The sequence below is a fragment of the Brachyhypopomus gauderio genome, chromosome 16 (genome assembly GCF_052324685.1).
Source record: "Brachyhypopomus gauderio isolate BG-103 chromosome 16, BGAUD_0.2, whole genome shotgun sequence".
NCBI classification, from domain to species: domain Eukaryota; kingdom Metazoa; phylum Chordata; class Actinopteri; order Gymnotiformes; family Hypopomidae; genus Brachyhypopomus; species Brachyhypopomus gauderio.
Window position 1 is genome coordinate 7370083 of NC_135226.1, and position 60948 is coordinate 7431030.

The following is a 60948-nucleotide window of genomic DNA, read 5'->3' on the forward strand; positions in this document are numbered from 1 at the left end:
ATTATATATGCTTTCCTTCCTAAACATAGGAACTGCACATTCCATAGTTCAACCTACAGCTGTCTCTATTCTGGAAGCGAGGTCTTACTACCTGGCCTTACCACATAAGGCCACAGTGAGCCTTCTCTTACACATCCCATTTTAGCCTACTGCAAACGCATGGAGTATTGGAAGTGTCACACAAGCGCTTACACCGTCATTCTTACTAACAAACAACTTGATCAATAATATAATGTAAGAAAATCATATAGTGATTAATATTAGAGATTTGATTAATACTTTGACTATTCAAAATATATAAATTATGACAAGCTGTTGATTCAATACTGTAATGTAAAAAAACTATGAAGGGATTAAGATGAAAACCACAACAATTCCCCCTTTTTGATCTCTAAATAGATCAAACTTTAAGTTAATCCAAAACTACCTTTTCATCTTCTGACTCCAACTATGACATCATACCCAAACACCTTTGTGGTTCCTGCTTCTCAATCTTACTGCTGATTAAGCTTCCAACTAAGCTTCTTCTACATTGGACAACAACATTCACCTGTAATCATAAGTCAAAAACATTCTCACATAAGTTAACACAGACATAATATGACCATCATTCAATTATCTGCTGTCGTGTCCATTTAGTATAATCTGATCCATGAATGCCTTATATTTTAATTTCTGACGTATTGTCCAGTGATGGTCCCAGTGTTGGGGCAGGTCTAAACCATGCCATGTTTATCCTAATTAGGCCTAAAGGGTCTTAACCCGATTGGCCCACTCCTATTACTAGATATACGGTACACAACCTATACTAGAGATGTGCTAGTACTCCAGATGAAAACATCCCAATTCTATTGATAGAATAACTAGGTTCTTGGTAGGATGTGCGTCTCTCTGAAAAATAATGCTTACCTTTGAACTTTATTATTGCTAAATGGCCGTCCCAGCCGGCCAATAGTATGATTATCAACTCCTAAAGCTTCATGTGAAACTCTACAAGCGATCTCAGTTATGCAGCTACTATTACAACAATATTGGCCTTGACCCACCATGGATCCATATGCACAGGGGGCAGTCCCCTGTAAGGTCCTTTAACATGTTGTTAAATACTAACAATCAATGCTACTACTTTCAATGATAATACAAAAACATATAGACAAAAAACAATGTTACACAAGGCCTGTAAAACAACATTAGACAATATTACTGAACATCCAAATACATCACAAAACTTTTACTGCAGCATCATCTATTCTTCTGCCCTGTTGGAGGCAAGATTATCTTCTTATCCCGCGAAGGAGGTCAGGGTGGACTACCTGATTGTTGAACCTCCGCTCTCAGGTGTTATTTTGACCTGTCGTTTGAGAGCTCCGTATCTCTGCGCGCTGGTTCTGATGCTCAGCACTGGGCTGAGGTGGTACCACGTTTCTCCTTTGCCCTTCAATCGGACAGCGTGTGATGTTCTCTTTAGTGGCCTTGCATGAACTGGTCCACCTGGGCTCTGACCACTTTCTTTTGATGACCTTAAGCAGGACCCATTTGGTTACCGGCAGGTCCGTTGGTTCTGACTCCTCTCCTGGTACCTGGACAGAATAAGCTTCACAAATTACTTTTTTAGTTCACTGTAACCTTCCTTGTACGACCCCGAGTGTACCTGTCAGGTTTCGCAAGCGCATTGGGGGACCCCCGAAAACTTCTCACTGTCATGAGCTCAAACGAAGTGAATCCTGCAACAAAATTCACTGAAGATCTTCTGGCCAACCATATAAATACTTTTGTGCACATACCTTTACCTTTACCATTATACTTACCATTTATAATCTCCATTTTAGCCTGAGATTGAGAATGATAAACCAACCCACATTTGTGTCTCAAACCCAAATTTTTTTCCACAAATTTTAGCTCCTAGCTAGTAAGGTGCATCCCATTATCTGAGCATACTTAATTTAGTAAACAATGGTGCAGTATCCAGTAATTTTTATCAACATTCTGCAGACTGACCTCGAGTCATCTGCCCTGGTGGAAATGCTTCTACCCAACCTGAGAATTTATCCTCAGTCACTAACAAATACCTTAGTCCTCATATTGGTATTACCATACCCATGTAGCCAATCTGAACTTCATTTCCTATATTCATTGAATTTTGTACAGAACCTCACATATGTGTATTTCCTTACACAATTCTCTGCTGCTGTAACAATGCAAATTTCCCCACTGAGTGATTAACAAAGAATTATCATTTCCTATCTTAGCTCCTTTGTTCCAGGGAGCCTGCTTAGACCTTTCCTTAAAGCATGACAGCTGTCATGCACATTCCAAATGTCACATTACTCTGTCCAGACTGCTATTACGTCAGTATAGGTGCCATCAGTTAACCAAAATTTTGCTTCATTTATTTCTACCCACGTGCTACCCTGTGTGCCTCAGTTAACACTGGTTTGATCAATAGATTCTATAAAATTGGTTTCCCTTTTGGTCCTTTCCAGACTTCCTTATTTCTTACCATATTTACTCAGCAATGCCATTTTATTTTAATAATACAAATTTTATTTAAGTACTCTATTTCTTAAATTTTTTCTCTGGGGTCAATTTTCCTGTACTTTACATAGCTCTAGGTCCTGTGGTCTGCCTTGCAAACCATCTAATGTGCTCCTATTTGCCTCTGTCTCTCAGCTTACCCCCTTTTGTTATCTTGTCACTCTGTACGTACAACCTCTGCTTCATGCTGTGTGCATGGTGTTGTCTAACAGGTGTATCTCCCCCTTTACTGAAATATCACTCAGGAATGCATTTCAGAAACTTCTAAAAAGAGTAATAAGTTTTAATCAGTAATTTGCTAAGTCCACAGCCTATGCCAATGTCTGTTTTTGTTTAATAAATTAAATTAAACTTTCATAAATTAAATTTAAAATAAAATAAGTCTTTCTTTGTGATAGAAAATACTAGCCAAATAAAGTTATTTTAATACACTAGTTATTTCAAGATTTAAATTAGCTCACACTCAGAAAGTTAGTTGTTACCCGATGCCTTGTTGTACTGGTTTCCTTATCATGCTTACCTACTCCTTACCCATGTGACCAGGGTGTGAAGATAATGAGATGTGTGGAGTGGCTGAATCTCCCATTATCTACCAGCACTGCTGCGCATGTCTCAGCTTTGCAGGGTTGCCGCCCCTCAGGCCCCAGTAACCTAGTTTACTTGATCCTGTAGCTGTTCTTCAAATTCCTCCCATGAATTGGATCCCCTCCTATGTCATAAGACAAAATAACATAAACTGGGTCGGGTGGCAGGACAAAGGTTCAATCAAAGTGATCTGGCTTCCAGGAAATGAACTGGGAGTGGACGCCCCTCGCGGCTCATGAGTGAGACTTCAGGAAACCCCTGTAGATAGCAACCGTGGAGGCCAGTCTGTGGACATCAGGTGCATCAGGTGTCTGCTGTCTGTAAACAGTGCATTTGTAATGTCTCTTCCACAGGTTAACAGGTGCAGTCTTTGATCTCAGGAACCTGTGTTTAGTGGTCTGCTGGCCACATTGTACAGTCATTAGAACAGTTCTGTGCAGACTTTGATATTCTCCAGCCAGAAATGATAGTCTTTGAGTACCGCCAGTGAGGGACAACATAGGATTTGCCGTAGCTTTGCTGTCCGAGTTCTCATCAGGGCCCCGCCATTGCCCTGGTGCTGCTGAAGGGTTTGGTGCTGGACCTCTGACCTCTGGCCCTCCTTCATCCTACGGTTCTGTGGGGACTCTCTTTCGCCCAATGACTCTCCTGAACACAAAGAGAAAGCATCCACCCCACCTGCCACAACGAAGTTGCCAGGATCACTGTGACCTCCCTTGCCCCTTCCCAAAACCCCTTCTTCTAAAATTTAGGTTAAACTCATACTGTTGATACTACTGTATAAAATAATACACTTAGGGGACATATTGAGGTCTCTGGGGCGGATCCCCTGTGCTCTGAGATCTTTTAGAGTGCAACCGCTTGCTCAGAGACATTTTATCTCTGCCCAGCTTCAAGAAGAGTCAACATCTTCCTGTTTAGATCTGCTTTTTTTAAATTAAGAAACTCCAACTCTGTTCTAATTGCCATCTTACTTTCTTTATTGCAATATTATCTTATAATTTGTCACTCTATTACATTATTTTATTATGTTTGATTTCTTTTTATCTTTCATTTCTTTTAACATTCCACTTTTTTGTCTATTCTATAAAACACTTTGAGTTGCATGCATGCTTGAAAGGTGCTATCCTAGTCACTTTAACTGGCGTCAGGTTTCTCATATTAAACTGACAACAGACCTATTCCAACATTAGAAAAACATAGAAACATTGATTATTATTCAAAAAGCTACTTTCCTAGATTATCTTTTTCAAGGCCCACAGTGTAAACGATTTCAAGTATTTATTTTTATTATAATTACCACCACTCCTCTAAGTGTCCCAGAGCCAAGCTCTCTAGCTGCTGTCAGCTTGTCCAGTTTTAGCTATCCAAATACCTCACGATTCACTGACATGTCTACCTCACTCAAGTCACTTCGCTGTGTGTGTGCTATTTATAATCACTCCATCCAAGTCTCTTTTAAAACGCAGTTTACACTTCACCCCACGGCATGCGTTCCCTTTTTTAGCCTTAAATACTAATATCCAGTGTCAAGGGTAACTCGCGCGTTTTAAACTCCACGTCGTCGGTTTTATCTATTCGTACGATTCCTGTTTTTACATTAATTCCTGGATAACTTAGTTAGTGGGCATTACCGAGTTTAACTCATACGGTGGCTGTGGTGTATCTTCCTGAATATCTGCTGTGCAGGCCCCGCTCATTCTAGTTGGTTATGAACAACCCCAGCAAACAGTATTTGTACATGTGTCACAGAGCTAAATCTTCTCCGCGTTTGATAATTTTGCGAGTTAAACGTGTGCACTTTAGCCAGTTGGTCTATTTTGCGGCGATGTAACAATTCTTGGTTAAGAGGCGGAGGCAAATACACGAATGAAATTTTACTTTTTGCTTGCTCGTCTGCTTGTCTAGGCACACTGTCCCTACGCAACAGGTGCACGCGCTGAGGTATTTCTCTAGACGTTCAACTAAGATTGATTACTAGTTACTAAATACAGAGGAGGGACAAAACCCATACTTTGTACAAACAATCCTGATTTCAATACTAAATAACATAACCTAGCGTTAAGATATAAGAAATTATGAGGAAATTAAATACACCCACTTACAATCAAAACTAGAACACCTCAGACAAAGCACATACTACGCTATTTGTTAAACAGCGAAGGAAGAAATTGAACCGATAGCTTATAGCCGATATATATATATGGGATACAGAGAAACAACTGTCATTAACAGGACAAACCCAGCAACCATTTAAAGTATAAAAAAGACCGTCAGCATAGCGAACCCAACTTATTCAACACAATAAGCGACACACTAACTTATAACAACCGAACTTGGTTTATAATCCCTAAAGTATAGTTTTAGACTATGGGTTGGCCTGAAACATATTCAACACTTAAACAATGACAATATATGAACCTACAAAGTATAGTCTGAGACTAGGGGAGGGTGCAAAATTGAGAAATTTAACTCGGAAGTAAAACACAAGTAATCTCAGGACGAGAAAACATCCACGCACGATCACTAAGCTTTACCAACCAGACACAAGGAGAACTTATATACAATATGCAAACAATGCATGGAACAGAAACAGATGCAATAGACTTAATTATACAAAATGACCCACAGCACGCCTTACTTACTATGCAAATGAATACTCAACGTAATCGCCAAAGACACAAGGTACAGCTGATACTTAATATATGCAGGACCAAACCAAAGGGGAAACCTGAATAAATTAAATACGAATGAGGGAGGAGTCACATATTACATACGAGACTCTAATGTTTTATAATTAATTACATCTGAGGACACACGATTCTGTGTTGGTCACCCATACTGTCACATAACAGCCAGCCCTTCAAATATCACACTGCTTATGATATTCTTCAGTAGTATAAATCACTTTACTAGTCACACTCATGTTCCACTAAGGTATTCCATACCCTTAAAACCAGCATTAATTCTACTTAAAACCATTTATAAAACTTGCATTTTCCTCACCAGTTACATACGTTGATAAAAACAGATACTCACCCGGAAGTTCTAAATATAGAACGAGAGTTCCGTTCTGACACCGTGAGGTTTTACCATCCTCAATCAATTCAGGTGCATTATCCGGCTTTTTGCTTTATCGAAATAATATTAATTTATGGACTCCTCAAGATCCAAAGGTTAATATCAATACCCAGCTCGCAAGACTCGAACTTGCGTAGGTCTCGTTCCTCTCGTCAAAAGAACGGATCGGCCGCCACACCACGGAATAAACCTTAAATAAAAACTTGTTAGTTTTCATTATTACACAAAAACTTGTTAGCTTTTATTTTGCCGGTAGGGACTTAAACCCTTTTCCAATGGGACTCTTACCCATTTCCATAGTTACATATACTTTTACCTTTTTAGACAAGACTGGATTTAATTTAGAATCATCCAAGTACTGTCAGTTCACCACAATTTAGTTGCAATTCAAATTTTGCAGATTTGTTTTAACAGGTTCTGCTTTACCACTATTGTTGTGCCGGCACGGTCAAACTGTCAGTCATTAGATGAAAGAAAAAAGTTCCAAATTATTTTGCAATCACGTCGGGGTCACCAAAATGTCGCGCTTAACCTTCTTACCTTAGCGCAGCGTGTTCGTTGATTGCAAAAGAAAACATTACCAGTCTTGTCTTTAGCCTTTTATTAAAAAATACACATAGGCCTATTAATTTAATACAGAGATCTCTGGAGAGCTCACATTACCTAATCATGTCACCCCATGTGCAGCTCTGAAGCTGTCTGCTCTCTTCACCATTATATATGCTTTCCTTCCTAAACATAGGAACTGCACATTCCATAGTTCAACCTACAGCTGTCTCTATTCTGGAAGCGAGGTCTTACTACCTGGCCTTACCACATAAGGCCACAGTGAGCCTTCTCTTACACATCCCATTTTAGCCTACTGCAAACGCATGGAGTATTGGAAGTGTCACACAAGCGCTTACACCGTCATTCTTACTAACAAACAACTTGATCAATAATATAATGTAAGAAAATCATATAGTGATTAATATTAGAGATTTGATTAATACTTTGACTATTCAAAATATATAAATTATGACAAGCTGTTGATTCAATACTGTAATGTAAACAAACTATGAAGGGATTAAGATGAAAACCACAACAGGACGCGCCAGGGAGAACTAGCGACTCCGGCGATAGAGCCCTCACAGCGGGGCGAATGGGTGACGTCTCGGCGGCGTAGTCGGAGAGCGAGGGCTGCAGCTACCGCTAACGCCAGCGCTAGCCCACCAGAGCACCACTCACCGGTTCACGTGTCCAACAGGTTTGCCCCGCTCAGTGCTACACCCTCTGAGGAGACTCTGGTGATAGGAGACTCTATAGTTCGACACGTGAAAGTCGCTATTCCTGTGGGGGCACCAGCGGTTACAGTCAGCTGTTTACCGGGAGCCAGAGCGCCGGACATTAGTGGCAACCTTAGACTGTTAGCCCATAAACGATTCTCTAGGATAGTTATACATGTAGGGGCCAACGATATACGTCTGCGGCAGTCAGAGGTGACTAAGGCTAATGTTAAAGAGGTGGTTAAATTAGCCCAGACGATGTCCGATGCCGTAATCTGCTCTGGCCCCATCCCAATGCGGCGCGGTGATGAGCAGTACAGCAGGCTCACGTCGCTAAACCGCTGGATGTCCAAGTGGTGTTCAGAAAATCAAGTGGGCTTTATTAATAATTGGGAAGAGTTCGAGGGCAAGCCTGGTCTTTTAGGCAGGGACGGTGTCCACCCCACCCGGGATGGCGCTGCCCTGTTATCTTGCAGCATAGCCCGTAGTCTGTTAGTTAGTGGGCAGTGTAGTACTAGGAGCTGCTGACTAACCAGAGTCGCGACCAGGCCGCAGACTAACGGGCTAAACCGTCTGTCTGCGAGCTGCTTAGAGGCGTCACCAAGATCCCATAGGATTGAGACTGTGTCTGTGCCCCGGGTTAAATTAAATCATAAGAAAATAGTCCGCCCTAAGTTTTTAACTAATATTCAGACTTCACATCAAATTATTACAACCTATATGACCGATCTGAAAATTGGAATAATCAATCCCTGACTTAACTGCTTTAGCCCACTCGCCATCCGATCCAGGAGAGTTAGATAGTCTAACCGACTACTTAGAGAATACCTGCAGATCAGCTCTAGATATAGTAGCTCCACTAAAATATAAAAAAGCTAGATCCAAAAAGCTCGCCCCGTGGTACACTGACCAAACTAGAAACTTAAAACAAACAGCAGGTAAATTAGAGCGGAAATGGCGATCTACTAAATTGGAAGTATTCCACTGTGCCTGGAAGGATAGCATTATTGACTACAAACGGGCACTCACTAAAGCACGCTCAGCATACTTAGCCTCACTGATAGAGAAAAATAAAAACAATCCTAGATTTCTTTTTAATACTATTTCTAAACTTACAAAAAATCAAGCAGGCACAGAACCTCAGATTCCAGTAAACCTCACTAGTAATGTATTTATAGATTTCTTTGATAATAAAATAGAGAATATTAGACAAAATATAAAACCCTTTATTAGCAATACAACTGGTATGTCATCTGGTTTGGTTGATATTGATTTAAATTACATACCGGGAGAAAAACTTGATGCTTTTCATCCACTCCCAAAATCAGAATTAGAGAAAATAATTTCTTACTTAAATTGTACTACCTGCACACTAGACTCAGTTCCCTCAAAGTTATTAAAAGAGGTATTACCAGCTGTAACTGAACCTCTTCTAACTATAGTTAACTCATCCATTACAATAGGTCACATGCCCAAATCATGTAAGTTAGCAATTATCAAACCTCTGATCAAGAAACCAAATCTTGATCCGACTGTGCTATCTAATTATAGACCCATTTCAAACACATCATTTATATCTAAGATCATAGAAAAAGCTGTTGCCCAGCAATTATGCCTATATCTGCATAGGAAAAACATATTTGAAAAGTTCCAATCTGGTTTTAGGCCCCATCACAGTACTGAAACAGCATTAGTTAAAGTAACAAATTACCTCCTCCTTGCTTCAGATCAAGGCTATGTATCACTGTTAGTGCTTCTTGATCTTAGTGCAGCTTTCGACACAATTGATCATAGGATCTTGCTAGAAAGGTTAGAACGCTGGGTTGGAGTCTCAGGCACAGCCCTTTCATGGTTTCAGTCTTACTTAACAAATCGCTATCAGTCTGTAGAGCTCAATAACATTTCATCCAAACTCCATAAGGCTCCATCTTAGGACCACTATTATTTACATTATATATGCTACTATTGGGCACAGTTATAAACAAACATGGTGTCAATTTTCACTGCTATGCGGATGACACTCAACTTTACATATCAGCCAAACCCGATGACAAACTCAGTTTAGGAAAAATTGAGGCCTGTGTAAGAGATATTAAATGCTGGATGTCTCTAAACTTCCTACAATTAAATGAGGACAAAACAGAAGTTCTCCTTGTGGGCCCTAAGGCCGCAAGACAGAAAATTCCTAATTTAATGCTTAATCTTGCAGACTATCCCATTATACCTGGCACAGTAGCCAAAAACCTAGGCATCATACTCGACTACGACCTATCATTTGATAAATATATAGATCAGGGGTCACCAACCTTTTTGAAACTGGGAGCTACTTCTTGGAGACCAATTATTGCGGAGGGCTACCAGATGAATTCACATCATTTCGGGGGGGGGGGGGGGGGGGGGGGTGTGTGTGAGTGTCAATTGCTAAGCGGGAAGACCGCTAGCAACCGCGGACAATCTATAATAGTAGCAAAAACATAAACGATGCAGCGCTTTGGTGCATGGCACTATATAGTGAGCTATTTTTAAAACAAGCCCGCGCGCGACTCGTGACGTCCTCGCGGGCGACATGGTGCCCGCGGGCACCACGTTGGTGACCCCTGATATAGATAATACTACTAGGATAGCTTTTCTACATCTCCGCAATATTGCCAAATTAAGAAATGCATTATCACAGGATGATGCAGTAAAATTGGTGCACGCCTTTGTTAGCTCTAGACTAGACTACTGCAATTCACTACTGTCAGGATGTTCAAATAGGAATCTAAATAAACTTCAAATAGTTCAAAATGCCGCAGCTAGAGTTCTGACCAGAACTAGAAAATTTCAGCATATTAGACCAGTCCTATCAGCCCTGCATTGGCTCCCAGTTAAATTTCGTATTGATTTTAAAATTCTATTATTAGCATATAAAGCACTACACGGGCTTGCTCCTGAATACCTCCAGGAACTTATTTCCTACTATGAACCCCCACGTCAACTAAGATCACAGGGTGCTGGTCTGTTATTAGTTCCACAAATTAACAAGGTAACAGCTGGGGGAAGAGCCTTTTCTTATAAGGCCCCCCAGCTTTGGAATAATCTTCCTAAATGTGTCCGGGACTCTGACACAGTCACAATCTTTAAATCTAGGTTGAAAACCCACTTATTTAGTCTAGCGTTTGATAATTAATATCCCCCTTAGATAAAGGTACAGATCCAGGGGTTCATAGACGAAGGGTTTTATGGTAGACTGGGGTGCTGGTGCTGTCATCCTGTCACTGCTCGTGGTCACTCAAGTTTGTTGACAGTGCAGTGGACGGATGCCATTGTCTCAGAATGCCCCCAAGCCTATGTTACCTTCTGGTTCTGCCTTTTTTAGCTAGGCTGTAATAATTTAACTTAGTGCCGGAGTTGCTGCCACACTCCAGAAATGTTTATAATTTTACCTGTCCTGTACATGTCCTCATACAGAGCTAATTTTCCCTGTTTCATTTCTCCACATGGCTGCCCGCCTGCTTGAGGAATAATGAGATGAGGAGAGACAAGCGATCCATCCTGGGCCGGCCACCTCCTGCCTAACCGGATGCCTACACCATGATGGACATTATTACATCTTTTATATTCTGTCTAAATGGACATTATTGCATCTTTTACATTCTGTCTACATTCTGTCTATATTGTTGTTGTTGTCATGGTGACCGGTGTCGGCCAGAGGAGGATGGGCTCCCCCCCTGAGTCTTGGTTCCTCTCAAGGTTTCTTCCTCATGCAAAAAACTAGGGAGTTTTTCCTTGCCACTGTCGCCTTTGGCTTGCTCACTGGGGGCTAGGACTCGGCACTTGTAAAGCTGCTTTGTGACAACAACTGTTGTAAAAAGCGCTATATAAATAAAATTTGACTTGATTTGATTTTATGCTTTGGTAATACAAATGTACATATTTGTCATGCCAATAAAGCGCCATTGAATTGGATTAGAATGTGGAACATAACACTTCTTACACTGCCCTGATGTCATAATGATGACACAAATGAGGATCATTCCATGTACACTATAATTTCAGATCAGATTGTGTAGTGTGACGCAACTGACCATGTTTGCCAAAATGAAGTGTCTCTGGTGTTGGTGTGCAGGGGGAATCCAGGACGATTCAACAGACACAGACATGAACAAGGAGTCCAGAAGAGAAACCAAACTAAAAGCTAAAAGAAAAGCAAAAGAGGAGACAGAAAACATCATTCCCTTGAGTGAGTGAATGAGTACAATGTTAACAACTTATTTTGTGGCATGTATAGGGACTTATTTAAGGTATTTTTCTTTGAACACAGTTCAGTAAAGCTCAGTATCAGTAAGGTTCATGTAAATGGTTTATTCACTGTGTATCTTTATGCTTGTAGCAGTACTGAAAGTCTTTCCCTTTAGAAAATCATTAATAAATTGCAATAATTAGAATTCACAGGAAACAAACACAGTTACATGTTACTCCTAGGTAGCGTTAAGTAACTTTGGAGTTCATTATTATGGGTCAGGGGCTGTACTGTGATACTGATCACATCACCCTGGTAAAACCTCTATTAATGTCAATACCAGAAAAACAAGCATCAACACAGCTCAACTGAAAAACATTCATCTGACATTCTCATGTAAAATTAATTAGTGTATGTTGAAGAAAATTTTTTTTGTTGTTGCAGAAGCTCCTGTGACTGATGATCTGGATAAGATGATCGATGATCTCTTCCACTTTCTCCAGGACTATTCTTCTGACCTTCCACCTCTAGGTGATCAAGAGACATTCATACAAAATCCCATACTGAAAACACATTTGCTAATTTACTGACTTGTTCAATACTTATTAATATCAATACCATAGAAGTTTACATTAACACATCAGCATCAGTACGATTCATGTAAATGGTTTATTCACTGTGTATCTTTATGCTTGTAGCAGTACTGGAAGTCTTTTCCTTTTGAAAATCATTAATAAATTGCAATAATCAGAATTCACAGGAAACAAACACAGTTACTCCTAGGTAGCGTTAAGTAACTTTGGAGTTTATTGCTAGAGCCATTAAGTGAAAAATAAGAGAAAAAGAAACAGAAAATAGGTCTGTTCTATAGGATTTCTCTTTTCTTTCTATTTTTGTTGTTATTTTTGTCTGTTTTGTTCTTGTCTTTGTTCTTTTTTGTATTTCTCTGTAAAGCATTCTTGGGTACTTTGAAAGGCGCTATATAAGTGGAAATTATTATTATGGGTCAGGGGCTGTACTGTGATACTGATCACATCACCCTGGTAAAACCCCTATTAATGTCAATACCAGAAAAACAAGCATAAAAACAGCTCAAATTAAAAACATTCATCTGACATTCTCATGTAAAATTAGAGTATGTTGAAAAAATTTTTTTTGTTGTTGCAGAAACACCTGTTCTGGACTTTTCTTCTCATCTTCCACCTCTAGGTGATCAAGAAACATTCATACAAAATCCCATGCTGAAAACACATTTGCTAATTTACTGAAGTTTACATTAACACAGATCAGCTGAAAAATATTCACCTGTTATTACCACACAATATTTAATAAGGGCTTCTTGAAAAAATTTTTTTTTGCAGAAGGAACTATGAAATATGTGTTCTCGACATCTGTCAGGAACCCTCACAGGCTTCCTTGGACGAGACTGAGGTCTCTTGCACCCTGCATGTAGGTGACCAAGAGACATTCATACAGAATCCTATGCTGATTACACGTTTGCTAATTTACTGACATCAACCTGTTCAATAGCTAGTAATATAAATAAGAGAGACTCTTACATTTACAGAAATCCGCTGAAAAATATTAACCTGTTATTACCATTTAATATTTAATAAGGGCGTGTTGAAAAAAAATCTTTTTTTTTGCAGAAGGAACTTTGAAAGGAACTCTCAACGAGTCCTGTCAGGAGATCTTGCAACTCACCTCTAGCCTGTTCCTGTGTCTTCATGCTGTCATGGTACGGTGGGCCCCCTACTGGTCACCTCCGTCTACAGTGGCAGTTGTTGTTGTTGTGGTGTTTGTCCCTCAAGTTGGCGGAGCCCGTGATCCGTCTCACGGTCATGTTTTTGTTGTTGTTGTGGTGTTTGTCCCTCAGGTGGGCGGAGCCCGCGATCCGTCTCACCTGAGGGTCGTTTGTTTGTCTATGTATGTCTTGTCTTTGTACCAGTTGACCGCTGGTTATTATACCCTTAATTTTGAACAAGTCACGGGTTTTTGGTTTACTCACTTATTCTATTAAACCATACATTTTCCCTAAGACTTGGCGTGATCGTTTCCTTTTTGTTTCACTCACCCTGCCCGTCACACATGCAAGTCTGTCAACATCGACTTTTCATCATCAGTTTAGGCTCCCATAATCCCTCATGTTCTGTTTTTACAATATAAAATATACAAATATATGCCTGTTCAGTTGTCTAGTCCGTGGGGTTAGTGTTGAAAACACAGCTTGTGGTCTTAGCAGCCTAGGAGGAGGCCGACAGAGTCCAGCTCTCTCAGAGCACTGTGAGGTTGTGGCAGGTCTTGGACTTTTGTCGGAAGGCCATCTTCTTGTTCTTCCGGGCAACCATGTGGCCCAGGAAGCATTTGGCCTTTTTGCTGACTGCCCTCTGTGTGGGGTGGGGGGTAACAAAAAGTGAACAGGAGGGGGAGAAGGTGGGGTGGACACATGAGAATCACAAGTGCAGGTTAAAGGTACAGGGTTCCCACACCTTGGTTAACATAAAATTCAAGGACCTTTCAATGACTTTCCAGGACCAACTTCCTCAAATTCAAGGACTGCACCTGCCAGCATTTACCTACTCTTACCCCTGAATATGTTATCAAAAAACGATGTTAATACAACGCAAATTCAAAAGACTGAATGTCATTTCAAGCCATGCATCCTGAAATTTTTTGTGCATGACATTAAGCGCTGATTCTACGAAAACTTCACTCACACTCAACATGACTGGCAAGTTAGCGATGCACATCTGAGATGACGACATTCACGTAAAATGGCTATAGTTGTTGAAGGATCAACAACTACCTACAGGAAACACTTGCTTTCGGTGCTGAACAAACAAACAAATTTCTCTACAGGAGAATGACCAAACTTTGCCAAGTAAAAGTCAGCATAAGCCCTGTAGAATCAATGTAATTTTAAATGAACTTGTGCTGGCAAAATAATGACATGTTGACAGTAGACAAATAATAATAATAATAACAATAATACACATATGCATATACACATACAGTACATACATAAAACAGAGGAGCAAAGCCATATAATGAGATCAAGGACCGTCAAGGACGGCTGTCTTTTATGCCTGTTTTCAAAAACTTTCCAGGGCCTTGAACTTATTTTTTCAGATTCACAAACTTTCAAGGATTTCAAGGACCCGTGGGAACCCTGAAGGTAGCTCTGCGGGACTTGAGGGACATTGGTTTGTCATCAGGGGCTAATCTCCGGGAAGAAGCAGTGGCCGTGTTTATTTTGCCGAGTCTACCATGCATCAGTCAGCTAGCGGCGGCTAAACGCTTGCAGCTTTCACCTCAGCTGCCTAGGGAGGGGGGGACATGGGGGCCTATCTTCTCAATCACATGGTTTAAGGAGCGAGCCCCCTGGAAAAGATGATGCGCAACTAACCGTCTACTGACAATTCTCTGGAGCGCCCCAGGTCACTCTTGTTTCCCACCAGGATGACGGGGATGTTTTCCGACTGGTGCGCCCAGCGAAGCTGTATGCGCAGCTCCGAAGCCTTCTCAAAGCTGGACTTGTCCGTCACCGAGTTTACAATGATGTAGGCGTCGCCCATCCACATGCACTGATCCTTCAGCCACTGGCTGTTATCCTGTGGAATGGCACCCGGTTAATACAAAAGGCGCAGAACGCTCTGTGGCGTATGACCAATCCTGTGGTTTTAGGTGGTTGTTATCAGCGAATGACTCGCTCACCTGTTCCCATATGTCCTACAAAAGCAGATTTGTCTCTTCTTCGTTGACGATGATTGACCTATCATATGTGTTTCCTGATGGGAAGAAGGAAGTAAGAAATAAGAACATTTATTCTGAAGTACTCAGCATCTCTTATCACAGTACCAGAGTCACCTATCCCAGTATCTAGACAGTAGGATTTTGACAAATCATCCATCAATCTGAGCCCTGACCGTGGAGTTTTCCTTTAGAGCCAGTGTATTAATCTTTTACACCCACTCTGCCTGGTGTTTGACTACAACTACCTAAGCTCTATTTGAGTAATGGGTGCAGCTGTGGCTGGCTGGAAATAGCAGAAATCAATACACCTTTACCTGCTCTCCCATATGACCCATTACACTGTCTGTTAGTCAGACCAGATTGTGAGGTCCTTGAATTAGCTTAATCCCATGTCCTTGGAACATGTTCTACTAAAAAGCAAGCATTATCTCGCAACAACAAAAGTGCCCACATTGGCACCAAGACTTTACCTGTCTCCTCTGAGTCGTGACTGTCCTCAGCTCCACCAAATATCCTCGCCAGACTCGACTTCCCTACGTTGAGCTCGCCAAGAAGCACAACCTTGTAGGTGTGTCCATGGGAGTCGCTCCCGGAGGAGATGACAGAGTCGGATGAATCAGACACGCAGCTGTCACGGTGCTGCTCCCCGGGACCGTAGGAGGTGCAGCGCGTGAGTGTGGAGAGCTCGGCGCTCTGCACTGAGGGCATGGTGGAGCAGAACTCGCGGTGGTCCACTTGTATGCTCCTCCGGTGTAAACTCTGCAGGTTGAAGGGAGGAAAGGGTATACTTCCTCTCCTTTTATCCATGTTCCGCAACTTGTCTCCTTTATTCAAAGTCATGATTATAATATAAGCAGTTTGTTAATATTGTTTGTCCCACTAAGTAGACAGCCCATATTAGCCTACATTAAATACACTTATTTATTGTTTCTGTTCTGACATATCCCAGCTGCCAATATCTATAAACATAGCAGTTTTTTACAGATAAACATGCCAAACCTGCCTATTTAAAATATATAAACTTAGATGTATATTTGTCCAATGTCTTCTTTCCAACGTCTGAACTCCAATGGTCAAGAAACATCCGTTTGGTATAGCTCCTTTCCTTTCTCTTCTACAGTGCGGTTCGGTTATGATCAGAGATGAGACGGAGCCCCTTATTTATTGCCCGGTAGGATCGCTGGCGTCAAAAAATAATCAGAAAAAAACAGCAGATTGTTCAGATTTAATGTTAATAAAAATAAAAGATCTTTTAATAAATATATAAAAAGTTCTTACCTCTGGTGTCATGACCTCTGAAACGAAGGATGTTCTTTTTAAACTTGATCGGTCATATTTTAGGACTGCAAAAGTCTTCTCAATGATGGCTTCAGTCTAAAAAAATTATGAAATAAGCACAATATTCAGTAATTAAATTGCTGGAGCTCTTAAAAAAAGGTAAGCTCTACTAAAATGACAAAATAGTGTATTATAATAGCGTATAATAAGAGTATTTAATTAGCTCACTATTTTACACCTTGGTCCATGAACATGTTCCTGGTTTAAAACATGGACCTTCAAGTGTTTTAAAGGGCTTGTTGATAAAGTAGGTGTACTTGTAGCCGGGTAAACTATGTGCAAGACAGGTATCCAAAGTATCCAAGACCAGGACAAAGAAAAACAATATGTCAGGCTAATATCTAAACATGTCTTTGGACTTTACCCATGTTTTAATACAAATATTTACCTGGTTTTCTTCAAAGACAGAAATGTTTCCATCTCTGAGCCTTTTCATTTTCAGGTCAAAAGTGGGGTTTTCAAGCAGGAACATTCTATTGGACCTCAATCTTCTGGACTGCAGGTCTTTTTCTAGTGTCTGCAAACAGAAAAAAACATAATTTTATTAGTGAATTTGTGAAGTGTAATGATGCTTATTGATGTAAATACACCGCACAACATAACATTAGACTTCTTTTCCTGCTGATTATTGGGTGGTATTCCAGATTTTAAATTTTAGTTCAGAAATTGAGTGCTGAAGAAGATTTCCTTTACTGTAACTCACTATTTTTTTAGTCAGTGTAAGACTGTTTTTCTATTGTGGTTTAATATAAATTACCATTGGTGTTACCATGTTTGCCATTAATTAATGAATCTATGGCAGCCCATAGCAGTATTATTTGACCTATTCAATGTTTGGTGAGTGTGACATATTTCTTTGACATTACAGGTACTGCAGAGTATTTGATGCTGCGCTACTGATCACATTAAGTACTTTCATTTATTTTAGTAAGTACATTTATTGAATCATAACAGTCAGCAATTATGTTTTCTTGTCAGATATGTGCATATCAGTGTAACTGTGAGACACGTGAAAATTCACAGAAATATGCACAATTTAAAACTGCAGTGTTGTATCCCTAATTGCAAAAGGACCTTTCGAAAATGTCACCCAGCTTCTGATGGCTCATTTCTCAGAGAACACCACAGGACTAGTTCTTCATGCAGATCTAAGTTTCCATTGAAAAAATACACTCTACACATGTGTGTGTTGTGTGTGTGTATGTGTGTCATGTGTCAATTTATCAAGGGTTCACACACAAGGTTGTAATTTGCTGTATTTCAAAAGAATTTGACAGGAAATTTTTTTGTGATGTTTCAGGTGGAACAGCAGGACACTGTATTCAGCGCTGGATGGTCAGCCTTGAGGGCCATGTAATATGTGAGGGGATCCAACCCACCTTCTTGACAGGGCTTGCTGCCTTATTTTCTATCTTCTACATCTTCAATCTCGAATACCAAGAAGAGGCCTCATGCACTCTTGAATTCATCCAAAGGTTAGGTATTTTCACTAAAACATGTGTTTCTTATCTCTTTAATGGTATACTATTGTGAACAAAACATTTTCTGCTTTTTGTTGTGTTGTTAATGTAAGTGAGTTACACAAATTGAGTTTTACACTGTCTGAAGAGACACTATTATTTTTCAGGCGCTTCATTGGTATAAACCCTGAGTGAGGCACCAAGGCTGAACGGGGCAAAGACTTGTCCAAAAAAACTGGCAAAGCCACCAGCAAAAAGATGACAACAGTCAACCCACATGTATCCACTCTGCTGAGAAGACTGATGGACTTTCACTGGGACTTCATTTAAAATGGTGAGATTATTCAGTCCCATTGCACACACACACACACACACACACACACACACACACACACACACACACACACACACACACACACACACACACACACACACACACACAAAGACACCAGCTTGTCTCATTGCTTTAATTCTTTTTCCCTCACAACCTTTCTCTCTCTCTTACAGGGTAGAAAGTCTGAATTGCTGTTATTCACGCACCTCACCTGGTCCCTCAACACAAGCTCCATAACAAAGCCCAGCAGCGTCTCTACTTCCTGTAGACTGAGGAAAGCACACCTTCCACCTCCCATCCTCACCATGTTCTACAGAGGGACTGTAGAGAGCATCCTGAGCGCCTGCATTACCGTCTGGTTCAGGAGCTGCAACATCTCGGAGCCCAAGACCCTACAGCGGATAGTGAGGATAGCCGAGAAGATCATTGGTGTCTCTCTCCCCTCCATCAGTGACATCTACACCACACGCTGCATCCGCAAAGTCACCAGCATTGTGGAAGACCCAACCCACCCATCACACGGTCTCTTCACTCTGATGCCGTCCGGCAAAAGATACAGGAGCATCCGAGCCTCCACCTCCAGACTCTGTAATAGCTTTGTTCACCAGGCAGTCAGGCTCCTCAACTCCCAGACACAGAACTGACACACACCAACACTGATCTGACCCCACACACGCACAAAAAGACTGCACTGAACCCCCCACCAGAAATAGTTGCTGCTCTCCCACAGGACCTATTAACTACCTCAGAACCACTGTGTTCATGTATGTTCCATATGATACAGTATATCACTCATCTCAGACACCACTTAGACCACATTGCACTGTACCAGCTCTTTACACCATCATGTCTCAATTGTCTCTGGCCTGTTGTATTTATTGTAATGTTTTGCTGTGAGATTGCCCTATGCTGCACATTTTGCACAGTCTTGAACTGCTACCCTGCCGCACTTTATGTTGTCTGTTGTACTGTCAATTTGTGTTACACCATGGTTGCGGAGGAACGAAATTTCGTCACACTGTGTACCTGCACTCTGATGTAATGACAATAAAAAGCCACTTGACTTGAAGTTTGTCTGGATTGTTCCTGTTGTTTCATTATCGGAACTGTTATGTTGTGACTAGTTTCATGTCAACATTTCCAAGTCTGAATGCCTTGTTCTTTTATTGCACTATTTTCAGTCAAAGGGTTGTGTTGTTGTTTTTTTGTTTGTTTTTTTTTTTTTTACAAAGAAGGCACTATTTGAATGTAGAGAATTTAAATTATGTTAAAATAAAAGGCAAAGTGCATTAAGAAGCTGTGTTTTTTTCACATTGCAATTACATACTGCTAAATTCACAAATCACATTCTGTTGTAGTTTGTAGATTTTGTTGTAGTTTTGTAGAGTACTACTATTATTATCATAACTATAATTATAAATGTCAGTTATGGAAGCAGTGGTGTATTATTATTATGGTTACTATTAATACTTTTACTACTATTATTGTCACGGTGAGGCGGCCCTCTACCGGCCGCCTCTGTCCACAGCGGCTGTTGTTGTTGCTGTTGTTTGGTGACGTCATGTGCGTCCCTCAGGTGGGCAGAGCCCGTGATCCGTCTCACCTGAGGGTCGTTTGTTTGCCTATATATGTCTTGTCTTTGTACCAGATGACCACTGGTCATTATATCCTTAATTTGGAGATATTGCACGGGTTTTAGGTTTGCACACTTTCTATTAAACCATCCTTTTTCCCTGAGACTTGGTGTGATGGCTTCCTTTTAGTTGCTCACCCCCGCCCGTCACAGAATGACCAGCCACCCTTCGGAAGCCGCCGAGTCTCTTTTTCTTTCTCCTTCGTTCGTGGTCATGTCTCGTGGTAAGTGTTTGTCTGCGTGGTGTTTTGTGAAGAGTTCCGCCTTGCTTTTGTGTTGTGTTTGTGGCACGGCGTGGACCAGGGCTGTCTGCCCTGGGAAAACTCTTCGTGTCTGTTGTTTGTTAGTTTGTTTGAAGAGCTCCGCCGTGTCTGTGTTTGTGGCACGGCGAGGACCAGGGCGTCTTCCCTGGAAAGGCTCTTCATGTTTTGTGTTGGTTAAAACGTGTGTTCATGTCGACGAATGTGTGGATCAGTGTGCGTGCTCGTTATGTTTAATGTTACATGTTTTGTGTGTGACGCGGTCGCCGCTCGTCACTGTCGCCTCGCTCCCCGTGTGTCTTGTGTTAAATGTGGGGAGCGACTGCGACTCTGAGCGGCGCGCGTCACTGTGTGTTTATGTCGAGTGCGCATGTGTAGGTCCCGTCTGTCTGTTTGTGCACCGTTTTTGTTTGCTTGTCTAGTCTTTGCATGTGTGTTGTGTCCTAGCGTGTTGTCAACTGTTTGCGTGTAATTCCACGCATGCTCCTCCCCGTGAATGTGTGTGTGGGGGGGGACCGGCTGTGGTCCCGTGCCATGGGGTGTGGCATGGAGGGCGTCGCTCCTGAGGGAGGCCCTGAATAGGGTAGGGCGCGTTTGTGGTGTGTGTGTGTGTGTGTGTGTGTGTGTGTGCGCGTGCTGTTCTCTGTGCAGGTGCTTCTCCTTGGCGGTGTTCCTGGACCTTGTGGGGGTCTCCACCTGGCAGGAGCCCTCTTGTGTTGTGGGGTGACCGGAGCCCGGTCATGAAGAGCCCCTCCCTAGAGGGCTGGGGCCCCCGGATGTTTGGGGACCATGGGGCTCCGGTCTGAAAAGCTCCTGCTGAGGAGGGAGATCCTCCCTCCTGCCCGGGGTGACCAGGAGGCCCTTGGGGCTGCTCCCTAGCCCGCGTTGGGGGTGCTCTGGGCCTCGGTCTCTGGTGCTCCTGGGTTGGGTGGAGGAGTCCACCTTGCGAGGAGAGGCCCCGGGAGGGGTTGGCTTCCCAGGAGGCTGGGGTGACCCCTAGCAGAAGGCAGGGGTCAGCTCTGGGAGGAGGTAGGTCCAGGAGGTGAAGTAGCCACGCCTTGGAGAGGTAGCCTGCACACACACACACATACACGAGGGACGAGAGAGGAGCTGTAGCCCCTCGTCCTCACACCTGTGGGGCTCACCGGCTGAAGGCCGGTTAGGGCATGAGGGCCCTGTGACCGACTGGGGCGTGGTTTTGTGTTAACGGCCCGGTCGGTCCAGGGTCCCGCCCGGGGAGGCGAGCTGAGTAATGAGTGTTTTTGTGTTTCAGCTCCCGGACTCAGGAGGTGTCCATGCCTGTCCCTGCCTTCCTGCCCCTTCGTGTTTTGTGTGCAGCCGCTGTGTGCCACACACCCAGTGGAGGGGAGTGCGGCTTGGTGGGGGGGGTCTGTCACGGTGAGGCGGCCCTCTACCGGCCGCCTCTGTCCACAGCGGCTGTTGTTGTTGTTGTTGTTTGGTGACGTCATGTGCGTCCCTCAGGTATGCAGAGCCCGTGATCCGTCTCACCTGAGGGTCGTTTGTTTGCCTATATATGTCTTGTCTTTGTACCAGTTGACCGCTGCTCATTATATCCTTAATTTGGAGATATTGCACGGGTTTTAGGTTTGCACACTTTCTATTAAACCATCAGTTTTCCCTGAGACTTGGCGTGATCGCTTCCTTTTAGTTGCTCACCCCCGCCCGTCACAATTATTATCATAACTATTATTATAAACTGTTATGGAAGCAGTGGTGGATAATGTAATTGTAATGACAATATAGCCATTATTTTACTTTATTATTATTCTACTTTACAATGTTATTTTATTATATTTTACCATTGTATGTACCTTATGCTTTGGCAATACAAATGTACATATTTGTCATGCCAATAAAGCGCCATTGAATTGGATTGAATTGGATTAGAATGTGGAACATAACACTTCTTACACTGCCCTGATGTCATAATAATGACACATATGAGGATCATTCCATGTACACTATAATTTCAGATCAGATTGTGTAGTGTGACGCAACTGACCATGTTTGCCAAAATGAAGTGTCTCTGGTGTTGGTGTGCAGGGGGAATCCAGGACGAGTCAACAGACACAGACATGAACAAGGAGTCCAGAAGAGAAATCAAACTAAAAGCTAAAAGAAAAGCAAAAGAGGAGACAGAAAACATCATTCCCTTGAGTGAGTGAATGAGTACAATGTTAACAACTTATTTTGTGGCATGTATAGGGACTTATTTAAGGTATTTTTCTTTTAACACAGTTCAGTAAAGCTCAGTATCAGTAAAGTTCATGTAAATGGTTTATTCACTGTGTATCTTTATGCTTGTAGCAGTACTGAAAGTCTTTCCCTTTAGAAAATCATTAATAAATTGCAATAATTAGAATTCACAGGAAACAAACACAGTTACATGTTACTCCTAGGTAGCGTTAAGTAACTTTGGAGTTCATTATTATGGGTCAGGGGCTGTACTGTGATACTGATCACATCACCCTGGTAAAACCTCTATTAATGTCAATACCAGAAAAACAAGCATCAACACAGCTCAACTGAAAAACATTCATCTGACATTCTCATGTAAAATTGATTAGTGTATGTTGAAGAAAATTTTTTTTGTTGTTGCAGAAGCTCCTGTGACCGATGATCTGGATAAGATGATCGATGATCTCTTCCACTTTCTCCAGGACTATTCTTCTCATCTTCCACCTCTAGGTGATCAAGAGACATTCATACAAAATCCCATACTGAAAACACATTTGCTAATTTACTGACATCAACTTGTTCAATACTTATTAATATCAATACCATAGAAGTTTACATTAACACATCAGCATCAGTACGATTCATGTAAATGGTTTATTCACTGTGTATCTTTATGCTTGTAGCAGTACTGGAAGTCTTTTCCTTTTGAAAATCATTAATAAATTGCAATAATCAGAATTCACAGGAAACAAACACAGTTACTCCTAGGTAGCGTTAAGTAACTTTGGAGTTTATTGCTAGAGCCATTAAGTGAAAAATAAGAGAAAAAGAAACAGAAAATAGGTCTGTTCTATAGGATTTCTCTTTTCTTTCTATTTTTGTTGTTATTTTTGTCTGTTTTGTTCTTGTCTTTGTTCTTTTTTGTATTTCTCTGTAAAGCATCCTTGGGTACTTTGAAAGGCGCTATATAAGTGGAAATTATTATTATTATTATTATTATTATTATTATTATTATTATTATTATTATTATTATGGGTCAGGGGCTGTACTGTGATACTGATCACATCACCCTGGTAAAACCCCTATTAATGTCAATACCAGAAAAACAAGCATAAAAACAGCTCAAATTAAAAACATTCATCTGACATTCTCATGTAAAATTAGTGTATGTTGAAAAAAAAAATTTTGTTGTTGCAGAAACACCTGTTCTGGACTTTTCTTCTCATCTTCCACCTCTAGGTGATCAAGAAACATTCATACAAAAAACACATTTGCTAATTTACTGAAGTTTACATTAACACAGATCAGCTGAAAAATATTCACCTGTTATTACCACACAATATTTAATAAGGGCTTCTTGAAAAAAAATTTTTTGCAGAAGGAACTATGAAATATGTGTTCTCGACATCTGTCAGGAACCCTCACAGGCTCCCTTGGACAAGACTGAGGTCTCTTGCACCCTGCATGTAGGTGACCAAGAGACATTCATACAGAATCCTATGCTGATTACACGTTTGCTAATTTACTGACATCAACCTGTTCAATAGCTAGTAATATAAATAAGAGAGACTCTTACATTTACAGAAATCAGCTGAAAAATATTAACCTGTTATTACCATTTAATATTTAATAAGGGCGTGTTGAAAAAAATCTTTTTTTTTGCAGAAGGAACTTTGAAAGGAACTCTCAACGAGTCCTGTCAGGAGATCTTGCAACTCACCTCTAGCCTGTTCCTGTGTCTTCATGTTGTTGTTGTTGTTGTGGTGTTTGTCCCTCAGGTGGGCGGAGCCCGCGATCCGTCTCACAGTCTTGTTGTTGTTGTTGTTGTGGTGTTTGTCCCTCAGGTGGGCGGAGCCCGCGATCCGTCTCACAGTCTTGTTGTTGTTGTTGTTGTGGTGTTTGTCCCTCAAGTTGGCGGAGCCCGTGATCCGTCTCACAGTCGTATTTTTGTTGTTGTTGTGGTGTTTGTCCCTCAGGTGGGCGGAGCCCGCGATCCGTCTCACCTGAGGGTCGTTTGTTTGTCTATGTATGTCTTGTCTTTGTACCAGTTGACCGCTGGTTATTATACCCTTAATTTTGAACAAGTCACGGGTTTTTGGTTTACGCACTTATTCTATTAAACCATACGTTTTCCCTAAGACTTGGCGTGATCGTTTCCTTTTTGTTTCACTCACCCTGCCCGTCACACATGCAAGTCTGTCAACATCGACTTTTCATCATCAGTTTAGGCTCCCATAATCCCTCATGTTCTGTTTTTACAATATAAAATATACAAATATATGCCTGTTCAGTTGTCTAGTCCGTGGGGTTAGTGTTGAAAACACAGCTTGTGGTCTTAGCAGCCTAGGAGGAGGCCGACAGAGTCCAGCTCTCTCAGAGCACTGTGAGGTTGTGGCAGGTCTTGGACTTTTGTCGGAAGGCCATCTTCTTGTTCTTCCGGGCAACCATGTGGCCCAGGAAGCATTTGGCCTTTTTGCTGACTGCCCTCTGTGTGGGGTGGGGGGTAACAAAAAGTGAACAGGAGGGGGAGAAGGTGGGGTGGACACATGAGAATCACAAGTGCACGTTAAAGGTACAGGGTTCCCACACCTTGGTTAACATAAAATTCAAGGACCTTTCAATGACTTTCCAGGACCAACTTCCTCAAATTCAAGGACTGCACCTGCCAGCATTTACCTACTCTTACCCCTGAATATGTTATCAAAAAACGATGTTAATACAACGCAAATTCAAAAGACTGAATGTCATTTCAAGCCATGCATCCTGAAATTTTTTGTGCATGACATTAAGCGCTGATTCTACGAAAACTTCACTCACACTCAACATGACTGGCAAGTTAGCGATGCACATCTGAGATGACGACATTCACGTAAAATGGCTATAGTTGTTGAAGGATCAACAACTACCTACAGGAAACACTTGCTTTCGGTGCTGAACAAACAAACAAATTTCTCTACAGGAGAATGACCAAACTTTGCCAAGTAAAAGTCAGCATAAGCCCTGTAGAATCAATGTAATTTTAAATGAACTTGTGCTGGCAAAATAATGACATGTTGACAGTAGACAAATAATAATAATAATAACAATAATACACATATGCATATACACATACAGTACATACATAAAACAGAGGAGCAAAGCCATATAATGAGATCAAGGACCGTCAAGGACGGCTGTCTTTTATGCCTGTTTTCAAAAACTTTCCAGGGCCTTGAACTTATTTTTTCAGATTCACAAACTTTCAAGGATTTCAAGGACCCGTGGGAACCCTGAAGGTAGCTCTGCGGGACTTGAGGGACATTGGTTTGTCATCAGGGGCTAATCTCCGGGAAGAAGCAGTGGCCGTGTTTATTTTGCCGAGTCTACCATGCATCAGTCAGCTAGCGGCGGCTAAACGCTTGCAGCTTTCACCTCAGCTGCCTAGGGAGGGGGGGACATGGGGGCCTATCTTCTCAATCACATGGTTTAAGGAGCGAGCCCCCTGGAAAAGATGATGCGCAACTAACCGTCTACTGACAATTCTCTGGAGCGCCCCAGGTCACTCTTGTTTCCCACCAGGATGACGGGGATGTTTTCCGACTGGTGCGCCCAGCGAAGCTGTATGCGCAGCTCCGAAGCCTTCTCAAAGCTGGACTTGTCCGTCACCGAGTTTACAATGATGTAGGCGTCGCCCATCCACATGCACTGATCCTTCAGCCACTGGCTGTTATCCTGTGGAATGGCACCCGGTTAATACAAAAGGCGCAGAACGCTCTGTGGCGTATCACCAATCCTGTGGTTTTAGGTGGTTGTTATCAGCGAGTGACTCGCTCACCTGTTCCCATATGTCCTACAAAAGCAGATTTGTCTCTTCTTCGTTGACGATGATTGACCTATCATATGTGTTTCCTGATGGGAAGAAGGAAGTAAGAAATAAGAACATTTATTCTGAAGTACTCAGCATCTCTTATCACAGTACCAGAGTCACCTATCCCAGTATCTAGACAGTAGGATTTTGACAAATCATCCATCAATCTGAGCCCTGACCGTGGAGTTTTCCTTTAGAGCCAGTGTATTAATCTTTTACACCCACTCTGCCTGGTGTTTGACTACAACTACCTAAGCTCTATTTGAGTAATGGGTGCAGCTGTGGCTGGCTGGAAATAGCAGAAATCAATACACCTTTACCTGCTCTCCCATATGACCCATTACACTGTCTGTTAGTCAGACCAGATTGTGAGGTCCTTGAATTAGCTTAATCCCATGTCCTTGGAACATGTTCTACTAAAAAGCAAGCATTATCTCGCAACAACAAAAGTGCCCACATTGGCACCAAGACTTTACCTGTCTCCTCTGAGTCGTGACTGTCCTCAACTCCACCAAATATCCTCGCCAGACTCGACTTCCCTACGTTGAGCTCGCCAAGAAGCACAACCTTGTAGGTGTGTCCATGGGAGTCGCTCCCGGAGGAGATGACAGAGTCGGATGAATCAGACACGCAGCTGTCACGGTGCTGCTCCCCGGGACCGTAGGAGGTGCAGCGCGTGAGTGTGGAGAGCTCGGCGCTCTGCACTGAGGGCATGGTGGAGCAGAACTCGCGGTGGTCCACTGGTATGCTCCTCCGGTGTAAACTCTGCAGGTTGAAGGGAGGAAAGGGTATACTTCCTCTCCTTTTATCCATGTTCCGCAACTTGTCTCCTTTGTTCAAAGTCATGATTATAATATAAGCAGTTTGTTAATATTGTTTGTCCCACTAAGTAGACAGCCCATATTAGCCTACATTAAATACACTTATTTATTGTTTCTGTTCTGACATATCCCAGCTGCCAATATCTATAAACATAGCAGTTTTTTACAGATAAACATGCCAAACCTGCCTATTTAAAATATATAAACTTAGATGTATATTTGTCCAATGTCTTCTTTCCAACGTCTGAACTCCAATGGTCAAGAAAAATCCGTTTGGTATAGCTCCTTTCGTTTCTCTTCTACAGTGCGGTTCGGTTATGATCAGAGATGAGACGGAGCCCCTTATTTATTGCCCGGTAGGATCGCTGGCGTCAAAAAATAATCAGAAAAAAACAGCAGATTGTTCAGATTTAATGTTAATAAAAATAAAAGATGTTTTAATAAATATATAAAAAGTTCTTACCTCTGGTGTCATGACCTCTGAAACGAAGGATGTTCTTTTTAAACTTGATCGGTCATATTTTAGGACTGCAAAAGTCTTCTCAATGATGGCTTCAGTCTAAAAAAAATATGAAATAAGCACAATATTCAGTAATTAAATTGCTGGAGCTCTTAAAAAAGGTAAGCTCTACTAAAATGACAAAATAGTGTATTATAATAGCGTATAATAAGAGTATTTAATTAGCTCACTATTTTACACCTTGGTCCATGAACATGTTCCTGGTTTAAAACATGGACCTTCAAGTGTTTTAAAGGGCTTGTTGATAAAGTAGGTGTACTTGTAGCCGGGTAAACTATGTGCAAGACAGGTATCCAAAGTATCCAAGACCAGGACAAAGAAAAACAATATGTCAGGCTAATATCTAAACATGTCTTTGGACTTTACCCATGTTTTAATACAAATATTTACCTGGTTTTCTTCAAAGACAGAAATGTTTCCATCTCTGAGCCTTTTCATTTTCAGGTCAAAAGTGGGGTTTTCAAGCAGGAACATTCTATTGGACCTCAATCTTCTGGACTGCAGGTCTTTTTCTAGTGTCTGCAAACAGAAAAAAACATAATTTTATTAGTGAATTTGTGAAGTGTAATGATGCTTATTGATGTAAATACACCGCACAACATAACATTAGACTTCTTTTCCTGCTGATTATTGGGTGGTATTCCAGATTTTAAATTTTAGTTCAGAAATTGAGTGCTGAAGAAGATTTCCTTTACTGTAACTCACTATTTTTTTAGTCAGTGTAAGACTGTTTTTCTATTGTGGTTTAATATAAATTACCATTGGTGTTACCATGTTTGCCATTAATTAATGAATCTATGGCAGCCCATAGCAGTATTATTTGACCTATTCAATGTTTGGTGAGTGTGACATATTTCTTTGACATTACAGGTACTGCAGAGTATTTGATGCTGCGCTACTGATCACATTAAGTACTTTCATTTATTTTAGTAAGTACATTTATTGAATCATAACAGTCAAGTTTGCAATTATGTTTTCTTGTCAGATATGTGCATATCAGTGTAACTGCTCAGTTGCCTATGTGAGACACGTGAAAATTCACAGAAATATGCACAATTTAAAACTGCAGTGTTGTATCCCTAATTGCAAAAGGACCTTTCGAAAATGTCACCCAGCTTCTGATGGCTCATTTCTCAGAGAACACCACAGGACTAGTTCTTCATGCAGATCTAAGTTTCCATTGAAAAAATACACTCTACACATGTGTGTGTTGTGTGTGTGTATGTATGTCATGTGTCAATTTATCAAGGGTTCACACACAAGGTTGTAATTTGCTGTATTTCAAAAGAATTTGACAGGACATTTTTTTGTGATGTTTCAGGTAGAACAGCAGGACACTGTATTCAGCGCTGGATGGTCAGCCTTGAGGGCCATGTAATATGTGAGGGGATCCAACCCACCTTCTTGACAGGGCTTGCTGCCTTATTTTCTATCTTCTACATCTTCAATCTCGTATACCAAGAAGAGGCCTCATGCACTCTTGAATTCATCCAAAGGTTAGGTATTTTCACTAAAACATGTGTTTCTTATCTCTTTAATGGTATACTATTGTGAACAAAACATTTTCTGCTTTTTGTTGTGTTGTTAATGTAAGTGAGTTACACAAATTGAGTTTTACACTGTCTGAAGAGACACTATTATTTTTCAGGCGCTTCATTGGTATAAACCCTGAGTGAGGCACCAAGGCTGGACGGGGCAAAGACTTGTCCAAAAAAACTGGCAAAGCCACCAGCAAAAAGATGACAACAGTCAACCCACATGTATCCACTCTGCTGAGAAGACTGATGGACTTTCACTGGGACTTCATTTAAAATGGTGAGATTATTCAGTCCCATTGCACACACACACACACACACACACACACACACACACACACAAAGACACCAGCTTGTCTCATTGCTTTAATTCTTTTTCCCTCACAACCTTTCTCTCTCTCTTACAGGGTAGAAAGTCTGAATTGCTGTTATTCACGCACCTCACCTGGTCCCTCAACACAAGCTCCATAACAAAGCCCAGCAGCGTCTCTACTTCCTGTAGACTGAGGAAAGCACACCTTCCACCTCCCATCCTCACCATGTTCTACAGAGGGACTGTAGAGAGCATCCTGAGCGCCTGCATTACCGTCTGGTTCAGGAGCTGCAACATCTCGGAGCCCAAGACCCTACAGCGGATAGTGAGGATAGCCGAGAAGATCATTGGTGTCTCTCTCCCCTCCATCAGTGACATCTACACCACACGCTGCATCCGCAAAGTCACCAGCATTGTGGAAGACCCAACCCACCCATCACACGGTCTCTTCACTCTGATGCCGTCCGGCAAAAGATACAGGAGCATCCGAGCCTCCACCTCCAGACTCTGTAATAGCTTTGTTCACCAGGCAGTCAGGCTCCTCAACTCCCAGACACAGAACTGACACACACCAACACTGATCTGACCCCACACACGCACAAAAAGACTGCACTGAACCCCCCACCAGAAATAGTTGCTGCTCTCCCACAGGACCTATTAACTACCTCAGAACCACTGTGTTCATGTATGTTCCATATGATACAGTATATCACTCATCTCAGACACCACTTAGACCACATTGCACTGTACCAGCTCTTTACACCATCATGTCTCAATTGTCTCTGGCCTGTTGTATTTATTGTAATGTTTTGCTGTGAGATTGCCCTATGCTGCACATTTTGCACAGTCTTGAACTGCTACCCTGCCGCACTTTATGTTGTCTGTTGTACTGTCAATTTGTGTTACACCATGGTTGCGGAGGAACGAAATTTCGTCACACTGTGTACCTGCACTCTGATGTAATGACAATAAAAAGCCACTTGACTTGAAGTTTGTCTGGATTGTTCCTGTTGTTTCATTATCGGAACTGTTATGTTGTGACTAGTTTCATGTCAACATTTCCAAGTCTGAATGCCTTGTTCTTTTATTGCACTATTTTCAGTCAAAGGGTTGTGTTGTTTTTTTGTTTGTTTTTTTTTTTTTACAAAGAAGGCACTATTTGAATGTAGAGAATTTAAATTATGTTAAAATAAAAGGCAAAGTGCATTAAGAAGCTGTGTTTTTTTCACATTGCAATTACATACTGCTAAATTCACAAATCACATTCTGTTGTAGTTTGTAGATTTTGTTGTAGTTTTGTAGAGTACTACTATTATTATCATAACTATAATTATAAATGTCAGTTATGGAAGCAGTGGTGTATTATTATTATGGTTACTATTAATACTTTTACTACTATTATTGTCACGGTGAGGCGGCCCTCTACCGGCCGCCTCTGTCCACAGCGGCTGTTGTTGTTGCTGTTGTTTGGTGACGTCATGTGCGTCCCTCAGGTGGGCAGAGCCCGTGATCCGTCTCACCTGAGGGTCGTTTGTTTGCCTATATATGTCTTGTCTTTGTACCAGATGACCGCTGGTCATTATATCCTTAATTTGGAGATATTGCACGGGTTTTAGGTTTGCACACTTTCTATTAAACCATCCTTTTTCCCTGAGACTTGGTGTGATCGCTTCCTTTTAGTTGCTCACCCCCGCCCGTCACAGAATGACCAGCCACCCTTCGGAAGCCGCCGAGTCTCTTTTTCTTTCTCCTTCGTTCGTGGTCATGTCTCGTGGTAAGTGTTTGTCTGCGTGGTGTTTTGTGAAGAGTTCCGCCTTGCTTTTGTGTTGTGTTTGTGGCACGGCGTGGACCAGGGCTGTCTGCCCTGGGAAAACTTTTCGTGTCTGTTGTTTGTTAGTTTGTTTGAAGAGCTCCGCCGTGTCTGTGTTTGTGGCACGGCGAGGACCAGGGCGTCTTCCCTGGAAAGGCTCTTCATGTTTTGTGTTGGTTAAAACGTGTGTTCATGTCGACGAATGTGTGGATCAGTGTGCGTGCTCGTTATGTTTAATGTTACATGTTTTGTGTGTGACGCGGTCGCCGCTCGTCACTGTCGCCTCGCTCCCCGTGTGTCTTGTGTTAAATGTGGGGAGCGACTGCGACTCTGAGCGGCGCGCGTCACTGTGTGTTTATGTCGAGTGCGCATGTGTAGGTCCCGTCTGTCTGTTTGTGCACCGTTTTTGTTTGCTTGTCTAGTCTTTGCATGTGTGTTGTGTCCTAGCGTGTTGTCAACTGTTTGCGTGTAATTCCACGCATGCTCCTCCCCGTGAATGTGTGTGTGGGGGGGGACCGGCTGTGGTCCCGTGCCATGGGGTGTGGCATGGAGGGCGTCGCTCCTGAGGGAGGCCCTGAATAGGGTAGGGCGCGTTTGTGGTGTGTGTGTGTGTGTGTGTGTGTGTGTGTGCGCGTGCTGTTCTCTGTGCAGGTGCTTCTCCTTGGCGGTGTTCCTGGACCTTGTGGGGGTCTCCACCTGGCAGGAGCCCTCTTGTGTTGTGGGGTGACCGGAGCCCGGTCATGAAGAGCCCCTCCCTAGAGGGCTGGGGCCCCCGGATGTTTGGGGACCATGGGGCTCCGGTCTGAAAAGCTCCTGCTGAGGAGGGAGATCCTCCCTCCTGCCCGGGGTGACCAGGAGGCCCTTGGGGCTGCTCCCTAGCCCGCGTTGGGGGTGCTCTGGGCCTCGGTCTCTGGTGCTCCTGGGTTGGGTGGAGGAGTCCACCTTGCGAGGAGAGGCCCCGGGAGGGGTTGGCTTCCCAGGAGGCTGGGGTGACCCCTAGCAGAAGGCAGGGGTCAGCTCTGGGAGGAGGTAGGTCCAGGAGGTGAAGTAGCCACGCCTTGGAGAGGTAGCCTGCACACACACACACATACACGAGGGACGAGAGAGGAGCTGTAGCCCCTCGTCCTCACACCTGTGGGGCTCACCGGCTGAAGGCCGGTTAGGGCATGAGGGCCCTGTGACCGACTGGGGCGTGGTTTTGTGTTAACGGCCCGGTCGGTCCAGGGTCCCGCCCGGGGAGGCGAGCTGAGTAATGAGTGTTTTTGTGTTTCAGCTCCCGGACTCAGGAGGTGTCCATGCCTGTCCCTGCCTTCCTGCCCCTTCGTGTTTTGTGTGCAGCCGCTGTGTGCCACACACCCAGTGGAGGGGAGTGCGGCTTGGTGGGGGGGGTCTGTCACGGTGAGGCGGCCCTCTACCGGCCGCCTCTGTCCACAGCGGCTGTTGTTGTTGTTGTTGTTTGGTGACGTCATGTGCGTCCCTCAGGTATGCAGAGCCCGTGATCCGTCTCACCTGAGGGTCGTTTGTTTGCCTATATATGTCTTGTCTTTGTACCAGTTGACCGCTGCTCATTATATCCTTAATTTGGAGATATTGCACGGGTTTTAGGTTTGCACACTTTCTATTAAACCATCAGTTTTCCCTGAGACTTGGCGTGATCGCTTCCTTTTAGTTGCTCACCCCCGCCCGTCACAATTATTATCATAACTATTATTATAAACTGTTATGGAAGCAGTGGTGGATAATGTAATTGTAATGACAATATAGCCATTATTTTACTTTATTATTATTCTACTTTACAATGTTATTTTATTATATTTTACCATTGTATGTACCTTATGCTTTGGCAATACAAATGTACATATTTGTCATGCCAATAAAGCGCCATTGAATTGGATTGAATTGGATTAGAATGTGGAACATAACACTTCTTACACTGCCCTGATGTCATAATAATGACACATATGAGGATCATTCCATGTACACTATAATTTCAGATCAGATTGTGTAGTGTGACGCAACTGACCATGTTTGCCAAAATGAAGTGTCTCTGGTGTTGGTGTGCAGGGGGAATCCAGGACGAGTCAACAGACACAGACATGAACAAGGAGTCCAGAAGAGAAATCAAACTAAAAGCTAAAAGAAAAGCAAAAGAGGAGACAGAAAACATCATTCCCTTGAGTGAGTGAATGAGTACAATGTTAACAACTTATTTTGTGGCATGTATAGGGACTTATTTAAGGTATTTTTCTTTTAACACAGTTCAGTAAAGCTCAGTATCAGTAAAGTTCATGTAAATGGTTTATTCACTGTGTATCTTTATGCTTGTAGCAGTACTGAAAGTCTTTCCCTTTAGAAAATCATTAATAAATTGCAATAATTAGAATTCACAGGAAACAAACACAGTTACATGTTACTCCTAGGTAGCGTTAAGTAACTTTGGAGTTCATTATTATGGGTCAGGGGCTGTACTGTGATACTGATCACATCACCCTGGTAAAACCTCTATTAATGTCAATACCAGAAAAACAAGCATCAACACAGCTCAACTGAAAAACATTCATCTGACATTCTCATGTAAAATTGATTAGTGTATGTTGAAGAAAATTTTTTTTGTTGTTGCAGAAGCTCCTGTGACCGATGATCTGGATAAGATGATCGATGATCTCTTCCACTTTCTCCAGGACTATTCTTCTCATCTTCCACCTCTAGGTGATCAAGAGACATTCATACAAAATCCCATACTGAAAACACATTTGCTAATTTACTGACATCAACTTGTTCAATACTTATTAATATCAATACCATAGAAGTTTACATTAACACATCAGCATCAGTACGATTCATGTAAATGGTTTATTCACTGTGTATCTTTATGCTTGTAGCAGTACTGGAAGTCTTTTCCTTTTGAAAATCATTAATAAATTGCAATAATCAGAATTCACAGGAAACAAACACAGTTACTCCTAGGTAGCGTTAAGTAACTTTGGAGTTTATTGCTAGAGCCATTAAGTGAAAAATAAGAGAAAAAGAAACAGAAAATAGGTCTGTTCTATAGGATTTCTCTTTTCTTTCTATTTTTGTTGTTATTTTTGTCTGTTTTGTTCTTGTCTTTGTTCTTTTTTGTATTTCTCTGTAAAGCATCCTTGGGTACTTTGAAAGGCGCTATATAAGTGGAAATTATTATTATTATTATTATTATTATTATTATTATTATTATTATTATTATTATTATGGGTCAGGGGCTGTACTGTGATACTGATCACATCACCCTGGTAAAACCCCTATTAATGTCAATACCAGAAAAACAAGCATAAAAACAGCTCAAATTAAAAACATTCATCTGACATTCTCATGTAAAATTAGTGTATGTTGAAAAAAAAAATTTTGTTGTTGCAGAAACACCTGTTCTGGACTTTTCTTCTCATCTTCCACCTCTAGGTGATCAAGAAACATTCATACAAAAAACACATTTGCTAATTTACTGAAGTTTACATTAACACAGATCAGCTGAAAAATATTCACCTGTTATTACCACACAATATTTAATAAGGGCTTCTTGAAAAAAAATTTTTTGCAGAAGGAACTATGAAATATGTGTTCTCGACATCTGTCAGGAACCCTCACAGGCTCCCTTGGACAAGACTGAGGTCTCTTGCACCCTGCATGTAGGTGACCAAGAGACATTCATACAGAATCCTATGCTGATTACACGTTTGCTAATTTACTGACATCAACCTGTTCAATAGCTAGTAATATAAATAAGAGAGACTCTTACATTTACAGAAATCAGCTGAAAAATATTAACCTGTTATTACCATTTAATATTTAATAAGGGCGTGTTGAAAAAAATCTTTTTTTTTGCAGAAGGAACTTTGAAAGGAACTCTCAACGAGTCCTGTCAGGAGATCTTGCAACTCACCTCTAGCCTGTTCCTGTGTCTTCATGTTGTTGTTGTTGTTGTGGTGTTTGTCCCTCAGGTGGGCGGAGCCCGCGATCCGTCTCACAGTCTTGTTGTTGTTGTTGTTGTGGTGTTTGTCCCTCAAGTTGGCGGAGCCCGTGATCCGTCTCACAGTCGTATTTTTGTTGTTGTTGTGGTGTTTGTCCCTCAGGTGGGCGGAGCCCGCGATCCGTCTCACCTGAGGGTCGTTTGTTTGTCTATGTATGTCTTGTCTTTGTACCAGTTGACCGCTGGTTATTATACCCTTAATTTTGAACAAGTCACGGGTTTTTGGTTTACGCACTTATTCTATTAAACCATACGTTTTCCCTAAGACTTGGCGTGATCGTTTCCTTTTTGTTTCACTCACCCTGCCCGTCACACATGCAAGTCTGTCAACATCGACTTTTCATCATCAGTTTAGGCTCCCATAATCCCTCATGTTCTGTTTTTACAATATAAAATATACAAATATATGCCTGTTCAGTTGTCTAGTCCGTGGGGTTAGTGTTGAAAACACAGCTTGTGGTCTTAGCAGCCTAGGAGGAGGCCGACAGAGTCCAGCTCTCTCAGAGCACTGTGAGGTTGTGGCAGGTCTTGGACTTTTGTCGGAAGGCCATCTTCTTGTTCTTCCGGGCAACCATGTGGCCCAGGAAGCATTTGGCCTTTTTGCTGACTGCCCTCTGTGTGGGGTGGGGGGTAACAAAAAGTGAACAGGAGGGGGAGAAGGTGGGGTGGACACATGAGAATCACAAGTGCACGTTAAAGGTACAGGGTTCCCACACCTTGGTTAACATAAAATTCAAGGACCTTTCAATGACTTTCCAGGACCAACTTCCTCAAATTCAAGGACTGCACCTGCCAGCATTTACCTACTCTTACCCCTGAATATGTTATCAAAAAACGATGTTAATACAACGCAAATTCAAAAGACTGAATGTCATTTCAAGCCATGCATCCTGAAATTTTTTGTGCATGACATTAAGCGCTGATTCTACGAAAACTTCACTCACACTCAACATGACTGGCAAGTTAGCGATGCACATCTGAGATGACGACATTCACGTAAAATGGCTATAGTTGTTGAAGGATCAACAACTACCTACAGGAAACACTTGCTTTCGGTGCTGAACAAACAAACAAATTTCTCTACAGGAGAATGACCAAACTTTGCCAAGTAAAAGTCAGCATAAGCCCTGTAGAATCAATGTAATTTTAAATGAACTTGTGCTGGCAAAATAATGACATGTTGACAGTAGACAAATAATAATAATAATAACAATAATACACATATGCATATACACATACAGTACATACATAAAACAGAGGAGCAAAGCCATATAATGAGATCAAGGACCGTCAAGGACGGCTGTCTTTTATGCCTGTTTTCAAAAACTTTCCAGGGCCTTGAACTTATTTTTTCAGATTCACAAACTTTCAAGGATTTCAAGGACCCGTGGGAACCCTGAAGGTAGCTCTGCGGGACTTGAGGGACATTGGTTTGTCATCAGGGGCTAATCTCCGGGAAGAAGCAGTGGCCGTGTTTATTTTGCCGAGTCTACCATGCATCAGTCAGCTAGCGGCGGCTAAACGCTTGCAGCTTTCACCTCAGCTGCCTAGGGAGGGGGGGACATGGGGGCCTATCTTCTCAATCACATGGTTTAAGGAGCGAGCCCCCTGGAAAAGATGATGCGCAACTAACCGTCTACTGACAATTCTCTGGAGCGCCCCAGGTCACTCTTGTTTCCCACCAGGATGACGGGGATGTTTTCCGACTGGTGCGCCCAGCGAAGCTGTATGCGCAGCTCCGAAGCCTTCTCAAAGCTGGACTTGTCCGTCACCGAGTTTACAATGATGTAGGCGTCGCCCATCCACATGCACTGATCCTTCAGCCACTGGCTGTTATCCTGTGGAATGGCACCCGGTTAATACAAAAGGCGCAGAACGCTCTGTGGCGTATCACCAATCCTGTGGTTTTAGGTGGTTGTTATCAGCGAGTGACTCGCTCACCTGTTCCCATATGTCCTACAAAAGCAGATTTGTCTCTTCTTCGTTGACGATGATTGACCTATCATATGTGTTTCCTGATGGGAAGAAGGAAGTAAGAAATAAGAACATTTATTCTGAAGTACTCAGCATCTCTTATCACAGTACCAGAGTCACCTATCCCAGTATCTAGACAGTAGGATTTTGACAAATCATCCATCAATCTGAGCCCTGACCGTGGAGTTTTCCTTTAGAGCCAGTGTATTAATCTTTTACACCCACTCTGCCTGGTGTTTGACTACAACTACCTAAGCTCTATTTGAGTAATGGGTGCAGCTGTGGCTGGCTGGAAATAGCAGAAATCAATACACCTTTACCTGCTCTCCCATATGACCCATTACACTGTCTGTTAGTCAGACCAGATTGTGAGGTCCTTGAATTAGCTTAATCCCATGTCCTTGGAACATGTTCTACTAAAAAGCAAGCATTATCTCGCAACAACAAAAGTGCCCACATTGGCACCAAGACTTTACCTGTCTCCTCTGAGTCGTGACTGTCCTCAACTCCACCAAATATCCTCGCCAGACTCGACTTCCCTACGTTGAGCTCGCCAAGAAGCACAACCTTGTAGGTGTGTCCATGGGAGTCGCTCCCGGAGGAGATGACAGAGTCGGATGAATCAGACACGCAGCTGTCACGGTGCTGCTCCCCGGGACCGTAGGAGGTGCAGCGCGTGAGTGTGGAGAGCTCGGCGCTCTGCACTGAGGGCATGGTGGAGCAGAACTCGTGGTGGTCCACTGGTATGCTCCTCCGGTGTAAACTCTGCAGGTTGAAGGGAGGAAAGGGTATACTTCCTCTCCTTTTATCCATGTTCCGCAACTTGTCTCCTTTGTTCAAAGTCATGATTATAATATAAGCAGTTTGTTAATATTGTTTGTCCCACTAAGTAGACAGCCCATATTAGCCTACATTAAATACACTTATTTATTGTTTCTGTTCTGACATATCCCAGCTGCCAATATCTATAAACATAGCAGTTTTTTACAGATAAACATGCCAAACCTGCCTATTTAAAATATATAAACTTAGATGTATATTTGTCCAATGTCTTCTTTCCAACGTCTGAACTCCAATGGTCAAGAAAAATCCGTTTGGTATAGCTCCTTTCGTTTCTCTTCTACAGTGCGGTTCGGTTATGATCAGAGATGAGACGGAGCCCCTTATTTATTGCCCGGTAGGATCGCTGGCGTCAAAAAATAATCAGAAAAAAACAGCAGATTGTTCAGATTTAATGTTAATAAAAATAAAAGATGTTTTAATAAATATATAAAAAGTTCTTACCTCTGGTGTCATGACCTCTGAAACGAAGGATGTTCTTTTTAAACTTGATCGGTCATATTTTAGGACTGCAAAAGTCTTCTCAATGATGGCTTCAGTCTAAAAAAATTATGAAATAAGCACAATATTCAGTAATTAAATTGCTGGAGCTCTTAAAAAAAGGTAAGCTCTACTAAAATGACAAAATAGTGTATTATAATAGCGTATAATAAGAGTATTTAATTAGCTCACTATTTTACACCTTGGTCCATGAACATGTTCCTGGTTTAAAACATGGACCTTCAAGTGTTTTAAAGGGCTTGTTGATAAAGTAGGTGTACTTGTAGCCGGGTAAACTATGTGCAAGACAGGTATCCAAAGTATCCAAGACCAGGACAAAGAAAAACAATATGTCAGGCTAATATCTAAACATGTCTTTGGACTTTACCCATGTTTTAATACAAATATTTACCTGGTTTTCTTCAAAGACAGAAATGTTTCCATCTCTGAGCCTTTTCATTTTCAGGTCAAAAGTGGGGTTTTCAAGCAGGAACATTCTATTGGACCTCAATCTTCTGGACTGCAGGTCTTTTTCTAGTGTCTGCAAACAGAAAAAAACATAATTTTATTAGTGAATTTGTGAAGTGTAATGATGCTTATTGATGTAAATACACCGCACAACATAACATTAGACTTCTTTTCCTGCTGATTATTGGGTGGTATTCCAGATTTTAAATTTTAGTTCAGAAATTGAGTGCTGAAGAAGATTTCCTTTACTGTAACTCACTATTTTTTTAGTCAGTGTAAGACTGTTTTTCTATTGTGGTTTAATATAAATTACCATTGGTGTTACCATGTTTGCCATTAATTAATGAATCTATGGCAGCCCATAGCAGTATTATTTGACCTATTCAATGTTTGGTGAGTGTGACATATTTCTTTGACATTACAGGTACTGCAGAGTATTTGATGCTGCGCTACTGATCACATTAAGTACTTTCATTTATTTTAGTAAGTACATTTATTGAATCATAACAGTCAAGTTTGCAATTATGTTTTCTTGTCAGATATGTGCATATCAGTGTAACTGCTCAGTTGCCTATGTGAGACACGTGAAAATTCACAGAAATATGCACAATTTAAAACTGCAGTGTTGTATCCCTAATTGCAAAAGGACCTTTCGAAAATGTCACCCAGCTTCTGATGGCTCATTTCTCAGAGAACACCACAGGACTAGTTCTTCATGCAGATCTAAGTTTCCATTGAAAAAATACACTCTACACATGTGTGTGTTGTGTGTGTGTATGTATGTCATGTGTCAATTTATCAAGGGTTCACACACAAGGTTGTAATTTGCTGTATTTCAAAAGAATTTGACAGGACATTTTTTTGTGATGTTTCAGGTAGAACAGCAGGACACTGTATTCAGCGCTGGATGGTCAGCCTTGAGGGCCATGTAATATGTGAGGGGATCCAACCCACCTTCTTGACAGGGCTTGCTGCCTTATTTTCTATCTTCTACATCTTCAATCTCGAATACCAAGAAGAGGCCTCATGCACTCTTGAATTCATCCAAAGGTTAGGTATTTTCACTAAAACATGTGTTTCTTATCTCTTTAATGGTATACTATTGTGAACAAAACATTTTCTGCTTTTTGTTGTGTTGTTAATGTAAGTGAGTTACACAAATTGAGTTTTACACTGTCTGAAGAGACACTATTATTTTTCAGGCGCTTCATTGGTATAAACCCTGAGTGAGGCACCAAGGCTGGACGGGGCAAAGACTTGTCCAAAAAAACTGGCAAAGCCACCAGCAAAAAGATGACAACAGTCAACCCACATGTATCCACTCTGCTGAGAAGACTGATGGACTTTCACTGGGACTTCATTTAAAATGGTGAGATTATTCAGTCCCATTGCACACACACACACACACACACACACACACACACACACACACACACACACACACACACACACACACACACACACACAAAGACACCAGCTTGTCTCATTGCACCTCACCTGGTCCCTCAACACAAGCTCCATAACAAAGCCCAGCAGCGTCTCTACTTCCTGTAGACTGAGGAAAGCACACCTTCCACCTCCCATCCTCACCATGTTCTACAGAGGGACTGTAGAGAGCATCCTGAGCGCCTGCATTACCGTCTGGTTCAGGAGCTGCAACATCTCGGAGCCCAAGACCCTACAGCGGATAGTGAGGATAGCCGAGAAGATCATTGGTGTCTCTCTCCCCTCCATCAGTGACATCTACACCACACGCTGCATCCGCAAAGTCACCAGCATTGTGGAAGACCCAACCCACCCATCACACGGTCTCTTCACTCTGATGCCGTCCGGCAAAAGATACAGGAGCATCCGAGCCTCCACCTCCAGACTCTGTAATAGCTTTGTTCACCAGGCAGTCAGGCTCCTCAACTCCCAGACACAGAACTGACACACACCAACACTGATCTGACCCCACACACGCACAAAAAGACTGCACTGAACCCCCCACCAGAAATAGTTGCTGCTCTCCCACAGGACCTATTAACTACCTCAGAACCACTGTGTTCATGTATGTTCCATATGATACAGTATATCACTCATCTCAGACACCACTTAGACCACATTGCACTGTACCAGCTCTTTACACCATCATGTCTCAATTGTCTCTGGCCTGTTGTATTTATTGTAATGTTTTGCTGTGAGATTGCCCTATGCTGCACATTTTGCACAGTCTTGAACTGCTACCCTGCCGCACTTTATGTTGTCTGTTGTACTGTCAATTTGTGTTACACCATGGTTGCGGAGGAACGAAATTTCGTCACACTGTGTACCTGCACTCTGATGTAATGACAATAAAAAGCCACTTGACTTGAAGTTTGTCTGGATTGTTCCTGTTGTTTCATTATCGGAACTGTTATGTTGTGACTAGTTTCATGTCAACATTTCCAAGTCTGAATGCCTTGTTCTTTTATTGCACTATTTTCAGTCAAAGGGTTGTGTTGTTTTTTTGTTTGTTTTTTTTTTTTTTACAAAGAAGGCACTATTTGAATGTAGAGAATTTAAATTATGTTAAAATAAAAGGCAAAGTGCATTAAGAAGCTGTGTTTTTTTCACATTGCAATTACATACTGCTAAATTCACAAATCACATTCTGTTGTAGTTTGTAGATTTTGTTGTAGTTTTGTAGAGTACTACTATTATTATCATAACTATAATTATAAATGTCATTTATGGAAGCAGTGGTGTATTATTATTATGGTTACTATTAATACTTTTACTACTATTATTGTCACGGTGAGGCGGCCCTCTACCGGCCGCCTCTGTCTACAGCGGCTGTTGTTGTTGCTGTTGTTTGGTGACGTCATGTGCGTCCCTCAGGTGGGCAGAGCCCGTGATCCGTCTCACCTGAGGGTCGTTTGTTTGCCTATATATGTCTTGTCATTGTACCAGATGACCGCTGGTCATTATATCCTTAATTTGGAGATATTGCACGGGTTTTAGGTTTGCACACTTTCTATTAAACCATCCTTTTTCCCTGAGACTAGGTGTGATCGCTTCCTTTTGGTTGCTCACCCCCGCCCGTCACAGAATGACCAGCCACCCTTCGGAAGCCGCCGAGTCTCTTTTTCTTTCTCCTTCGTTCGTGGTCATGTCTCGTGGTAAGTGTTTGTCTGCGTGGTGTTTTGTGAAGAGTTCCGCCTTGCTTTTGTGTTGTGTTTGTGGCACGGCGTGGACCAGGGCTGTCTGCCCTGGGAAAACTCTTCGTGTCTGTTGTTTGTTAGTTTGTTTGAAGAGCTCCGCCGTGTCTGTGTTTGTGGCACGGCGAGGACCAGGGCGTCTTCCCTGGAAAGGCTCTTCATGTTTTGTGTTGGTTAAAACGTGTGTTCATGTCGACGAATGTGTGGATCAGTGTGCGTGCTCGTTATGTTTAATGTTACATGTTTTGTGTGTGACGCGGTCGCCGCTCGTCACTGTCGCCTCGCTCCCCGTGTGTCTTGTGTTAAATGTGGGGAGCGACTGCGACTCTGAGCGGCGCGCGTCACTGTGTGTTTATGTCGAGTGCGCATGTGTAGGTCCCGTCTGTCTGTTTGTGCACCGTTTTTGTTTGCTTGTCTAGTCTTTGCATGTGTGTTGTGTCCTAGCGTGTTGTCAACTGTTTGCGTGTAATTCCACGCATGCTCCTCCCCGTGAATGTGTGTTTGGGGGGGGACCGGCTGTGGTCCCGTGCCATGGGGTGTGGCATGGAGGGCGTCGCTCCTGAGGGAGGCCCTGAATAGGGTAGGGCGCGTTTGTGGTGTGTGTGTGTGTGTGTGTGTGTGTGTGTGCGCGTGCTGTTCTCTGTGCAGGTGCTTCTCCTTGGCGGTGTTCCTGGACCTTGTGGGGGTCTCCACCTGGCAGGAGCCCTCTTGTGTTGTGGGGTGACCGGAGCCCGGTCATGAAGAGCCCCTCCCTAGAGGGCTGGGGCCCCCGGATGTTTGGGGACCATGGGGCTCCGGTCTGAAAAGCTCCTGCTGAGGAGGGAGATCCTCCCTCCTGCCCGGGGTGACCAGGAGGCCCTTGGGGCTGCTCCCTAGCCCGCGTTGGGGGTGCTCTGGGCCTCGGTCTCTGGCGCTCCTGGGTTGGGTGGAGGAGTCCACCTTGCGAGGAGAGGCCCCGGGAGGGGTTGGCTTCCCAGGAGGCTGGGGTGACCCCTAGCAGAAGGCAGGGGTCAGCTCTGGGAGGAGGTAGGTCCAGGAGGTGAAGTAGCCACGCCTTGGAGAGGTAGCCTGCACACACACACACATACACGAGGGACGAGAGAGGAGCTGTAGCCCCTCGTCCTCACACCTGTGGGGCTCACCGGCTGAAGGCCGGTTAGGGCGTGAGGGCCCTGTGACCGACTGGGGCGTGGTTTTGTGTTAACGGCCCGGTCGGTCCAGGGTCCCGCCCGGGGAGGCGAGCTGAGTAATGAGTGTTTTTGTGTTTCAGCTCCCGGACTCAGGAGGTGTCCATGCCTGTCCCTGCCTTCCTGCCCCTTCGTGTTTTGTGTGCAGCCGCTGTGTGCCACACACCCAGTGGAGGGGAGTGCGGCTTGGTGGGGGGGGTCTGTCACGGTGAGGCGGCCCTCTACCGGCCGCCTCTGTCCACAGCGGCTGTTGTTGTTGTTGTTGTTTGGTGACGTCATGTGCGTCCCTCAGGTATGCAGAGCCCGTGATCCGTCTCACCTGAGGGTCGTTTGTTTGCCTATATATGTCTTGTCTTTGTACCAGTTGACCGCTGCTCATTATATCCTTAATTTGGAGATATTGCACGGGTTTTAAGTTTGCACACTTTCTATTAAACCATCAGTTTTCCCTGAGACTTGGCGTGATCGCTTCCTTTTAGTTGCTCACCCCCGCCCGTCACAATTATTATCATAACTATTATTATAAACTGTTATGGAAGCAGTGGTGGATAATGTAATTGTAATGACAATATAGCCATTATTTTACTTTATTATTATTCTACTTTACAATGTTATTTTATTATATTTTACCATTGTATGTACCTTATGCTTTGGCAATACAAATGTACATATTTGTCATGCCAATAAAGCGCCATTGAATTGGATTGAATTGGATTAGAATGTGGAACATAACACTTCTTACACTGCCCTGATGTCATAATAATGACACATATGAGGATCATTCCATGTACACTATAATTTCAGATCAGATTGTGTAGTGTGACGCAACTGACCATGTTTGCCAAAATGAAGTGTCTCTGGTGTTGGTGTGCAGGGGGAATCCAGGACGAGTCAACAGACACAGACATGAACAAGGAGTCCAGAAGAGAAATCAAACTAAAAGCTAAAAGAAAAGCAAAAGAGGAGACAGAAAACATCATTCCCTTGAGTGAGTGAATGAGTACAATGTTAACAACTTATTTTGTGGCATGTATAGGGACTTATTTAAGGTATTTTTCTTTGAACACAGTTCAGTAAAGCTCAGTATCAGTAAGGTTCATGTAAATGGTTTATTCACTGTGTATCTTTATGCTTGTAGCAGTACTGAAAGTCTTTCCCTTTAGAAAATCATTAATAAATTGCAATAATTAGAATTCACAGGAAACAAACACAGTTACATGTTACTCCTAGGTAGCGTTAAGTAACTTTGGAGTTCATTATTATGGGTCAGGGGCTGTACTGTGATACTGATCACATCACCCTGGTAAAACCTCTATTAATGGCAATACCAGAAAAACAAGCATCAACACAGCTCAACTGAAAAACATTCATCTGACATTCTCATGTAAAATTGATTAGTGTATGTTGAAGAACATTTTTTTTGTTGTTGCAGAAGCTCCTGTGACCGATGATCTGGATAAGATGATCGATGATCTCTTCCACTTTCTCCAGGACTATTCTTCTGACCTTCCACCTCTAGGTGATCAAGAGACATTCATACAAAATCCCATACTGAAAACACATTTGCTAATTTACTGACATCAACTTGTTCAATACTTATTAATATCAATACCATAGAAGTTTACATTAACACATCAGCATCAGTACGATTCATGTAAATGGTTTATTCACTGTGTATCTTTATGCTTGTAGCAGTACTGGAAGTCTTTTCCTTTTGAAAATCATTAATAAATTGCAATAATCAGAATTCACAGGAAACAAACACAGTTACTCCTAGGTAGCGTTAAGTAACTTTGGAGTTTATTGCTAGAGCCATTAAGTGAAAAATAAGAGAAAAAGAAACAGAAAATAGGTCTGTTCTATAGGATTTCTCTTTTCTTTCTATTTTTGTTGTTATTTTTGTCTGTTTTGTTCTTGTCTTTGTTCTTTTTTGTATTTCTCTGTAAAGCATCCTTGGGTACTTTGAAAGGCGCTATATAAGTGGAAATTATTATTATTATTATTATTATTATTATTATTATTATTATTATTATGGGTCAGGGGCTGTACTGTGATACTGATCACATCACCCTGGTAAAACCCCTATTAATGTCAATACCAGAAAAACAAGCATAAAAACAGCTCAAATTAAAAACATTCATCTGACATTCTCATGTAAAATTAGAGTATGTTGAAAAAAAAAATTTTGTTGTTGCAGAAACACCTGTTCTGGACTTTTCTTCTCATCTTCCACCTCTAGGTGATCAAGAAACATTCATACAAAAAACACATTTGCTAATTTACTGAAGTTTACATTAACACAGATCAGCTGAAAAATATTCACCTGTTATTACCACACAATATTTAATAAGGGCTTCTTGAAAAAAATTTTTTTGCAGAAGGAACTATGAAATATGTGTTCTCGACATCTGTCAGGAACCCTCACAGGCTCCCTTGGACAAGACTGAGGTCTCTTGCACCCTGCATGTAGGTGACCAAGAGACATTCATACAGAATCCTATGCTGATTACACGTTTGCTAATTTACTGACATCAACCTGTTCAATAGCTAGTAATATAAATAAGAGAGACTCTTACATTTACAGAAATCAGCTGAAAAATATTAACCTGTTATTACCATTTAATATTTAATAAGGGCGTGTTGAAAAAAAATCTTTTTTTTTGCAGAAGGAACTTTGAAAGGAACTCTCAACGAGTCCTGTCAGGAGATCTTGCAACTCACCTCTAGCCTGTTCCTGTGTCTTCATGTTGTTGTTGTTGTTGTGGTGTTTGTCCCTCAGGTGGGCGGAGCCCGCGATCCGTCTCACAGTCTTGTTGTTGTTGTTGTTGTGGTGTTTGTCCCTCAAGTTGGCGGAGCCCGTGATCCGTCTCACAGTCGTATTTTTGTTGTTGTTGTGGTGTTTGTCCCTCAGGTGGGCGGAGCCCGCGATCCGTCTCACCTGAGGGTCGTTTGTTTGTCTATGTATGTCTTGTCTTTGTACCAGTTGACCGCTGGTTATTATACCCTTAATTTTGAACAAGTCACGGGTTTTTGGTTTACGCACTTATTCTATTAAACCATACATTTTCCCTAAGACTTGGCGTGATCGTTTCCTTTTTGTTTCACTCACCCTGCCCGTCACACATGCAAGTCTGTCAACATCGACTTTTCATCATCAGTTTAGGCTCCCATAATCCCTCATGTTCTGTTTTTACAATATAAAATATACAAATATATGCCTGTTCAGTTGTCTAGTCCGTGGGGTTAGTGTTGAAAACACAGCTTGTGGTCTTAGCAGCCTAGGAGGAGGCCGACAGAGTCCGGCTCTCTCAGAGCACTGTGAGGTTGTGGCAGGTCTTGGACTTTTGTCGGAAGGCCATCTTCTTGTTCTTCCGGGCAACCATGTGGCCCAGGAAGCATTTGGCCTTTTTGCTGACTGCCCTCTGTGTGGGGTGGGGGGTAACAAAAAGTGAACAGGAGGGGGAGAAGGTGGGGTGGACACATGAGAATCACAAGTGCAGGTTAAAGGTACAGGGTTCCCACACCTTGGTTAACATAAAATTCAAGGACCTTTCAATGACTTTCCAGGACCAACTTCCTCAAATTCAAGGACTGCACCTGCCAGCATTTACCTACTCTTACCCCTGAATATGTTATCAAAAAACGATGTTAATACAACGCAAATTCAAAAGACTGAATGTCATTTCAAGCCATGCATCCTGAAATTTTTTGTGCATGACATTAAGCGCTGATTCTACGAAAACTTCACTCACACTCAACATGACTGGCAAGTTAGCGATGCACATCTGAGATGACGACATTCACGTAAAATGGCTATAGTTGTTGAAGGATCAACAACTACCTACAGGAAACACTTGCTTTCGGTGCTGAACAAACAAACAAATTTCTCTACAGGAGAATGACCAAACTTTGCCAAGTAAAAGTCAGCATAAGCCCTGTAGAATCAATGTAATTTTAAATGAACTTGTGCTGGCAAAATAATGACATGTTGACAGTAGACAAATAATAATAATAATAACAATAATACACATATGCATATACACATACAGTACATACATAAAACAGAGGAGCAAAGCCATATAATGAGATCAAGGACCGTCAAGGACGGCTGTCTTTTATGCCTGTTTTCAAAAACTTTCCAGGGCCTTGAACTTATTTTTTCAGATTCACAAACTTTCAAGGATTTCAAGGACCCGTGGGAACCCTGAAGGTAGCTCTGCGGGACTTGAGGGACATTGGTTTGTCATCAGGGGCTAATCTCCGGGAAGAAGCAGTGGCCGTGTTTATTTTGCCGAGTCTACCATGCATCAGTCAGCTAGCGGCGGCTAAACGCTTGCAGCTTTCACCTCAGCTGCCTAGGGAGGGGGGGACATGGGGGCCTATCTTCTCAATCACATGGTTTAAGGAGCGAGCCCCCTGGAAAAGATGATGCGCAACTAACCGTCTACTGACAATTCTCTGGAGCGCCCCAGGTCACTCTTGTTTCCCACCAGGATGACGGGGATGTTTTCCGACTGGTGCGCCCAGCGAAGCTGTATGCGCAGCTCCGAAGCCTTCTCAAAGCTGGACTTGTCCGTCACCGAGTTTACAATGATGTAGGCGTCGCCCATCCACATGCACTGATCCTTCAGCCACTGGCTGTTATCCTGTGGAATGGCACCCGGTTAATACAAAAGGCGCAGAACGCTCTGTGGCGTATCACCAATCCTGTGGTTTTAGGTGGTTGTTATCAGCGAGTGACTCGCTCACCTGTTCCCATATGTCCTACAAAAGCAGATTTGTCTCTTCTTCGTTGACGATGATTGACCTATCATATGTGTTTCCTGATGGGAAGAAGGAAGTAAGAAATAAGAACATTTATTCTGAAGTACTCAGCATCTCTTATCACATTGTGGTACCAGAGTCACCTATCCCAGTATCTAGACAGTAGGATTTTGACAAATCATCCATCAATCTGAGCCCTGACCGTGGAGTTTTCCTTTAGAGCCAGTGTATTAATCTTTTACACCCACTCTGCCTGGTGTTTGACTACAACTACCTAAGCTCTATTTGAGTAATGGGTGCAGCTGTGGCTGGCTGGAAATAGCAGAAATCAATACACCTTTACCTGCTCTCCCATATGACCCATTACACTGTCTGTTAGTCAGACCAGATTGTGAGGTCCTTGAATTAGCTTAATCCCATGTCCTTGGAACATGTTCTACTAAAAAGCAAGCATTATCTCGCAACAACAAAAGTGCCCACATTGGCACCAAGACTTTACCTGTCTCCTCTGAGTCGTGACTGTCCTCAACTCCACCAAATATCCTCGCCAGACTGGACTTCCCTACGTTGAGCTCGCCAAGAAGCACAACCTTGTAGGTGTGTCCATGGGAGTCGCTCCCGGAGGAGATGACAGAGTCGGATGAATCAGACACGCAGCTGTCACGGTGCTGCTCCCCGGGACCGTAGGAGGTGCAGCGCGTGAGTGTGGAGAGCTCGGCGCTCTGCACTGAGGGCATGGTGGAGCAGAACTCGCGGTGGTCCACTGGTATGCTCCTCCGGTGTAAACTCTGCAGGTTGAAGGGAGGAAAGGGTATACTTCCTCTCCTTTTATCCATGTTCCGCAACTTGTCTCCTTTGTTCAAAGTCATGATTATAATATAAGCAGTTTGTTAATATTGTTTGTCCCACTAAGTAGACAGCCCATATTAGCCTACATTAAATAAACTTATTTATTGTTTCTGTTCTGACATATCCCAGCTGCCAATATCTATAAACATAGCAGTTTTTTACAGATAAACATGCCAAACCTGCCTATTTAAAATATATAAACTTAGATGTATATTTGTCCAATGTCTTCTTTCCAACGTCTGAACTCCAATGGTCAAGAAAAATCCGTTTGGTATAGCTCCTTTCGTTTCTCTTCTACAGTGCGGTTCGGTTATGATCAGAGATGAGACGGAGCCCCTTATTTATTGCCCGGTAGGATCGCTGGCGTCAAAAAATAATCAGAAAAAAACAGCAGATTGTTCAGATTTAATGTTAATAAAAATAAAAGATGTTTTAATAAATATATAAAAAGTTCTTACCTCTGGTGTCATGACCTCTGAAACGAAGGATGTTCTTTTTAAACTTGATCGGTCATATTTTAGGACTGCAAAAGTCTTCTCAATGATGGCTTCAGTCTAAAAAAAATATGAAATAAGCACAATATTCAGTAATTAAATTGCTGGAGCTCTTAAAAAAAGGTAAGCTCTACTAAAATGACAAAATAGTGTATTATAATAGCGTATAATAAGAGTATTTAATTAGCTCACTATTTTACACCTTGGTCCATGAACATGTTCCTGGTTTAAAACATGGACCTTCAAGTGTTTTAAAGGGCTTGTTGATAAAGTAGGTGTACTTGTAGCCGGGTAAACTATGTGCAAGACAGGTATCCAAAGTATCCAAGACCAGGACAAAGAAAAACAATATGTCAGGCTAATATCTAAACATGTCTTTGGACTTTACCCATGTTTTAATACAAATATTTACCTGGTTTTCTTCAAAGACAGAAATGTTTCCATCTCTGAGCCTTTTCATTTTCAGGTCAAAAGTGGGGTTTTCAAGCAGGAACATTCTATTGGACCTCAATCTTCTGGACTGCAGGTCTTTTTCTAGTGTCTGCAAACAGAAAAAAACATAATTTTATTAGTGAATTTGTGAAGTGTAATGATGCTTATTGATGTAAATACACCGCACAACATAACATTAGACTTCTTTTCCTGCTGATTATTGGGTGGTATTCCAGATTTTAAATTTTAGTTCAGAAATTGAGTGCTGAAGAAGATTTTCTTTACTGTAACTCACTATTTTTTTAGTCAGTGTAAGACTGTTTTTCTATTGTGGTTTAATATAAATTACCATTGGTGTTACCATGTTTGCCATTAATTAATGAATCTATGGCAGCCCATAGCAGTATTATTTGACCTATTCAATGTTTGGTGAGTGTGACATATTTCTTTGACATTACAGGTACTGCAGAGTATTTGATGCTGTGCTACTGATCACATTAAGTACTTTCATTTATTTTAGTAAGTACATTTATTGAATCATAACAGTCAAGTTTGCAATTATGTTTTCTTGTCAGATATGTGCATATCAGTGTAACTGCTCAGTTGCCTATGTGAGACACGTGAAAATTCACAGAAATATGCACAATTTAAAACTGCAGTGTTGTATCCCTAATTGCAAAAGGACCTTTCGAAAATGTCACCCAGCTTCTGATGGCTCATTTCTCAGAGAACACCACAGGACTAGTTCTTCATGCAGATCTAAGTTTCCATTGAAAAAATACACTCTACACATGTGTGTGTTGTGTGTGTGTATGTATGTCATGTGTCAATTTATCAAGGGTTCACACACAAAGTTGTAATTTGCTGTATTTCAAAAGAATTTGACAGGAAATTTTTTTGTGATGTTTCAGGTAGAACAGCAGGACACTGTATTCAGCGCTGGATGGTCAGCCTTGAGGGCCATGTAATATGTGAGGGGATCCAACCCACCTTCTTGACAGGGCTTGCTGCCTTATTTTCTATCTTCTACATCTTCAATCTCGAATACCAAGAAGAGGCCTCATGCACTCTTGAATTCATCCAAAGGTTAGGTATTTTCACTAAAACATGTGTTTCTTATCTCTTTAATGGTATACTATTGTGAACAAAACATTTTCTGCTTTTTGTTGTGTTGTTAATGTGAGTTACACAAATTGAGTTTTACACTGTCTGAAGAGACACTATTATTTTTCAGGCGCTTCATTGGTATAAACCCTGAGTGAGGCACCAAGGCTGGACGGGGCAAAGACTTGTCCAAAAAAACTGGCAAAGCCACCAGCAAAAAGATGACAACAGTCAACCCACATGTATCCACTCTGCTGAGAAGACTGATGGACTTTCACTGGGACTTCATTTAAAATGGTGAGATTATTCAGTCCCATTGCACACACACACACACACACACACACACACACACACACACACACACACACACACACACACACACACACACACACACACACACACACAAAGACACCAGCTTGTCTCATTGCTTTAATTCTTTTTCCCTCACAACCTTTCTCTCTCTCTTACAGGGTAGAAAGTCTGAATTGCTGTTATTCACGCACCTCACCTGGTCCCTCAACACAAGCTCCATAACAAAGCCCAGCAGCGTCTCTACTTCCTGTAGACTGAGGAAAGCACACCTTCCACCTCCCATCCTCACCATGTTCTACAGAGGGACTGTAGAGAGCATCCTGAGCGCCTGCATTACCGTCTGGTTCAGGAGCTGCAACATCTCGGAGCCCAAGACCCTACAGCGGATAGTGAGGATAGCCGAGAAGATCATTGGTGTCTCTCTCCCCTCCATCAGTGACATCTACACCACACGCTGCATCCGCAAAGTCACCAGCATTGTGGAAGACCCAACCCACCCATCACACGGTCTCTTCACTCTGATGCCGTCCGGCAAAAGATACAGGAGCATCCGAGCCTCCACCTCCAGACTCTGTAATAGCTTTGTTCACCAGGCAGTCAGGCTCCTCAACTCCCAGACACAGAACTGACACACACCAACACTGATCTGACCCCACACACGCACAAAAAGACTGCACTGAACCCCCCACCAGAAATAGTTGCTGCTCTCCCACAGGACCTATTAACTACCTCAGAACCACTGTGTTCATGTATGTTCCATATGATACAGTATATCACTCATCTCAGACACCACTTAGACCACATTGCACTGTACCAGCTCTTTACACCATCATGTCTCAATTGTCTCTGGCCTGTTGTATTTATTGTAATGTTTTGCTGTGAGATTGCCCTATGCTGCACATTTTGCACAGTCTTGAACTGCTACCCTGCCGCACTTTATGTTGTCTGTTGTACTGTCAATTTGTGTTACACCATGGTTGCGGAGGAACGAAATTTCGTCACACTGTGTACCTGCACTCTGATGTAATGACAATAAAAAGCCACTTGACTTGAAGTTTGTCTGGATTGTTCCTGTTGTTTCATTATCGGAACTGTTATGTTGTGACTAGTTTCATGTCAACATTTCCAAGTCTGAATGCCTTGTTCTTTTATTGCACTATTTTCAGTCAAAGGGTTGTGTTGTTGTTTTTTTGTTTGTTTTTTTTTTTTTACAAAGAAGGCACTATTTGAATGTAGAGAATTTAAATTATGTTAAAATAAAAGGCAAAGTGCATTAAGAAGCTGTGTTTTTTTCACATTGCAATTACATACTGCTAAATTCACAAATCACATTCTGTTGTAGTTTGTAGATTTTGTTGTAGTTTTGTAGAGTACTACTATTATTATCATAACTATAATTATAAATGTCAGTTATGGAAGCAGTGGTGTATTATTATTATGGTTACTATTAATACTTTTACTACTATTATTGTCACGGTGAGGCGGCCCTCTACCGGCCGCCTCTGTCCACAGCGGCTGTTGTTGTTGCTGTTGTTTGGTGACGTCATGTGCGTCCCTCAGGTGGGCAGAGCCCGTGATCCGTCTCACCTGAGGGTCGTTTGTTTGCCTATATATGTCTTGTCTTTGTACCAGATGACCGCTGGTCATTATATCCTTAATTTGGAGATATTGCACGGGTTTTAGGTTTGCACACTTTCTATTAAACCATCCTTTTTCCCTGAGACTTGGTGTGATGGCTTCCTTTTAGTTGCTCACCCCCGCCCGTCACAGAATGACCAGCCACCCTTCGGAAGCCGCCGAGTCTCTTTTTCTTTCTCCTTCGTTCGTGGTCATGTCTCGTGGTAAGTGTTTGTCTGCGTGGTGTTTTGTGAAGAGTTCCGCCTTGCTTTTGTGTTGTGTTTGTGGCACGGCGTGGACCAGGGCTGTCTGCCCTGGGAAAACTCTTCGTGTCTGTTGTTTGTTAGTTTGTTTGAAGAGCTCCGCCGTGTCTGTGTTTGTGGCACGGCGAGGACCAGGGCGTCTTCCCTGGAAAGGCTCTTCATGTTTTGTGTTGGTTAAAACGTGTGTTCATGTCGACGAATGTGTGGATCAGTGTGCGTGCTCGTTATGTTTAATGTTACATGTTTTGTGTGTGACGCGGTCGCCGCTCGTCACTGTCGCCTCGCTCCCCGTGTGTCTTGTGTTAAATGTGGGGAGCGACTGCGACTCTGAGCGGCGCGCGTCACTGTGTGTTTATGTCGAGTGCGCATGTGTAGGTCCCGTCTGTCTGTTTGTGCACCGTTTTTGTTTGCTTGTCTAGTCTTTGCATGTGTGTTGTGTCCTAGCGTGTTGTCAACTGTTTGCGTGTAATTCCACGCATGCTCCTCCCCGTGAATGTGTGTTTGGGGGGGGACCGGCTGTGGTCCCGTGCCATGGGGTGTGGCATGGAGGGCGTCGCTCCTGAGGGAGGCCCTGAATAGGGTAGGGCGCGTTTGTGGTGTGTGTGTGTGTGTGTGTGTGTGTGTGTGCGCGTGCTGTTCTCTGTGCAGGTGCTTCTCCTTGGCGGTGTTCCTGGACATTGTGGGGGTCTCCACCTGGCAGGAGCCCTCTTGTGTTGTGGGGTGACCGGAGCCCGGTCATGAAGAGCCCCTCCCTAGAGGGCTGGGGCCCCCGGATGTTTGGGGACCATGGGGCTCCGGTCTGAAAAGCTCCTGCTGAGGAGGGAGATCCTCCCTCCTGCCCGGGGTGACCAGGAGGCCCTTGGGGCTGCTCCCTAGCCCGCGTTGGGGGTGCTCTGGGCCTCGGTCTCTGGCGCTCCTGGGTTGGGTGGAGGAGTCCACCTTGCGAGGAGAGGCCCCGGGAGGGGTTGGCTTCCCAGGAGGCTGGGGTGACCCCTAGCAGAAGGCAGGGGTCAGCTCTGGGAGGAGGTAGGTCCAGGAGGTGAAGTAGCCACGCCTTGGAGAGGTAGCCTGCACACACACACACATACACGAGGGACGAGAGAGGAGCTGTAGCCCCTCGTCCTCACACCTGTGGGGCTCACCGGCTGAAGGCCGGTTAGGGCATGAGGGCCCTGTGACCGACTGGGGCGTGGTTTTGTGTTAACGGCCCGGTCGGACCAGGGTCCCGCCCGGGGAGGCGAGCTGAGTAATGAGTGTTTTTGTGTTTCAGCTCCCGGACTCAGGAGGTGTCCATGCCTGTCCCTGCCTTCCTGCCCCTTCGTGTTTTGTGTGCAGCCGCTGTGTGCCACACACCCAGTGGAGGGGAGTGCGGCTTGGTGGGGGGGGTCTGTCACGGTGAGGCGGCCCTCTACCGGCCGCCTCTGTCCACAGCGGCTGTTGTTGTTGTTGTTGTTTGGTGACGTCATGTGCGTCCCTCAGGTATGCAGAGCCCGTGATCCGTCTCACCTGAGGGTCGTTTGTTTGCCTATATATGTCTTGTCTTTGTACCAGTTGACCGCTGCTCATTATATCCTTAATTTTGAGATATTGCACGGGTTTTAGGTTTGCACACTTTCTATTAAACCATCAGTTTTCCCTGAGACTTGGCGTGATCGCTTCCTTTTAGTTGCTCACCCCCGCCCGTCACAATTATTATCATAACTATTATTATAAACTGTTATGGAAGCAGTGGTGGATAATGTAATTGTAATGACAATATAGCCATTATTTTACTTTATTATTATTCTACTTTACAATGTTATTTTATTATATTTTACCATTGTATGTACCTTATGCTTTGGCAATACAAATGTACATATTTGTCATGCCAATAAAGCGCCATTGAATTGGATTGAATTGGATTAGAATGTGGAACATAACACTTCTTACACTGCCCTGATGTCATAATAATGACACATATGAGGATCATTCCATGTACACTATAATTTCAGATCAGATTGTGTAGTGTGACGCAACTGACCATGTTTGCCAAAATGAAGTGTCTCTGGTGTTGGTGTGCAGGGGGAATCCAGGACGAGTCAACAGACACAGACATGAACAAGGAGTCCAGAAGAGAAATCAAACTAAAAGCTAAAAGAAAAGCAAAAGAGGAGACAGAAAACATCATTCCCTTGAGTGAGTGAATGAGTACAATGTTAACAACTTATTTTGTGGCATGTATAGGGACTTATTTAAGGTATTTTTCTTTGAACACAGTTCAGTAAAGCTCAGTATCAGTAAGGTTCATGTAAATGGTTTATTCACTGTGTATCTTTATGCTTGTAGCAGTACTGAAAGTCTTTCCCTTTAGAAAATCATTAATAAATTGCAATAATTAGAATTCACAGGAAACAAACACAGTTACATGTTACTCCTAGGTAGCGTTAAGTAACTTTGGAGTTCATTATTATGGGTCAGGGGCTGTACTGTGATACTGATCACATCACCCTGGTAAAACCTCTATTAATGTCAATACCAGAAAAACAAGCATCAACACAGCTCAACTGAAAAACATTCATCTGACATTCTTATGTAAAATTGATTAGTGTATGTTGAAGAAAATTTTTTTTGTTGTTGCAGAAGCTCCTGTGACCGATGATCTGGATAAGATGATCGATGATCTCTTCCACTTTCTCCAGGACTATTCTTCTGACCTTCCACCTCTAGGTGATCAAGAGACATTCATACAAAATCCCATACTGAAAACACATTTGCTAATTTACTGACATCAACTTGTTCAATACTTATTAATATCAATACCATAGAAGTTTACATTAACACATCAGCATCAGTACGATTCCTGTAAATGGTTTATTCACTGTGTATCTTTATGCTTGTAGCAGTACTGGAAGTCTTTTCCTTTTGAAAATCATTAATAAATTGCAATAATCAGAATTCACAGGAAACAAACACAGTTACTCCTAGGTAGCGTTAAGTAACTTTGGAGTTTATTGCTAGAGCCATTAAGTGAAAAATAAGAGAAAAAGAAACAGAAAATAGGTCTGTTCTATAGGATTTCTCTTTTCTTTCTATTTTTGTTGTTATTTTTGTCTGTTTTGTTCTTGTCTTTGTTCTTTTTTGTATTTCTCTGTAAAGCATCCTTGGGTACTTTGAAAGGCGCTATATAAGTGGAAATTATTATTATTATTATTATTATTATTATTATTATTATTATTATTATTATTATTATTATGGGTCAGGGGCTGTACTGTGATACTGATCACATCACCCTGGTAAAACCCCTATTAATGTCAATACCAGAAAAACAAGCATAAAAACAGCTCAAATTAAAAACATTCATCTGACATTCTCATGTAAAATTAGTGTATGTTGAAAAAAAAAATTTTGTTGTTGCAGAAACACCTGTTCTGGACTTTTCTTCTCATCTTCCACCTCTAGGTGATCAAGAAACATTCATACAAAAAACACATTTGCTAATTTACTGAAGTTTACATTAACACAGATCAGCTGAAAAATATTCACCTGTTATTACCACACAATATTTAATAAGGGCTTCTTGAAAAAAATTTTTTTGCAGAAGGAACTATGAAATATGTGTTCTCGACATCTGTCAGGAACCCTCACAGGCTCCCTTGGACAAGACTGAGGTCTCTTGCACCCTGCATGTAGGTGACCAAGAGACATTCATACAGAATCCTATGCTGATTACACGTTTGCTAATTTACTGACATCAACCTGTTCAATAGCTAGTAATATAAATAAGAGAGACTCTTACATTTACAGAAATCAGCTGAAAAATATTAACCTGTTATTACCATTTAATATTTAATAAGGGCGTGTTGAAAAAAAATCTTTTTTTTTGCAGAAGGAACTTTGAAAGGAACTCTCAACGAGTCCTGTCAGGAGATCTTGCAACTCACCTCTAGCCTGTTCCTGTGTCTTCATGTTGTTGTTGTTGTTGTGGTGTTTGTCCCTCAGGTGGGCGGAGCCCGCGATCCGTCTCACAGTCTTGTTGTTGTTGTTGTTGTGGTGTTTGTCCCTCAAGTTGGCGGAGCCCGTGATCCGTCTCACAGTCGTATTTTTGTTGTTGTTGTGGTGTTTGTCCCTCAGGTGGGCGGAGCCCGCGATCCGTCTCACCTGAGGGTCGTTTGTTTGTCTATGTATGTCTTGTCTTTGTACCAGTTGACCGCTGGTTATTATACCCTTAATTTTGAACAAGTCACGGGTTTTTGGTTTACGCACTTATTCTATTAAACCATACATTTTCCCTAAGACTTGGCGTGATCGTTTCCTTTTTGTTTCACTCACCCTGCCCGTCACACATGCAAGTCTGTCAACATCGACTTTTCATCATCAGTTTAGGCTCCCATAATCCCTCATGTTCTGTTTTTACAATATAAAATATACAAATATATGCCTGTTCAGTTGTCTAGTCCGTGGGGTTAGTGTTGAAAACACAGCTTGTGGTCTTAGCAGCCTAGGAGGAGGCCGACAGAGTCCAGCTCTCTCAGAGCACTGTGAGGTTGTGGCAGGTCTTGGACTTTTGTCGGAAGGCCATCTTCTTGTTCTTCCGGGCAACCATGTGGCCCAGGAAGCATTTGGCCTTTTTGCTGACTGCCCTCTGTGTGGGGTGGGGGGTAACAAAAAGTGAACAGGAGGGGGAGAAGGTGGGGTGGACACATGAGAATCACAAGTGCAGGTTAAAGGTACAAGGTTCCCACACCTTGGTTAACATAAAATTCAAGGACCTTTCAATGACTTTCCAGGACCAACTTCCTCAAATTCAAGGACTGCACCTGCCAGCATTTACCTACTCTTACCCCTGAATATGTTATCAAAAAACGATGTTAATACAACGCAAATTCAAAAGACTGAATGTCATTTCAAGCCATGCATCCTGAATTTTTTTGTGCATGACATTAAGCGCTGATTCTACGAAAACTTCACTCACACTCAACATGACTGGCAAGTTAGCGATGCACATCTGAGATGACGACATTCACGTAAAATGGCTATAGTTGTTGAAGGATCAACAACTACCTACAGGAAACACTTGCTTTCGGTGCTGAACAAACAAACAAATTTCTCTACAGGAGAATGACCAAACTTTGCCAAGTAAAAGTCAGCATAAGCCCTGTAGAATCAATGTAATTTTAAATGAACTTGTGCTGGCAAAATAATGACATGTTGACAGTAGACAAATAATAATAATAATAACAATAATACACATATGCATATACACATACAGTACATACATAAAACAGAGGAGCAAAGCCATATAATGAGATCAAGGACCGTCAAGGACGGCTGTCTTTTATGCCTGTTTTCAAAAACTTTCCAGGGCCTTGAACTTATTTTTTCAGATTCACAAACTTTCAAGGATTTCAAGGACCCGTGGGAACCCTGAAGGTAGCTCTGCGGGACTTGAGGGACATTGGTTTGTCATCAGGGGCTAATCTCCGGGAAGAAGCAGTGGCCGTGTTTATTTTGCCGAGTCTACCATGCATCAGTCAGCTAGCGGCGGCTAAACGCTTGCAGCTTTCACCTCAGCTGCCTAGGGAGGGGGGGACATGGGGGCCTATCTTCTCAATCACATGGTTTAAGGAGCGAGCCCCCTGGAAAAGATGATGCGCAACTAACCGTCTACTGACAATTCTCTGGAGCGCCCCAGGTCACTCTTGTTTCCCACCAGGATGACGGGGATGTTTTCCGACTGGTGCGCCCAGCGAAGCTGTATGCGCAGCTCCGAAGCCTTCTCAAAGCTGGACTTGTCCGTCACCGAGTTTACAATGATGTAGGCGTCGCCCATCCACATGCACTGATCCTTCAGCCACTGGCTGTTATCCTGTGGAATGGCACCCGGTTAATACAAAAGGCGCAGAACGCTCTGTGGCGTATCACCAATCCTGTGGTTTTAGGTGGTTGTTATCAGCGAGTGACTCGCTCACCTGTTCCCATATGTCCTACAAAAGCAGATTTGTCTCTTCTTCGTTGACGATGATTGACCTATCATATGTGTTTCCTGATGGGAAGAAGGAAGTAAGAAATAAGAACATTTATTCTGAAGTACTCAGCATCTCTTATCACAGTACCAGAGTCACCTATCCCAGTATCTAGACAGTAGGATTTTGACAAATCATCCATCAATCTGAGCCCTGACCGTGGAGTTTTCCTTTAGAGCCAGTGTATTAATCTTTTACACCCACTCTGCCTGGTGTTTGACTACAACTACCTAAGCTCTATTTGAGTAATGGGTGCAGCTGTGGCTGGCTGGAAATAGCAGAAATCAATACACCTTTACCTGCTCTCCCATATGACCCATTACACTGTCTGTTAGTCAGACCAGATTGTGAGGTCCTTGAATTAGCTTAATCCCATGTCCTTGGAACATGTTCTACTAAAAAGCAAGCATTATCTCGCAACAACAAAAGTGCCCACATTGGCACCAAGACTTTACCTGTCTCCTCTGAGTCGTGACTGTCCTCAACTCCACCAAATATCCTCGCCAGACTCGACTTCCCTACGTTGAGCTCGCCAAGAAGCACAACCTTGTAGGTGTGTCCATGGGAGTCGCTCCCGGAGGAGATGACAGAGTCGGATGAATCAGACACGCAGCTGTCACGGTGCTGCTCCCCGGGACCGTAGGAGGTGCAGCGCGTGAGTGTGGAGAGCTCGGCGCTCTGCACTGAGGGCATGGTGGAGCAGAACTCGCGGTGGTCCACTGGTATGCTCCTCCGGTGTAAACTCTGCAGGTTGAAGGGAGGAAAGGGTATACTTCCTCTCCTTTTATCCATGTTCCGCAACTTGTCTCCTTTGTTCAAAGTCATGATTATAATATAAGCAGTTTGTTAATATTGTTTGTCCCACTAAGTAGACAGCCCATATTAGCCTACATTAAATACACTTATTTATTGTTTCTGTTCTGACATATCACAGCTGCCAATATCTATAAACATAGCAGTTTTTTACAGATAAACATGCCAAACCTGCCTATTTAAAATATATAAACTTAGATGTATATCTGTCCAATGTCTTCTTTCCAACGTCTGAACTCCAATGGTCAAGAAAAATCCGTTTGGTATAGCTCCTTTCGTTTCTCTTCTACAGTGCGGTTCGGTTATGATCAGAGATGAGACGGAGCCCCTTATTTATTGCCCGGTAGGATCGCTGGCGTCAAAAAATAATCAGAAAAAAACAGCAGATTGTTCAGATTTAATGTTAATAAAAATAAAAGATGTTTTAATAAATATATAAAAAGTTCTTACCTCTGGTGTCATGACCTCTGAAACGAAGGATGTTCTTTTTAAACTTGATCGGTCATATTTTAGGACTGCAAAAGTCTTCTCAATGATGGCTTCAGTCTAAAAAAATTATGAAATAAGCACAATATTCAGTAATTAAATTGCTGGAGCTCTTAAAAAAAGGTAAGCTCTACTAAAATGACAAAATAGTGTATTATAATAGCGTA

The 60948-nt window shown here is 42.4% G+C and overlaps 8 long non-coding RNA genes and 5 pseudogenes across 8 annotated transcripts; 8 read left to right on the forward strand and 5 right to left on the reverse strand.

Moving 5' to 3' along the window:
• Window positions 1-13835: 13835 nt before the first annotated feature.
• On the reverse strand, window positions 13836-16281 carry LOC143478207 (GTP-binding protein RAD-like; annotated as a pseudogene).
• A 1804-nt stretch (window positions 16282-18085) lies between these two features.
• Window positions 18086-19642, forward strand: LOC143478070 (uncharacterized). The gene is made up of 3 exons (XR_013121691.1): window positions 18086-18254; window positions 18407-18573; window positions 18747-19642. It is a non-coding gene; the product is annotated as an uncharacterized LOC143478070 (long non-coding RNA).
• A 2856-nt stretch (window positions 19643-22498) lies between these two features.
• On the forward strand, window positions 22499-24672 carry LOC143477231 (uncharacterized). The gene is made up of 5 exons (XR_013121525.1): window positions 22499-22644; window positions 23089-23175; window positions 23863-23904; window positions 24044-24131; window positions 24331-24672. It is a non-coding gene; the product is annotated as an uncharacterized LOC143477231 (long non-coding RNA).
• Window positions 24673-24912: 240 nt separating this feature from the next.
• On the reverse strand, window positions 24913-27358 carry LOC143478158 (GTP-binding protein RAD-like; annotated as a pseudogene).
• A 1949-nt stretch (window positions 27359-29307) lies between these two features.
• On the forward strand, window positions 29308-30691 carry LOC143478095 (uncharacterized). The gene is made up of 3 exons (XR_013121696.1): window positions 29308-29349; window positions 29502-29668; window positions 29796-30691. It is a non-coding gene; the product is annotated as an uncharacterized LOC143478095 (long non-coding RNA).
• A 2852-nt stretch (window positions 30692-33543) lies between these two features.
• Window positions 33544-35660, forward strand: LOC143477213 (uncharacterized). Its single transcript, XR_013121520.1, has 5 exons — window positions 33544-33689; window positions 34134-34220; window positions 34908-34949; window positions 35089-35176; window positions 35376-35660. It is a non-coding gene; the product is annotated as an uncharacterized LOC143477213 (long non-coding RNA).
• Window positions 35661-35891: 231 nt separating this feature from the next.
• Window positions 35892-38337, reverse strand: LOC143478138 (GTP-binding protein RAD-like; annotated as a pseudogene).
• Window positions 38338-39666: 1329 nt separating this feature from the next.
• LOC143477284 (uncharacterized) lies at window positions 39667-40643 on the forward strand. Its single transcript, XR_013121537.1, has 3 exons — window positions 39667-39762; window positions 40155-40329; window positions 40482-40643. It is a non-coding gene; the product is annotated as an uncharacterized LOC143477284 (long non-coding RNA).
• A 3831-nt stretch (window positions 40644-44474) lies between these two features.
• On the forward strand, window positions 44475-46672 carry LOC143477198 (uncharacterized). The gene is made up of 5 exons (XR_013121499.1): window positions 44475-44633; window positions 45078-45164; window positions 45843-45884; window positions 46024-46111; window positions 46312-46672. It is a non-coding gene; the product is annotated as an uncharacterized LOC143477198 (long non-coding RNA).
• Window positions 46673-48081: 1409 nt separating this feature from the next.
• On the reverse strand, window positions 48082-49278 carry LOC143478349 (GTP-binding protein RAD-like; annotated as a pseudogene).
• Window positions 49279-51141: 1863 nt separating this feature from the next.
• On the forward strand, window positions 51142-52654 carry LOC143478052 (uncharacterized). The gene is made up of 3 exons (XR_013121684.1): window positions 51142-51270; window positions 51419-51585; window positions 51759-52654. It is a non-coding gene; the product is annotated as an uncharacterized LOC143478052 (long non-coding RNA).
• A 2842-nt stretch (window positions 52655-55496) lies between these two features.
• On the forward strand, window positions 55497-57717 carry LOC143478064 (uncharacterized). The gene is made up of 5 exons (XR_013121689.1): window positions 55497-55655; window positions 56100-56186; window positions 56877-56918; window positions 57058-57145; window positions 57346-57717. It is a non-coding gene; the product is annotated as an uncharacterized LOC143478064 (long non-coding RNA).
• On the reverse strand, window positions 57350-60307 carry LOC143478063 (GTP-binding protein RAD-like; annotated as a pseudogene).
• Window positions 60308-60948: the final 641 nt, after the last annotated feature.